The sequence below is a fragment of the Eleutherodactylus coqui genome, chromosome 11 (genome assembly GCF_035609145.1).
Source record: "Eleutherodactylus coqui strain aEleCoq1 chromosome 11, aEleCoq1.hap1, whole genome shotgun sequence".
NCBI classification, from domain to species: Eukaryota; Metazoa; Chordata; class Amphibia; order Anura; family Eleutherodactylidae; genus Eleutherodactylus; species Eleutherodactylus coqui.
This window is the reverse complement of record NC_089847.1, coordinates 23967599-24039687: the sequence shown is the minus strand read 5'-3', so window position 1 is coordinate 24039687 and position 72089 is coordinate 23967599. Positions and strand designations below refer to the sequence as shown.

Here is a 72089-nt window from a genome sequence, read left to right as displayed (position 1 = left end):
TTGGTTGCTCCGCTGCAACCAATCACAGCATAGCTTTCACTTTACCTCAGCACTAAAGCAGAGCTGCTCAGTGACTGGTTGCTACGGGCAACGGCTCTTTTAATTCCCTTTCTCCCCCCCCATGTATGTATACTGGACCCTCCAGCGTTTCATAGGTGATAACTTGGGTCTGCACACTGGATTGCGCCGCTCGATGGCTGCCGCCTGATAATGGCGGTGGGCATATCTACTGGGCAGGTACCGTAGTATAGTAAGTACTGACTGGATGCGGCGCAGTGTTGCTGCTGCCAGGAAGCCGGGATCTGAAGCTGGATTACGGAATGATTGTTTTATTTTTTTCCCTTCATTATTATTATTTATTGACAAGCAGAAGAGGAAATAACATTAACCCCTTCCCGCTCCAGGACGTACCGGTACGTCCTGGGGATAGCGCGAGATCACATAAGATCCCGCGCTATCCCGCAGCGGGAGTCGGCTGCCAGTCACAGCCGGCGTCCCGCTGCAACAGCGGGTTGGGGGCATCGGAGATGCGCCCCCCGCTGTTAACCCCTTCCCTGGCCCGATCTAAGTAGATCGCGGCAGGGAAAGAGTTCACAGAGGGATCGCGCTCCCTCTGTGTCTCCGGTCGGCTCTCGCGATGTCATCGCGAGAGCCCGGCCTGTCACCATGGCAACAGGACGCCAGACACTGGCATCCTGTATTGCCTATGCCTAGGATCGCTGTATAAGCGACAAGGCATGGCAGAGCAGTAGCTCTGCCATGGCTTATGACAGCGATCATAGGCACAGTGCTGCAAGTCCCTCAGAGGGACTCGAATAGTGTAAAAAAAAGAAAAGAAAAACGTAAAAAAAAGGAAAATGTAAAAAAAAATGTAAAAAAAACCCTTTTTTTATGCTTTTTCTAATATTAGCATAAAAAAAGGTTAAAAAAAATTAAAACCCCACATATTGGGTATTGACACGTCCGTAACGAAGTGTACAAAAAGTTGAACACGCTTTTTATTTTGTACGACAAAAAGCGTAAAAAAAAACGCTAAAAAACAGAGGCAAAATGCTAATTTTTAGCATTTTGCCTCCCAAAAAATGCAATAAAAGTGATCAAAAAAGCCGTACATTCCCCAAAATGGTACCAATAAAAACTACAGCTCATCTCGCAAAAAATAAGCCCACATAGAGCTCCGTATATAGAAAAATAAAAAGGTTACAGGACTTTGAATGCAGCTATAGAGAAAAAAAAAACATTTCCAAAAAAGGGAGTTTTATTGCAAAAAAGTTTAAAAACCTAAAAAAAATATAACAATTTTGGTATCGCTGTAACCGCACCGACCCGCAGAAAAAATTTAGTGTGTCATTTATGCTGCATGATTAACGCTGTAAGAAAAAGAAAAAAAAATCTATGGCAGAATTGATGCGTTTTCTCTTCCTGTTATCATAAAAAAAAAAAATCGCTTGGTCCTCAACACCAAAATAGGCCATGTCATTAAGGGGTTAATGGCGTAAATGCTGACCGCCATCCGCCCCGCCCCCGTGACTATGTATACAGCCGCCAGCACAATGACGCTTAGTGTATCCCTGCGGATGGTCAGCAAGGCCTTCGGACGGCTTAGACGACTGTAAGTGACGCCGTGGGAGGCACGCTCGCAGAAAGTACGCAATGACCCGCGAAAGTACGCAATGATGCGCGTCGCCATGTACTATAATGGTGCTTATGTGCGCCAAGAGAACATATTGTGGGAACAGCAACATGGCCGCCTATGGCAGACTGGTACAGATATGCTGTATTCGCACGGTCGTATAAGTCCGGCCTTATTCACTCGGCATAAGCTACCTGTGCAAAAAACATCTTTGGCGCATACGTGTAATTTATATATATTTATGTCCGTGTTGCATCCATGTTCAGTGTGTCTTTCGCACGTGCAAAAAAGACTCGCGATGCCAACTTTGTCGCAGCCCACAGAAAACTAGGTGCATATAAAATATATCTACACAGCGAACGCGTGTCAGCACTAATCTCTGCATTTCTTTTTTTCTCACTAACACCCCAGGGCGCATGTCTCCGTCCTGCGGGCGCCTGCTGGCACTGTTGGTGGACACCCGCCTGCAACATCCACGATCGGTGGAATCGCTGACTGCAGCTCTTAACACTGTGACAGCTGCTGCTGGGGTTTAAATACCCTGATCCTTATTCAGGGGCCCCCGGTGCCCCCCTTGTGATTCCGTTGCCGTGGCCCTTCTGAAGCCCCAGGCCTGCGCTGAATACATAGACTTCTGGTATAATGGAACGCTGATCACTCATACAGAACGGGCTCATGCCCACAGCGTAAAGCTCTGCCGGCAGAGACCACGTAGGGCACTGTGCATGTCCGACAATCTCACGTTCGCAGACATGCGCAGTGGCGTTCTCTCCTCCTTCCCTGCTCTGTTTCACAGTGGGGTTGTGTATGAACCCGCTGCCCACACCAGCATACGGGGCTCGTGGTACGCACAGACAGAGCATGCTGCGATTGTGTTCCTCTTGCGTTTTGATGCGCCATGCCAACACGCCGCTCTGCATGGAGCAATGAAAGTCCATTGAATCCATTCACCACATAGCACATGTCCGTGCAACAGAGCCTAGCGCATTGTTTACCCCAAATGGTCAACATCGTCAGTAGAAGAAAATAAACCATGCAACAATTGGTGTTGGAGGGTGGTTTTTGGGTGTTTTTTGTTTCTTGCTGTCTCCCAGAAAAAAAAAATGGAATAAGCGTTCAGACGGTCACACACACACTCCAAAATGATACAAATAGAATCTACAGGACGTCCTGCAAGGAATGGGAGGCCTGACATCACTAGAGCCATGACATTTTTTTTTCTTTCTTAACCCTTTCCAATCCAATTTGTATCCCGGTTTTCCTAGGGGGCTTACTCTTTCTGCCATTATACAACGGCGCTATCTGCTGGCTAAAGCCAGTACTGCATGAGGTGACACATTGGATAGGCTCCAACAGCAGAGAGGCTGGCAATATACAGTAAGAGAACCCCGACGGACGTCTTCCAACATCGGAGCTGTACAGCCTTAAATCAGAATGTCTTTAGACGTCAGACAGTGGATTGGAAAGGGTTAAATCAACAATGAAAAAACAAATTGAGAGAAAAAAAGCTGTGCTAAGGGTTAATGCACCCATAGTCCCAAGGGCTTTTTTTGGACCATGAATACTTACCAAGATAAGACAGACTGCAGTTTCTTCTTTAATGTCTATATTGTATCTTCGTGCCGCACTGCTCCGCATATAAAGCGCATCTGAACGGCTATTGTATTCATTCAGTAACAGATGGAGAACGCGCTCATGTGACTGGGCCATGCGTCTAATTTACCAGACAAATCGTGAGCCGCGTCATTTGCTGTATGTCCGGTGATGTGCAGCCCTGTTCTCGCACGCCACGAGTACCCGAGGTTCCCCTTAGAGTCGAATTAGAGCCCTCCAGTAGTTTAAAGGGAACCTGCAGGCAGCTTGGAATGGGCGACCCTGCTGCAATGCAGGGAACAATCAGACCTTGTAACAGTGAGGTCTTATCTTCCTGCGCTGTATGGTAGGGAGTCCTGAACGGACCAGTAGGTGATCATGGATGCCCCTGCCACCCGCAGTGCCTTCCAACCCCTGCCCGTTCTGTGGATGATGTCCTTCACAGGTATAGACCAAAAGAATATAGTTTATTAGAAACTCTTAAAAACATATACGGGCTGACTAACAGTACTAACATAAATTAACACAAAAAAGAGGAGAAGATATATTTAGGTGCAAGTTTGAATTATGTCTCCAATGTAGATAATGGTCACAATAGCATGGTCAGTATAAGTGGATAACTTTAGTGCATATACAGAGTTCCTGCACTGAATGACTGGTGACAGTCGTATGTAGAGGTCGCAGAGAACTACGGCTCTGAATGACTGGTGAAGTCACAGAGAAATACGGCTCAACGCGTTTCTCCGCTCGCTTTAGAGCGGTTCATCAGGAGCCACAGATGTATATTTGACCAAAAAATCTTTAGTGGGATTAATAGCGTCAATCATTTAATTGACTAAGCTATCTTCCTCTTTTAGGATATATAATCAGTAGGATTAAATTGGCAAGAAAGTGGGTTGTCTGCGAAGATGTCGCCAACAGGTATATATATATACCAGACACCGTTAGACAAAAAGCCAGCAGGGTACGATGGTATAGTGGCTACGTTGGTAAAGAAGGAAGGAGGACTCGGATAAAGAACTTATGCACTGACAGTAGTCACAAGTCAGATGCGTGTTTAGATATGTCAGCTATAAGGATCCTGTATTTAGCCTTCCAACCCCTGCTCGTTCTGTGGATGATGTCTGCTGCGTCCTCCACAGTCCCGTACAAATCTCACAGGCTGGCACATGCACAGATCATCTTGCCCTATTGTGGGCAGACTTGGCTGGCTTGTGCCACACAACCACATCCTGGCGCGTGTGCAGAAGACTTGTACACTTCTGTGGATGACGTCGATCACAGAGAAAACGGCTGGGTATCGGAGGGCACTGCAGGCAGCAGAGTTGGTTCATGCCCGCCAACCAGCCTGTTCGATGTTCAGCGTGGGAAAGATTAAACCTCACTTACAAGTATCCGGGCATTACAGGCTTTAGTGAAAAACCTCTGCCTCATATCGACTAGCGATCAGTAGAACTTCACCCCCCAGTAGTCGGAGCAAGCATCACCTACGTGCTTATGTAATGTAATGACAGCGCCTCTAGCAGGCAATGCAGAAAACTACAACAGTCGCTCTGCGCTCCCTGTTCCTGGAAGGATCAGGCTGTAATGACTTGCATCATGTGGAGCTTGAAGTGATCGGTGGTTGCATCCAGCACCGCCTGCAAAGCCATGAAGTGCGGTGTGATATATATATATCTTACCCGTCGCGCGTTGCTGCGAAGACAGACATACATACATACATTCGTTTTTATATATCTAGATAACAACCAATCACAGCGCAGCTTTTTTAGGTTACCTCAGTGGTATAATATATAACAACCAATCGCAGCGCAGCTTACATGTTACCTCAGCTTTATAATATATAACACCCAATCACAGCGCAGCTTATGTGTTACCTCAGCAGTATAAAATATAACAACCAATCACAGTGCAGCTTTCATGTTACCTCAGCAGTAAGAGAAATAGCAACCAATCACAGCGCAACTTTTATTCTGCCTCAGCAATATAAAAAATAGCAACCAATCACAGCGCAGCATTTATTTTACCTCAGCGGTATAATATATAGCAACCAATCACAGCACAGCTTTCATGTTGCCTCAGCAGTATAAGAAATAGCAACCAATCACAGCACAGCTTTCATGTTACCTCAGTATAATATATAACAACCAATCACAGCGCAGCTTTCATGTTACCTCAGCATTCTCAATATGCAGCAATTGTCTTGTGATACGTTCGGCGGATGCATCATTTTGTAGTTGAACACTCATCCCGTTGCTCGTAATGCCTATTGTTTTTGTGCTTGAGATGGAAATCAAATGATCTTTGTCTGGGGGGCATAACTGTCGACGATGCTCGCACGCGCGCCACCTATCGTAGGATAGATGTACTATGCCAGTAATCTTCCCAGGAGTGTACTCAACAACTTCCCAATGTTTCATGGTGATTGGATGAATGGTGTAGTAGCGCATAAAGGACAGACAGACAGACATACATTCATTTTTATATATATAGATGACATCAGGAAGTGAGAGAGCAACATTTATTCTGCCTCAGCAATATAAAAAATAGCAACCAATCACAGCGCAGCATTCATTTTACCTCAGCGGTATAATATATAGCAACCAATCACAGCACAGCTTTTATTTTAACTCAGCATTCTCAATATCCTATTTATGACATAATCAATGCTCGTGCCAAATTTCCCATTTCTATGACACCGGAAAGTGAGAAAATAACATTCCGTACGTAAAATTTGGACGCTAATTCTTTTGCGCATAGAATTGAATAATGGAGTTGGGACCCATTAGCTTTTCCTATTTATGACAGAATCAATGCTCCTGCCAAATTTCGAGTTTCTATGACACCGTGAAGAGAGAGAATTAGATTCCGTACGTAAAATTTGGACGCTAATTCTTTTGCGCATAGAATTGAATAATCGAGTTGGGACCTATTAACTTTTCCTATTTATGACATAATCAATGCTCGTGCCAAATTTCACGTTTCTATGACACCGGAAAGTGAGAAAATGACATTCCGTAAGTAAAATTTGGGTGCTATTTCTTTTGCGCTTAGAATTGAATAATCGAGCTGGGACCCTTTAACTTTTCCTATTTATTACATAATCAATGCCCATGCCAAATTACATTGGGAAGTGAGAGAATTAGATTCCGTACATAAAATTTGGACACTAATTCTTTTGCGCTTAGAATTGAATAATCGAGTTGGGACCCATTAACTTTTCCTATTTATGACATAATCAATGCTCATGCTAAATTTCAAGTTTCTATGACATTGCGAGGCGAGAAAATTAGATTCCGTACGTAAAATTTGGATGCTAATTCTTTTGCGCTTAGAATTGAATAATCGAGCTGGGACCCTTTAACTTTTCCTATTTATGACATAATCAATGCTCGTGCCAAATTTCAAGTTTCTATGACACCGGAAAGTGAGAAAATTACATTTTTTTTTCTTTCTTAACCCTTTCCAATCCAATTTGTATTCCGGTTTTCCTAGGGGGCTTACTCTTTCTGCCATTATACAACGGCGCTATCTGCTGGCTAAAGCCAGTACTGCATGAGGGGACACATTGGATAGGCTGCAACAGCAGAGAGACTGGCAATATACAGTAAGAGAACCCCGACGGACGTCTTCCAACATCGGAGCTGTACAGCCTTAAATCAGAATGATTTAAGTGGATTGGAAAGGGTTAAATCAACAATGAAAAAAACAAATTGAGAGAAAAATAGCTGTGCTAAGGGAAAATGCACCCATAGTCCCAAGGGCTTTTTTTGGACCATGAATACTTACCAAGATAAGACAGACTGCAGTTTCTTCTTTAATGTCTATATTGTATCTTCGTGCCGCACTGCTCCGCATATAAAGCGCATCTAAACGGTTATTGTATTCATTCAGTAACAGATGGAGAACGCGCTCATGTGACTGGGCCATGCGTCTAATTTACCAGACAAATCGTGAGCCGCGTCATTTGCTGTATGTCCGGTGATGTGCAGCCCTGTTCTCGCATGCCACGAGTACCCGAGGTTCCCCTTAGAGTCGAATTAGAGCCCTCCGGTAGTTTAAAGGGAACCTGCAGGCAGCTTGGAATGGGCGACCCTGCTGGAATGCAGAGAACAATCAGACCTTGTAACAGTGAGGTCTTATCTTCCTGCGCTGTATGGTAGGGAGTTCTGAACGGACCAGTAGGTGGTCATGGATGCCCCTGTACGTAAAATTTGAACGCTAATTCTTTTGCGCATAGAATTGAATAATCGAGTTGGGACCGATTAGCTTTTCCTATTTATGACATATTCAATGCTCGTGCCAAATTTCGAGTTTCTATGACATTGGGAAGCGAGATAATTAGATTCCGTACGTAAAATTTGGACGCTAATTCTTTGGTGCACAGAATTGAATAATCGAGTTGGGACCCATTAGCTTTTCCTATTTATGACATATTCAATACCCGTGCCAAATTTCAAGTTTCTATGTGAGAAAATTAAATTCCGTACGTAAAATTTAGACGCTGACTGTTTTGCGCATAGAATTGAATAATCGAGTTGGGACCCATTAACTTTTTCTATTTATGACATAATCAATGCTCGTGCCAAATTTCCCGTTTCTATGACACCGGAAAGTGAGAAAATTACATTCTGTACGCAAAATTTGGACGCTGACTCTTTTGCGCATACAATTGAATAATCGAGTTGGGACCCATTATCTTTTCCTAATTATGACATAATCAATGCTCGTTCTAAATTTCAAGTTTCTATGACATTGGGAAGTGAGAGAATTAGATTCCATACGTAAAATTTGGACGCTAATTCTTTGGCGCTTAGAATTGAAAAATCAGGTTTGGACTCATTACATTTTCCTATTTATGACATAATCATGGCTTGTGCCAAATTTCAAGTTTCTATGACATTGGGAAGTGAGAGAATTAGATTCCGTACGTAAAATTTGGACGCAAATTCTTTGGCGCTTAGAATTGAATAATCGAGTTGGGACCCATTGCCTTTTCCTATTTATGACATAATCAATGCTCGTGCCAAATTTCATGTTTCTATGACATCGTGAAGTGAGAGAATTAGTGACAGTGATGGAAATCAAACGATCTACGTGGGGGTCGTAACTGTCGACGTTGCTCGCACGCGCGCCATTTATCATATCATAATTGTACTATGCCTATAATCTTCCCAGGAGTGTACTCAACAACTTCCCAAAGTTTCATGGCGATCGGATGAATGGTGTAGTAGCGCATAAAGGACAGACAGACAGACACACACACACACAGACATACATTCAATTTTATATATATAGACTAGCTTACCCGTCGCGCGTTGCTGCGAAAACAGACAGACATACATTCGTTTTTATATATCTAGATAACAACCAATCACAGCGCAGCTTTCAAGTTACCTCAGCGGTATAATATAGAACAACCAATTACAGCACAGCTTTCATGTTACCTTAGCAGTATAAGAAATAGCAACCAATCACAGCACAGCTTTCATTTTACCTCAGCATTCTCAATATCCAGCAATTGTCTTGCGAAATGTTCGGCGGATGCATCATTTTGTAGCTGAACACTCATCCCGTTGCTCGTAATGCCTTTTGCTTTCGTGCTTGAGATGGAAATCAAACGATCTTTGTCTGGGGGGCATAACTGTCGACGATGCTCGCATGCGCGCCACCTATCGTAGGATAGTTGCACTATGCCAGTAATCTTCCCAGGAGTGTACGCAACAACTTCCCAAAGTCTCATGGCAATTGGATGAATGGTGTAGTAATGCATAAAGGACAGACAGACAGACATTCATATATATATATATATATATATATACATATATATATATATATATATATATAGATGACATCAGGAAGTAAGAGAATTAGATTCCGTACGTAAAATTTGGATGCTAATTCTTTTGCGCTTAGAATTGAATAATTGAGTTGGGACCCATTAACTTTTCCTATTTATAACATAATCAATGCCCATGCCAAATTACATCGGGAAGTGAGAGAATTAGATTCCGTACTATGTAAAGTTTGGACGCTAATTCTTTGGCGCTTAGAATTGAATAATCGAGTTGGGATCCATTAACTTTTTCTATTTATGACATAATCAATGCTCATGCCAAATTTCAAGTTTCTATGACATTGGGAAGCGAGAAAATTAGATTCCGTACGTAAAATTTGGACGCTAATTCTTTGGCGCTTAAAATTGGATAATCGAGTTAGGACCCATTAACTTTTCCTATTTATGACATAATCAATGTTCATGCCAAATTTCAAGTTTCTATGACATTGGGATGTGAGAAAATTAGATTCCGTACGTAAAATTTGGACGCTAATTCTTTGGCGCTTGGAATTGAATAATCGAGTTGGGAGCCATTAACTTTTCCTATTTATAACATAATCAGTGCTCGTGCCAAATTTCATGTTTCTACGACATCGGAAAGTGAGAGAATTAGTGGCAATGATGGAAATCGAACGATCTACGTGGGGGGGGGGGGTGTAACTGTTGATGGCGCTCGCACACGCGCCATTTATCATAGCATAAATGTACTATGCCTATAATCTTCCCAGGAGTGTACTCAACAACTTCCCAAAGTTTCATGGCGATCGGATGAATGGTGTAGTAGCGCATAAAGGACAAACAGACAGACAGACAGACACACACGCAGACATACATTCAATTTTATATATATAGATTATAGTACCTTACTGTTTTCAATATACTGGCTAGCTGTCGGTGAACGAACGCCTGTGTATATATTGCGAGACCCTGTACATGGCTAGTCCCGCAGCCAGCTGAGAAGCCGATACAATTGTATCCGTCTTGGACAATACTCTGAGCTAAATGCATCGCTCTGCAGGTCACCAACAAATTGTAGCCCCTTTCACGTAGACCGGCTGCCGTTGAGTCACGCTGACAGCGCAAAGAGTTTGAGTTTTGACTCTGATTTAGGATGTGGAAATGCAGCAGAATTTGCAGTGGAAGTTTCCACTAATATTACTGCCGCGCGTGAACATCACCTTACGGCCTCGCTCACATGGAGGCGACACGGCATTGCCGCGAGAAAATTGCAGCAATATCTCATTGCTGGTCTGTGCGATATTGCTGCGGTTTCCACGACTTTGTAGCGCTACAAAGCTGCATGACTTTGTGGCACCAGTTTGGGGGGTGGGTTTCTTGAAATATAAGCCCTACCCTGAAAATTAGCCCTAGCTGCAATAAAAAAAGAAAAATGTATACATCACCTTAGAAGCGATGTCCGGCTCTGCGGCAGCTTCTTCCCGGTCCCCAGCACTGGTCTCCTTCATCTCTTCCTGCTGGGGATTGAAAAATCCTCGCCTCCTGAAAGCGCTGACGCTTAGCCAATCAGAGCTGGTGCTTGATGAATGGCTGCGACTGGTTCGTTGAGCACTGGTTGAGATTGGCTGATACTTAGCCAATTAGACGCAGCGCTTCCAGGAGGCAGTGACTTTTCAATCCCCGGCCGCAAGAGATGAAGAAGAATAGTGCCCGGGAGAAGATGCAGCCTGGCTGACAGTGCTTCTAAGGTAATGTATAGGGTTTTTACTTTTCCTGCAGCTAGGGCTTAGTTTAGGCTTTGACAGGAGGATTTCCTAATGTCAAAGTTGCATCGCACCGCACGTAAATCGCGTCTTTGTGCGACGCAACAGAGGAAGGCTCCATAGAGAAACATGGGCTACAAAACCTCACGAGTCGCGTCCATATCGCGGGACCCGTGAGGTTTTAGTGTTGGGATGTTGCGTGTAACAAAACATCACATGTGTGAATTAACCCATAGGAGAGCATGGGCTGCACATACATGCAATTTGTAGTAATGCGACTTTGTCGCCCGTGGGAAGGAGGCCTAAAAGGGACCACAATCTCTTAATGATGTAACAATGTTACCTGCCGGTGACGAGCGCCTTACTCCGGAACTGGGTTCTGGTAACGCCATGACCCTCTGTGCTGCCCACAACTGGGAAGGTACATGCTGTTACTAGCCACTTCTCTACATGTATGTGGGTGTTCACTTTCATACACTGTAATTTAAAGGGGTATTCCAGACTTTGCCTTTGATGGCCTATTTTCATGATCGGTCATCCATAATTCATCAGTGGGAATCTACCACTCGGGATCCCTGCTGATCCTCCGGCCCGCTGTCAGTACTGGACATCATCTGTAGTCAAGGTCAGAAGTGGGATGAATAGAAGACGTCACTCCTACTCATCTCAGCGGTAGGGATGCCATCGATTGTACTTCTGGCTCTGAGCCCCGATGAGGATAGACTATTGACCTATTCTGAGGATGGGTCGCCAGTAGTAAAAGGCCAGAATACCCCTTTAATAGTGTTTCTGCATTACCCGTAACAGCGGTCTAGCCTAATGACTTCATTTTAAAGGTTCCCCTCCCCGTTACCTTAGTTATATGCCTGCGACTCTCCATTAAAGACACAATCTAAAAATGTTCAGAGAGTACATGCACATTTTACATCGTGGGGTTTTTGTCCTGTTTGGTTTGTTTTCTTCTTCTCGGACAAACAGAACGCAGCATGTCCTATTTTCAGATGCGAACAGCCTATGACCATGTGTGGTCTCCCGCACGTGGTTGGGGTGTCCGTGTCTGACTGATGCGAGTTGCGCCCGAGAACTTCCAGGCGCCACTTTTTATTTGTGCATGTATTCGCCTGAAGCCCTCCTAGTCTCTGGGTGACGTGTCCGTTTCCGCACTATTGTCGGGTAGCTGCTGTCTCCTCGCCCGGATGTCACGGTGATGGATCGGCTCCCATTGTCTGACTCGTTAGTAACGGCTCGTTACAGGAATAGTACAGTTGATGGTTTTGTTGTCGCTCTCTGGCTGTATAATGAGCCGGTCGTCACCATGTAACTCCGCAGGGATTTGTGTGTATGTGAGCGGTTCTCTGGGGATTTGCGCACGCCGCACCTGCAGACGCTGCACACCTTGTTAGTGCTATTAATAGGAGGCTTCTGGTACGCAGAGCTGCTCGCTGTGACGTTAGGGCGCAGACGCTGGTAACGCTGCTGCTTGCAGGTTCAGCCCAGAAACTGATGGCAGAATACTACCGTGTTTCCCCGAAAATAAGACAGTGTCTTATATTGATTTTTGTTCAAAAAGGTTTAACTTTTTTACATGTATAGCTGCCTGGACATTATTTAAATTGACTTTTTTTAATTAACTGTTAGCAGGGCTTAATTTTGGAGTAGGGCTTATATTTCAAGCATCCTCAAAAATTCTGCAAAATCATGCTATGTCTTATTTTCAGGGTATGTCTTATTTTCAGGGAAACAGGGTAGTACTTGCGTAATAACACCCTAAGGCCGCTTTCACACGGCCAAGAAAATTGCGCTTGCATCCGTGGGTAAAACACACTGGCGAGCGCAATATCAGTCCGTGTTTCACGGCCCGATATCGTGCTCCCCTATGTATATGTAGCCTAAGGCCTCATGTCTACTAGGTAAATTGATTTAGTAAATTCGCGCGGGTGTCCCGCACACGTGATCCGCGCCCATAGGGAGGCGTTGGACACCCGCAGGTAAGTTAATACCTGCAGGTGTCCTCTTCCCCTGCCACGCAGATCGCACGTGCGGGAAAACACCTGCAGCATGCCTCCTTTTCGGCTAGTTTCCCGCACGGACTGCTCTTGCAGGATTCCATTGAAGCCTATGGAAGCAGTCTGGAATCCGCGGCGCACCTGCAGCTTAATTTCTGCTCTGCCGCGGGAGAGCAGAAGTTAAAAAAAAAAATAATGCATGGAGTGCTAAGTACATCCGCCAGGCGGAAGGAAAGCCGCATCCGGACAGGTGAGTAAAATCAATGTATAGGCCTCATGTCCGCGGGAAAGGAGGGACCTGCTGTGGGATCTGCATGGAGAATCCGTGCGGGCCCAAATTTCCTAGTGGACATGAGGACTTCGGCTGGTGACTCACTGCTGTGTTTCGGCTTCAGTTTTGAGTCTGCAGTACGGAGGGGTGTCAAGGACTCTATAAGAGGCAAAAGGGCGGCCAAAATACAGAAGTGTTGCCAGCCCTTTTTCAGCCCAGGGCTTATTCAGACTTCCGTGTGCAAAATCTGAATGCGCAAAACCGAGAACAGAACTCGCTGAGCGTGTTCTACGCACACGGGAAAAAGTAGCAGCTGCTCTTATCTTTCTGCGTCTGGCGCAGCAAAGGACCCCATAGAAGTAGGAGATGTGCGAATGCACAGGGGTAAGCAAGATGAAACGCTGTGCAAAATGTGGGGAAAAGAACACTTGTGGACCTCATTGGGCTGATGAGCCTTTTAATCCACGGAAAGGGTTTGTTGCGCGTGCGGAATGGCCCTGTGTGCCCAAAAAGTACAGTACTATGCGCAGACGTGCGTGCAATTCAACCTCGTTCATTGGTTGTTCCATGCAGGCATAAACATCGTTGGCTCGTTCACGAATCGCTTTATAAGTGACTGAGAGAGACTGAACGACTGAACAACTTCTCCTGTGAGCGAGCCGGCGATGTATCTGCTGTGTAACCCGGCTGAATGAGCAAAATCTGACATCGTTCGCTTGTTCACAACGGAGCCTAATTCCTATAAAGTGTGTGTTGTTTTTAGATTGCGCAATCTCACCATTGATTTGGTTGCACGGTCCTCACCCAAATCTTAATCTGTTCTACCACTTAGGTGCCCCCGTCCTCCCTCCCCTCACTCAGGCTCTTCTTACTGTGATTAGCCAATGGGTGGCTGTGATTGGTGCAGGTGATTGGCTGAGCCAGTGCTTGAGAACCAATCAGAGCAATCGCTTGCTGGAGGCAGGGGTTTCAAGAGATGGTCTGTTGGAGGCTGACAACTTCACGGAAGTTTTTTTTTTTTTCCCCCTCCCAGCTTCCTTGGCTGCATTTTCAGCTGTACAAAACGCATGACCGCGCTGCTGAAACCTCAGTAAGCGCTGCATTTTTGCAGACTCCTGTGTGAGGGGCCTTGGTGTTCCCTTAGACGCTGCTGTAATGTCATGCAGCCCGGCGGTAACCGTGATCTGCATGGGGTTACTGGGGAACGTCCGACATCTACAGGAGCTGGGAAGTGGATGAGGAGAGACGGCAGAAGAAAGTGACAAAACAAACTGTAGATTTTTAGTAGTATTGTTGTGCTCAAGAAGACTTTGGAAAACTTCTTATCTTACAACTTTGTGCCGAAAGTTCTCTTCCTGCCGACAACTGCTGATGATACCATCTGACAGCAAGAGGAATAGGATTCTCATCCGAAGGGCGGATTCCAATTGTGGAATTCACACTGAGGATTTGCACAAAACGTGGGCAATGAAAACACGTTAAATAGCTGTGTTTTGGTTTTTTTTGTTTGGTTTTTTTTTTGCTCACTCGTGGATACGAATTGCGTTTTCCGCAAGCAGAGGAAAAATCGCAGCATGCTCTATTTTGCCACAAATTCCATTCGGAAATCCTCTATTGAAGGCTGTCCGATCCACAGCCCATACGCAATTAACACTGTGTATGGGCCGTGGGTACCATCATCATCATCGCTAAGCGGCGCGGGCAATGCAAACAGTTTAAAAAAACCAAAACCACAAACCGTACAGCACAAGACCGATGGCGAGCCGCTGCGGTAATGTGCAATATAGAAAATTCAGGTGCATGGGGTCGCCGGCCGTGCTTACACAAGCACAATACTGGTGAATGGAGTCAATGAAAGTACATTGCTTCTGGTTCTGTTCTCACTTGGATATATTTCTTGCGTAAATTATGCACATAAAACCGCAGCATGTTCTATCGCACTGCGTGTTTTCATCAATGGGAACACTTGATGCGCAAATGTTTATAAAAAATAAAGCAGTGGTGTGTTGTTTTTTTCCCCCTTCTTTGGGGGGGGTGGGGTGGGGGTTGTTTTTTCTTTTGAGGATAACCCTATTGATATCAATGGTCCCTCTTCTTAACTTAGGCCAAAGGTTGGCAGCAGAGAACTGGGGCTACTTGTCTTGTCCCCCACGCTCGGGTCCTGCCCCAGCAGTAATGGCCTCCAGTGTTAGACTGACACTTGTCATTGTGTTCTTCTGATTATTTCTTTCTATTAATTGCCATCTTGTTTTGTCTTCCTGGCAGATCTCTTTAGTGCACTGACAGACGCAGGGAAACCATCATGGCGGACGACAGCGAGTGGATGAAGCTTCCTATTGACCAGAAATGTGAACACAAGGTAGGTGCTGGGCGAGCGTTTACTGGTGCCTTCTGCATGCTGCCTTCTCTTCGATGCTTGTGGATATCTATGATTATAGATGCAGATCTGCGCCTCAGGAGATAAGCCGGCATCTCTGCCTTCATCTGACATCATCTCTGCAGGCTCCATTGATAACACTGAGGAACTCGAGTCTTTTTCTTGTTCCTCTCAGCAATGTTTAGTCATCATATCTGTCTCCATCACCCGCGGGGAGGCAGATCTCGTTTCTTTCTCGCCATTAGAATGACATTATGACGGCATAGTCTCAGGAGGAAACTTGGCGATGAATTTTCAGCTTAAGGGCCCATTCCCATGGGGGGGATTTTCTGTCTGTATTCAGTCTGCAACTTTTATTTTACCGAGTACAGACAGCATGTGAACCTATTACAGTGCGGCATTCAGATCTGCGCCTTTAATGGACTACCTTGCTGCGTCTTCACGGAACAAAATCGCCCATTAAAGCCTGTGGGGAGGAGCATGAACACGCGCTAGCAGGCGTATTTACACGCCCGTTTTCAGTGGGTTGTGACAAAACTGACATTTGAGCCGCCTATTTATTAAAAGGGGGGGGAAAAAGTGGCTATAAATGGCGCACTTTTAGCGGAACACAATAGTATACGCCTGTGTAAAGGGAACTTGTCAGCATTTGCTAAACAAACTACAGGAGCGGACCAGGGAACTATAGCAATTTCCATAAACAACTATCCTTTTGTATGCTAATGCCTGTGTTCTAGTCAGGTGGCGGCCCAAAGCATCTCTTACAGCGTGTTCTTTTTAAATGGATAGAACAGTGTGCTAAAAACGGAAATCGAATTGAAAGGTGTGTTTTCTCCCCCCCCCCCCCCCCCCCCCACTGATTTCAGTTTGCATTCTTTGGAACCGAAGTATCTATAACCAGGCGATAATGTTGCACTGCAATTTTTACAAATAGTGGGCCACAAATGAGCCGAGCACCGCACTCTTATGAAATCTGTCACAAAGAAAATCTGTGTTGCCCATAGCAACCAATCACGGCACAGCTTTCATTTTACCTCAGCAGTATAAGAAATGAAAGCTGAGCTGTGATTGGTTGCTATTGACAACAAAAAATGCAGAAGAAGTTGGTGAGTTTTTCGATGAATTACGCCAGTATTCGTCGCCTGGCGCTGAACGCTCATGCAAAATGTCACTCAAATCAAACCAGAACTGTGGATTTGTATACGACACAAACAGATTTAGCATTTTATATATCAGAAGTTTTTGGCTTGGGGTTTTGTTTTTTTTTCTTTTTAAACAGATGTGTCTACAGAATCCATTAAACGATGGAAATGATGGCTTCACTTTAGCTCGGTTGTAAACGGCTCTAATGATTCCATTAAAAAAAAAATCAGTTAAAAATAGGGAGCAAAATGCTGATGTGAGCGATCCCATTGCTAAATCTATTTCTGTTTCTCGTTCCATTGACTGCAGGTATGGAAAGCTAGATTAAATGGTTATGAAGAGGCTATGAAGCTGTTCCAGAAGATTGTGGATGAGAAGAGCCCGGAATGGTCCAAGTATCTCGGCTTAATCAAGAAGTTTGTCATGGAGTCAAATGCTGTTGCCCAGTTAAAAGGCCTGGAGGCTGCTCTGGTGTACATAGAAAATGCACCTGTTGCGGGGAAGTAAGTGGAGCTTTGCCTACAGCTTATACATGTTTAATGGCTTGGGGACTAGTTTGTAAATGGCCCGCAACTTGGTCAAAAATATGCCTGGTATGTAGTTGGTGCTGACTGGTCTCCTGTGCTGTGACTAACTAGAATGTGTCATACTAGCCCCGTGGGCTGGATTGTCTCAGCAATAACCCATAAAAGGCCCAAGCGCCAGTGAACTATCTTTTTTTTTTGTTAATGAGTAAGGACAATGCAACAAAAAAATAAGTGCTCATACACTGTGTATGGGTGATGTGACAGTGGAAAGGTTTTATCTGCTGAAGGCTTATCCCACAGGATGTGTTTCTGTGCAACTTAAGGCAAACATACTGTTTCCCAAAAATAAGACCTATCCCCTAAAAGAAGCCCTACCCTGATTTTTCAGGTGGTAGGGTGCTTACAATATAAGCCCTACCCTGAAAAGTAAGCCCAAGCTACACTACATGAAAAGGAGGGGGTGGGGGAAGCAATACTTGCCTAGCAGGCGCTGTCCTGCTCCCTCCCGCTAGCTTCCGCAGTTCCAGCAGGCTTCCTTGCTCTTCTCTGCACCAACAGAGGATCGCTTGTAAACCCCACCACCAGCAAGCAATTGCTCTGATTGGCTTAGCCCCGACGCTCGAGCACCAATCACTGTAACGCTCCAGGAACCAATCGCAGCCATTCAATGCAATGGCTGTGATTGGTTCATTGAGCTCTGCAGTGGTTGGCTTAGCCGTGGCACTCATGAGCCAGTCGGAGCAATTGCTTGCTGGAGGCAGGGTTTACAGCTGTTTACACCTGTTACCTGCAAGCGATCTTCTGTCGGCGCTGAGAACAGCAAGGGAGCCTGCCAGAATTGCGTAGACTAGCTAGAAGGACCTGGACGGCATCCCCCCAAAATAAGACCCCCGTGCCGCTTTAATATAAGGCAGAGTCTTATTTTCGGGGCAACACAGTATTGAGTCATGTTAGTAATTAGAAGAAAACCCTTAACCTATTGCTTTGTCTCTTTTACTTTTAAAAGCTTCCTTCACACGGGGGAGCAAATCACACAAGATACGTTTAAATGGGGTCCTACACATAAGCGATGTTTTCCTGCATGGTACCGCAATGCAGGAAACCAATCGCAGCATGTTCTGTCTTTCGTGTGCTATCGCTGTGCCTATTGTTTTCAATGGGACCAGCGGCAGCATCGCACCATGTGCTATAGGGCTCCCCCATTAACAATAGAAGAAAGTCAGCGATTGCTACATCCCTGAAGTGATGCCACAGGGTTTTGACATTAAACCGCCCTGCATCCATAGGGAATTTGCGTGTGATTCACGGCCCCATATTGCGTTTGTGTGTGTGAAATTGGGCAGTTTTGAGGTTTAGGCCTCATGTCCACGGGGAAAATCAGATCCGCTGCAGATTCTACATGTAGAATCTGCAGCGGGTCCCTCCTGCCCCGCGGACATGAGCGCCGAAAATAAGAATTTAAAAGTATTTACCATCCGGCGCGGGCGGAGAAGATCAGCTGTTCCTCACGGCCGGATCTTCATTTTCGGCCGGCGGATGAATTCCTGACGCCGGCGGCACGTCGCCGGCACGTCGCCGACGTGCCGCGCGCATGCGCCGGGCACATCCGCCGAGCCGAAGCAAGGAAGATGCGGCCGTGAGGAACAGCTGACCTTCCCCGCCCGCGCCGGATGGTAAATACTTTAAATTCCTATTTTAGGTCTCCCGCGGATCCGGACGGCTTCCATAGGCTTCAATAGAAGCCCGCGGGAGCCGTCCCCGCGGGAGACCCGCACGAAAATGGAGCATGGTCCGGATTTTTCCATGCTCCATTTTTTTTAAAATCCCTTTTATTGACGATCCGCGGGTATTTATCTACCCGCGGGTGGTCAATGCATCCCTATGGGATGCGGATCCGCATGCGGGAGATCCGCTGCGGATCTTAAATCATATTTTGCCCGTGGACATGAGCCCTAAGTCCCTCTTTTAAGCACGTATTTCAGGTCCTGCACCAAGAAGCCACATTTACTCATAGTAGAAATTGTCCCTAATCGATGGCATGAATGCAGTTTTCTGCTTGCCATTGTCACCGCTTTCATTGTACTTGGCTCAGCAGCTCCTTTAATAAGTGGAGAATGCTGCAGTTTCAGAAGCAGACGATTTGCCACATCAGGGATTCCTCTGCTGTGACCCGGCTCGGCAGAGGGCAACAAAACCTTATGTATGTGTCCACCTCGCCACTCTTTACTAAGGTGGATGCAGTAAAGGGTGTTCTAAAAAAAATGGACAATGGCACTATAATAATGTTATTACTTATTTGGTGATTATAAACGTTTAAAAATATGGAATATGTTCATATTTTGTGGCTTCTCTTAATGAGAAGCTCGGGCAGATGAATATAATCATTAGTCAGTGCAAACTGCATTTTAAGACTATAATCTGTTGCAGCGACTCTTCTAGCTAATAAATCTGGTACATCTGTTAACTGTCTAGTCTAACTCTTTATACCACCTGTCCGTTTGCATAGTTGGTTAAACCTTGTCCTAAAGTTTTGGTACAGGTTTTTTTTTTCTTGTGATGTTGCATTTAGCGGAAATCCTCAACGTTACATCGCAGCTATTAGGTTCTATTGAACCTAATAGCTCAACGTTCATGCTGCAGAATTCTGCAGCGTGAAATAACCCACGGCATATCCTATTTGCAACGGGAATACGCGCGTCCGACTTCCACTGTAGTCAATGGAAGCTGGCCGTCACGCTATACTTCCGCTGTAGCACAGCCAAAGTATAGCGTGAACACGCTTCCCCGGCCCGCAGTGTCATATGACACTGCTGGCGCGTTATGCGGGACTCGCACGGCGGATCTGGGAGGCGAGTATGGGGTCTTTGGGGGGGGGGCCGTGACTGACTCTGCTGCGGTATTCCGCTTGTGGAGCCCATCACGGCTGTGGGCATGAGCCCCTAGACCATGACCACTTTCCAATGGCTACTCCCCCCCCCCCTTTTTTTTTTAAGCTGCATCAAAAAGTATCCAGATGTGTCTAAAGTGCATCATAAATGTGGTTCTAAGTAAGCAAGACCGTCTTTTGGTGCAGTTTTGTGTATGTAAAGCTGGTGAATTTCCAATAGTAAATCTACCTGAAGTGTTTGTGGCATGTCCCCTTGAAGAAACTGGATAATTTGATGGATTCACTTTATAGTGTTTTACTGAGCAACAAGAATTTACTGGCCAATGCAACCAGAATCTATGAATTGCAGAGGTTGGGATTTGAGCTACAAGGAACGCTTCACTCACTGTGACTTACACCATCCTACCAGAAATAATTGGCCACCTGAGCAAGAATCAATAGTATTTATTTCCATATGTTAATTCCCAGTGGGGCTCCTTTGGCCGTAGTGACATCTGATGCTCTCTGTGGCATACTTATTACTAATGTCTGCTACACGTCAACTGGCATTTCCCTCCATTCATCTTGTAAATGTCTGGTGGGTTCTCCTTAAAGAGGGATTGGTCCATCTACAATGGTGTAAGGAGAGTCATTGGAAAATGGAGCAATGGAAGAATGTTCTATGGAGTGATGAATAGCGCTACTCAATCTTCATATCAGATGGACCTACCTGGGCTTGGAGGATGTCGGGAACGCTTTTTACCTGAGTGTGTTGGGCCAAGAGGAGGTGTTGGCACAACACACTCATGAACTATGAACACGGAGGGGTACCCTGCCATTCCAGACAATGTGACAATACTCTGGGAATAGTCGGCCATGCTTCCAACAAGACGACGCGCCTTGACGTACATCCAGCGCTGTTTTATGTTAGTTTGAGGATATGGATGTCCCACGATTGGACCGACTGCACGGAGTCCTGACCTGAACCTACTGAACATCTCTTTGATAAACTGGAATGTCAGAAAATATGAAAGATGTAGACTTAACTGGGGCAGTCAATCCCAGTCAGCTGCTGTAAAGGCAAATAAAGTCTTGGGGTGCATTAAAAGAGGTATAGGGGTGAGGGACGAGAACATTATCCTCCCACTATATAAGGCACTTGTCAGGCCTCACATGGAATACTGTGTACAGTTCTGGTCACCGGTGCTCAGGAAAGATGGTACAGGGCTGGAGGGGGTTCAAAGAAGGGTAACTAAATTAATAAATGGAATGAGAGGACTGGAATACCAGAGAGGCATCAAAATTGGGATCATTTACTCTAGAAAAAAAATGGTTAAGGGGCGATCAAATCACTATGTATAAATACATGAGGGGACGATACAAGGATCTCTCCCAAGATCTGTTTATACTCAGGACTGCGACGGTAATGAGAGGGCATCCGCTACGTCTAGAAGAAAGCAGGTTTCATCACCAACACAGAAGGGGGTTCTTTACTGTAAGAGTAGTGAGACTGTGGAACTCTCTGCCTGAGGACGTGGTGATGGCAAAATCCATAGAGGAGTTTAAGAGGAAATAGATGTATTTCCAGAGCGCTATGATATTACAGGATATAGACATTAGGTGACCAGCGGGGTTGATTATCTGAAATGTTGATCCAGGGATTACTCTGGCTGCCATTATGGAGTCGGGAAGGAATTTTTTTTCTTTTTTTTTCCTCCCTGGGAGCTAATTGGCTCACTGGGGCAGGTGTTTTTTGCCTTAATCTGGACCAACAAGGGGCAGATGAACTAGATGGACATTGTCTTCATTCAGCCTATCATACTATGTTACTATGAACAGCATCAATCTTCTCAGACAACTTGCCATGCGTTTGCAGGATGAATTAAGGGAAATAACAGCTGATGTATATGAGATGTTAGTAGAAGGTATGCCACAGAGTATCTGATGTCACTGGGGCCAAAGCAGTCCCACTAAGTGTTAACATATGTAAAATACTATTGAGTTTTGCTCAGGTATCCAATTATTTATGGTAGGCTGGTGTATACTAAGGAGCAATGCTTATGTTAGAGACGTCCTCCATGCGCCCCTGTAAGGTTTGTGTGCATGACTCCTACAACTGTGTAGAAAACTTTCTAATGTAATTTCCCCTTTCTGTTAGGACTACCGGGGAGGTGGTGTCGGGTGTTGTGAACAAAGTGTTCAATCAGCCAAAAGCCAGAGCAAAGGAACTTGGGTCTGATATCTGTCTGATGTACATAGAAATAGAAAAGGGGGAGACTGTACAGAAGGAGCTGCTGAAAGGCCTAGACAACAAGAATCCAAAGATCGTGGTTGCCTGTGTGGAGACGCTGCGGAGAGCCCTGAGGTGAGAGGATGCTGAACTTGTAGCCAGTCACACTTTTGTACCGCTCTGCACATCCTTATGTGATGTCTTCTCTCTATAGTGAATTTGGTTCCAAAATCACTTCCCTGATGTCAATTATTAAAGTGTTGCCAAAACTCTTCGAGTCTCGAGAGAAGGCGATTCGAGATGAAGCCAAGCTCCTTGCTGTGGAGATCTATCGCTGGATCAGAGATGCACTGAGGCCACCGTTGCGGAACATTAATCCAGTGCAGGTGAGACCTACTTTAGCCAGTAAAGGCTTAAGGGGTTGTCTGGGTCTGAGATATCGATGATCTATCCTTGGCGATCAGCTGTTCTCCTTACGGACAGAAATGGGAGCTGACAGTTCCATACACCTTGCAGCTTACTGGGTTAGTATGGGGGTGGGTTGGTATGGTATGGGAGTTGTGCCTGCTCTACCAAACTGGGCCATTACATTGGCCAGAGTCATTAATGAAACAGGACAGCCACACTTACAGTTAGGGCTCTTCCGTACTGGTGATAGATTTTCCAGCGATGCGAGAGTAAGTGAAATCTCATGAGTTTGAAACCAATGGTTTCATTCTCATTTGCAATGTTTTCACTCACTGTAAGTTGCTATAAAAAAAATCTACAATATCACTCATTGTTTTCAATAGGACCAGCAGCAGCAGTGCTCGACCTATTGAAAGCAATTGGAGAAGATCGAGCAAGTGCTCTGGGATCCCCTATAGCAGGGGGAGTTGAGGGTGGAGCTACAGGGGCTTTCTTGCATAGCTCCCCTTATTTGGGGGAGAGGGGGCGTGGCTAGTGGGATTGTATGCTAGCCACTCCCCTATAGCCCCAGACTCACTCTCAGGGAAGTCCTGGGGGGAGAGTTCTCTAGTAGAGATGAGCGAACGTACTCGGCCACGCCCCTTTTTCACTCGAGCACCGCAATTTTCGAGTACTTCTCTACTCGGGTGAAAAGATTCGGGGGGCGCCGTGGGTGAGTGGGGGGTTGCGGAGAGGAGTGGGGGGGGGAGAGTTAGAGAGAGAGTGCTCCCTCCTGTTCCCCACTGCTACCCCCCGCTCCACCACGCCATCCCCCGCTCCCCGGCGCCCCCCGAATCTTTGCACCCAAGTAGCCAGGCACTCGAAAATAGCGATGCTCGATCGAGTAATTACTCGAAACGAGTACGTTCGCTCATCTCTATTCTCTAGCCCTGCCCCTATCAAGTGCCACTTGACAAAGACCACAGTAAATTGGTGGTTGAAACGTTGTGCTATTGATGCTGGATGGATTAAAGTTTTCTACCTTTGCAAACAATTCCCTTGGATGCTGCTTCCATTTAATTACTTTGGGACTTCTAGAAACTATAACGCAATAGCTGGAAATATGCCTAAATGAGAAAATGGCTTACCTAAGTAAAAATCAACAGTTTGCCAGCGGTGTTGGGAGCAATCCAAAAGAGGGTATTTCCAATTTAAAGTGACTCTATGGGTTTTGGGAAAATATTCTGTCCCAGGATAGGAGGATATATTCTTCATTGCCATTCCTCTGATCCACTGGTCCCGGGTCCCATTTGTGGCCATCCAAAATGGCTGCAACAACTTTTTTTAACTACGTACAGTGCTCTCTGATTGGCCAGTTCTGATAGCATGAGTATCTCTAGCCAATCAGATAGCAGGTGCACTGCTAGTCTAACACTGTGAGGATCAGGTAGTTTGAAAATTGCATTGGCCATCTTGGACAGCTGTAAACAGGATCGGAATCCGGTGGATCGAAGAGAGGGCAGATAAGAACAACTGCGGGTAATATAGAACTTCTCCTTTGGGTCCTAGGAAGGAATTTTGTCTCGAAACCAGAGGGTTGCCTTAAAGCATCTGTAACGGTGGATTTACATCTGCACTTCAGTTAGCAGGACAGAGGAATACCCATGGTTGAATGACTCCATCTGAGGAGGGAATTGAGCTGCGCTGAATGGACTCCGTGGACTACAATGGAGTCCATTCACTTTCCATTCAGCTGTTCACCTTTTGGATGGAAGAAAAAGCACTGCATGCAGCGCTTTTTCTTTTGGTATTTTGAGCCGGATCTGCGACGGAAGTTCCAACACATGTGGGAAACCAACCTTAGATTCACACTGGCATTGAGTTTCTGATGGGGGTGGGGGGTGCCAATTTTTACGACATGAATGGTGCAGCATGGAGCGCTATTCTTCTGGTCAAGTCTATAGTAAGCCTGACAGATCTGACACAGCATCACGACTTCCATTGAAATGTAGACGTAAGGGGTCTATGCTAGCGACATGTTCCCTTTAAATGTACATCTATGGAGTTATCAGCTTCGGAATACAGTAACTTAAACAGTGAAGCATCACATTTCTGTGCTTAAATGTTGCATCATCCCAATTATGGTGGAAGTAATTAAAGCAGGACAAAGTCGCAGAGCCGGCGAGGCAGGGTGGCTCTATCTCACAGCGCCGCAGAAAACAGCTCAGATTGAAATAGCAGTAAAGAGGATTTCATTGAAATGAGAATAAATTACTGTAAGCTAGTTGGGGTTGCCCGGGACACCGACAGAGGAGATTTAATACTCGCTGGATTCTGCCTTAACTTGCAGGCTATAAAATATCAATTTTTTATGTTAAGACTCCACAAGGTGTATTCTACACCACAAAATCTAACGAGAATGCAAATAAGTAGTCGTCCAGCCAGGGATTAGATGCATCCCATCAAACTCTCCCAGGAAACCTAGAATAATGCCGGGTGTGTCTGAGGTCACAAGTCTGTCTTCTGAAACCCCCCACAGAAGGCGAAAATTGGACAAGTGCGGTCATGTAGAAATGACAGACAATCCTCTGGTCTCCAACTGTACGATGAATTAATCCACGTGTCCGGCCATGGGCGATATAACATGGTGCTGTATGGAGAAGATCCAACAAGTGATTTTCTGTGGCTGGCTCTGTTACATGGGCAGAGTGCCTGGCACTATTATGTGGGCACTATTATGTGGGCATTTGTCTAGCTCTGTTATGTGTGCACTGTGGCTGGCACTTTATGTGGGCACTATTACTGCCACTGTAAAGTAGCCACTTGGGCTGTGGATGGTTTTGTTATTTGGACACTATGACTGGCTGTATTATGTGGGCACTGTTATATGGGCACTTTGTCTAGCTCTGTTATGTGTGCACTTTGGCTGGCACTTTATGTGGGTATGGTGTTGGCTCTGTTATGTACACTGTGTGGATGGTTTTGTTATTTGGACACTATGACTGGCTGTATTATGTAGGCACTGTGGTTGGCTCTGTTATGTGTGCACGGTGGTTGGCACTTTATGTGGGTACTGGGTTGGTTCTGTTATGTGGGCTCTATTATTGCCACTGTAAAGTGAACGCTTTGGCTGTAGACTTTGTGAATGGCTATGTTATTTGAAGGCCGTGGCTGGTTAAATTATGTAGGCACTATGTTGGCTCAGTTATGTGGGCACCGTTGTGTTCACTGTAAAGTGAACAAAGCACTTTTAAAAGTGCTGGACAGGGGAGCCAGCCGGAGGATGCGTCTAAACGGCGGAGAGGTGAGTAATTTTTTTACCCTTTTTTTAACCAGTTAATGATAATTTTCAGGGAAGGGCTTATATTTCAAGCCGATCCCATTGAAAGCAATGGCATAGCAAGGTAGACTTCTGCCACAGCTGTCGCAGTTGTGACAGCAGCAGCAGAAGTCTGTGATATTCTCCCTATGCTTTCAATGGGGCTAGCGCTGCTGCCGCTGGCCCCATTGAAAACACTGGTGATATCCTGGCATCTTTCTTGCGCTGCGAGGTTAGTGTTTACATTTGCTCTCACAGCGCAAGAGAGAATAAAACGCCACTGGGTGTCAGCCCTTATACGGACACTGAGGGTGGCACAATTATGTGGACTCTATGGGTAGGACTATTATGTGCACACTGAGGGTGGCATTATTAGGTGGACTCTATGGGTAGCATTATTAGGTGGACTCTATGGGTAGCATTATTAGGTGGACTCTATGGGTAGCATTATTAGGTGGACTCTATGGGTAGCATTATTAGGTGGACTCTATGGGTAGCATTATTAGGTGGACTCTATGGGTAGCATTATTAGGTGGACTCTATGGGTAGCATTATTAGGTGGACTCTATGGGTAGCATTATTAGGTGGACTCTATGGGTAGCATTATTAGGTGGACTCTATGGGTAGCATTATTAGGTGGACTCTATGGGTAGCATTATTAGGTGGACTCTATGGGTAGCATTATTATGTGGACTCTATGGGTAGCATTATTAGGTGGACTCTATGGGTAGCATTATTATGAGGACTCTATGGGTTGCATTATCATGTGGACTCTATGGGTAGCATTATTAGGTGGACTCTATGGGTAGCATTATTATGTGGACTCTATGGGTTGCATTATCATGTGGACTCTATGGGTAGCATTATTATGTGGACACTGAGGGTAGCATTATTATGTGGACACTGAAGATATTTCTGTTATGTGGGCACTATCTGGCACTATTATGTGGGTGCTGTGATAGGTTCTGTTATGTGGTTGGTACTGTTCTTTAGGCCTACACATGCCTTTTAATCTCTACTAATCCCACGGAGAATCAGTTGCACCATACACTGAATGTTGTATTATGGAGGTATTTTTGCCTAGATGTGTTGCTGTATGGGGGCGCTATATAGCGGCATGCAGTGGCCTTAAAGAAACGTACGGACTCCATGTACGGCTGTACAGCATCCAAAACCCAATGACAATATTTATCATCTCTGGAAGGGTTTTTTGGTAAAATTTCAGTTAATTTTTGGGCAAGAAAGAGGTTAATTACATATGAACAAATGATAGGTGTAATACACCAATCAGAGACTTTAGAGAGCCAATCACTGCAAGCACAAAATCTGATTTCCTCTCTTCTTCCTCTCTGCCACACACTGTAATGATATGTATGATTCAGCGGAGGAGCTTGATGGTAATTAGACCAAAACAATGCTGTAAGAATTTGGATGTTTCCTAATTTCTCCTTTCAATCAGGGACTCATAGACTGATGCAGCGCCACATGTGCTGCCACCATCTGGATACTACAGGGAAGTACACAGAGATTTTCTACATACATAGAGCACCACTCAGTGGGCAAAATACACATATAACATAAACAGCACAGTATTCTCTAGATGTAGGAACGGAACACGTAACATTGCCATTAACAAGCCTTCCCCAAGCTCCAAGCCTCCGAGCTGCGATCCCTGGGAGCTCTGACTAGAATATACACTGCAAAGTTTACTAACGTGTTGCTATACAAAATGTGTCCAGCACCCCATTATAGGGGCTCCCAGGATTATAGGGATAGAGCTCAACTATTGTACAATGTAAAATACTGCAAGCTTTACATTATACTTTGTGCTTCTACTCCTTACCATTTGCAAGATCTTTGCTTGCTGTCAGGGAAAAAAAAATCACAGAGCACATTATTCTTTGCTGTGCATTATCCCTGTATTGTGACCTCACTGTGTGCATTATCCCTGTATTGTGACCTCACTGTGTGCATTATCCCTGTATTGTGACCTCACTGTGTGCATTATCCCTGTATTGTGACCTCACTGTGTGCATTATCCCTGTATTGTGACCTCACTGTGTGCATTATCCCTGTATTGTGACCTCACTGTGTGCATTATCCCTGTATTGTGACCTCACTGTGTGCATTATCCCTGTATTGTGACCTCACTGTGTGCATTATCCCTGTATTGTGACCTCACTGTGTGCATTATCCCTGTATTGTGACATCACTGTGTGCATTATCCCTGTATTGTGACCTCACTGTGTGCATTATCCCTGTATTGTGACCTCACTGTGTAAGGTGACCAGATGTTCCAATTTAGGCGGGACAGTCTTGCTTTAGGACCCTGTGTATGGCTATCCCCAGGGTCCCTAAGCAGGACAGCCTTTTGTCCCGCTTTCAGGATGTTTGACACATTTTCAGGACATCAAGTCACCATGAAAGTGATTACCTCTGTCTTATTGTAGCTTTAGATTTAAAGGGGTTGTCCCACCGTGCAAAATGGCTCTATATACTTCTGTAGGGCTATTACAATGTGTCCTTTGTAAATATGCCATACAGAAGATATATACTTACCTGATCCGGTGCCCCTTCCCTCTATTTACCTGTCTGCTGCCTTGGATGCGACCATTCCAGCGGTGTCTCTTCTCCCAACAGTCGCGCAGGCGCTGTAGTTCTTGCTGTCTGGTGAGGTCCTTGTGAACGCACCTGATGCAGGCGCATGCGCAGTCTTCTCCTACTCCATGGCAACGGCTTTCCCTGGCTCCAGCAGAAGAAGAGGAGCAGCTTCCCCGGGCGGACCGTCCTTCTGGGTAAGTCACTGGTCTTGGGAAGGGTGGTGGGGTCGGGGTGCGGGCGCCGGCATATCACTGGACTGGGTGGGGGATGTGCCAGGTGTCAGTGGTCGGCGGGGGTCTGGCTGCAACATGGGGGAAACTGGTCTGGAGGAGGGGGGAAGTGCCGCGCTGTCACTGGTCGGGGGGGGGGGGGGGGCAGCGGCTGCCAGCATGTCACCTGGAGTGTGTGTGTGTCGCGCTATCGCCACTGGTGGGGGGGAGGGTGCCGGTATGTCACTTAGCGTCGAGGGGGAGGGGTGCGTGAGCCGGGCTGTCACTACTGGTGGTGGGGTGCGGGTGGCGGCATGTCACATACCGCCGGGGGGAGCCAGGCTGTCACTACTGGTGGGGGAGGGGGGGGGGGGGTGCAGGTGCCGGCATGTAACTTAGCGTCGGGGAGGAGGGGTGCGGGAGCCAAGCTGTCACTTAGCGCCGGGGGGTAGGGGTGCGGGTGTCAGCATGTCACTTAGCGCGGAGGGGGGCGGGGTGCAGGAGCCGGGCTGTCAACACTGGTGGTGGTGGGGTGCCGGCATGTCACTTAGCGCCGGGGGGGGGGGGGGGGGGGGGAGTGGTGCGGGAGGCGGGCTGTCACTAGCGGTGGGGGTGGGGGCGTGCGGGTACCGGCATGTCACTTAGTGCCAGGAGGGGTGCGGGAGCCAGGCTGTCACTTAGCGCCGGGGGGGGGGGGGGGGTGCGGGAGTCGGGCTGTCACCACACTGGGTGCTGTCACATAGACTTTTGGCCATCGAGTGCTGTCAAAAAGAAATTATCGCCATCGGGTGCTGTCGCATAGACTTTTGGCCGTCGGGTGCTGTCAAAAAAAAAAATTTTAGCCGTCGGGGCACTGGGGGTGCATGAGTATGGGGGCACTTTGGGGGGGGGGGGGCAATGTGGATGGACACTTTGGGGGGGGGGGGCACTGTGGGGGAAGGCACTGTTGGGCGGCATGTGTGGGGGGGCACTTTGGGGGGGGGGCATGTGTGTGTGGGGGGCACTTTTGAGGGAGGGGCACTGTGGGAGGTACTTTGGAGAGGGCTTTGTGGTAAGGGGCATGTGTGTGTTTTGTGTTACTTTCACTTCAATGGCAGAGGATCGTGATCCTCTGCTATTGAAAGTACTGCTAGAGATCGCGATCTCCTGCTACTGCTGTGACAGCTGTAGCAGGAGATTCCTTCATCTCCCCAGCATGTCCCCTCATCACTGGACACTGCTGTCACAGCAGTAGTAGGAGATCGCACTGCTCTCCCATTGCTTTGAATGGGGCCGGCCGGCTGCCGGCTCCATTCAAAGCAGTGAAGGGACTCCCGGAGGGGGAGAGCTATATCGGACTGTCACAGCCCGATATCGCTCTCCCCATGACAGCGTGCGTTTCCGAAAGCGTGCACGCTGAGGAGAGAGAGACAGCAATGCATCATGGGAACTTCCCAGCAGCGCCATCTTTGAAAAATTCTTCTGGTCAGCTTTGTAAAGGGAAGAAAAGGAATAAAAAGGTTAGCAAAACATCGATTTTTATGTGTACAGCTGTAGTGTGTGATGCTTCTACTCTACAGGGCATTAATGGTGGAAAAAAAATCAGTTTTGGCGGTGGGACAACCCCTTTAAGGACTCCAAAATGACCTGATTGATCATACTATGCTTACAGTACTTGCCTTGAATCTCTACGGGGAATTAGAATTTGATGAACACTGTTTCCAGATGCAGGATCAGTGGAACTCTTTCATTGTCTCCAGAGACTTTGTAGTTCTGGACCACAAGACTTGCTAAGGATCCCCTAAGGTATGGTTCCAGATAACAAATACTCCTGTAGTTCACCAAAAGTTCTGATATCCTGTTGTTACAGGAGCCATCTTTGAGGAGTATCCGTGGAATCACTTGTAGGATTAACGTCACTTGTTGAGGAATAATAACGTTGTTGAGCTTGAAGCACTACAAAATTGGGCATTTCTATTTCTTCCCATTGATCTTCCTCTGGGGAAGTCTATTGCTTTGAGTAACCTATAGGGAGAGTCAGCGTGTGTTGGTTTTTCCAGCTCTGTATTTGACATTGAAGTTTGCAAGTTTGGAGAGCCATGTATGCTCTAGTGTTCCGGGTTTTGCTGAAACAAAAGATCCAACAAATGTCTGGATAAATACTGTGCAAGTTATTGGGTGATTAAAAGCATGTTCACAGAGGACGGTTTGCAATGGAAAATCTGCAGCGTTACTGTAGGCAGATTCTGCTTTAAGATTCGGGAGCTACTGTTGCTGATTTCCTGCGGATTTCAGTCTTTATTGAAGTCTATGGCAGAAATCCACAAGTTTTCTGCACCAAATCCGCTGTTACAATTTACATGTTGTGGATTTAAATTCCACATCATTTAATGCAGATTTTTTAATGCAGCATGTAGACGAGATTTTGAAAATCTCTTCCACATTGCTGCTACTATAAAATGCTGAACATTTTTCAAGTGGAAAATCTGCCCCATGTGAACGTATCCAAAGGTGATGTCGGCAAGAGGTGGAAGTGCTGCAGATCTTCTACAAAGGAAAATCCACCACTGATGGAGATTTTGACTGATTCAGCTAGAGATCTGCAGCAGATTTCATCTGGCAGATAAACACTCCTCTCACTTCTGAATATGGAGCGTTGCTGGTGCAGTGACCAAGACACAAGGCCCGCACTGAGGAGCTGGCAGGGGTAGAGATGGTACTTGTCACTGTGGCTCTACCAAACCCCTCCTGCAATTGGGGCTCATTACGGGCAGACGTCAGCAAATGTGCGGCTTATGGTGATACGCCTTTGGTGCGAGAACTCGACTCTCCTGCAGACTGTATCAAGTTTATAGTTCAACGCCAACTATAGACCAAAATCCTCCCCAAAAAACAAGTTACTGGCTCCGTAGCACAGAGACTTTTGTGGAGAGCATTACAATGTCACCTATTCCCGAGAGAGTGGTAACGAGCTGCAAATACCACCATCAAAGTGTGATCGCAGCGAAGCCGCCCTTTGTCACATTAACGCTACTTCAGCAAAAGACGCGTTCACGTACAAATGAGTGCAATCCGCAGGCTCAGCACTGGTAAGTCCTATTACAACAGACTTTTCTGAGATTTCTTAGGCCGGGCTCACACGAGCGGGTCGGATTCTGCATGCAGGAGGCCTACAGCAAATTCCAGCAGTAACCCCAGCCGTTATTCCTGTGTACGGCACTAACCTATATTAAGGATGGTCGCGGACGCTCATGCGCAGTATAGGTTTTTGGTCTTTTTCTTCCATTTCCAGCGCTGTGGCTTAGCGATGACGCAGTATCCGTGCCCATATGGGCTGCGGGTCGGACGCCTCCATTGACATCAATGGAAGCAGTCCATGCAAAATCCGCAGTAAAATAGAGCAAGCTGCGATTTTTCTTTCGCTCGCAGAATACGCAATTCCTACCAACGAGTGTGAAGGAAAAATCAAAAGTATGGAATCAGCAATTCAAATCCGGTTGTTTGAGACCGGCCTTACACGGAGGAAAGATGTGAAGCACGAACGGACAGATGAAACCCCCCAACCCGCAGACCACCCAATCCAAAGCTTTATTACACTTGATTAGTGACACTATAAATGGATGATGTCTGTTCTGAAAGGGGGGAAGGCTGTGGATGTAGAACGCTTCAATTCACCATCTTCAAGATTTCTGTGTGATGTCAATAAAGAGAAATGGCGCTAACATCCGGAGGGTGGAAGCCTTTAGCTGTGAGAATGTTTCGTTCTGTACAGGTTTTCGGCTCGTGCTTGCCATCACTGAATTTCGTCTACCATTGGAAATCTTTCCATTTAGTAGAATTCTCAATGATACAATTATGATTATTTACGGCACATCTTCAGTCTCCTCTCCGGCTGCTGCACGGTGGAGAATAAGGGCTCACACGGGCGGACGTAGTATTGGTTCATGAAATATACAGCGTTTTTACGGACCAAAACTGTACATTATTTCCTGCGGTATTCTTTGCGCTCATTCACTGAATAACCCAAGGGTGTAATTACACAGGCGAGCGCGTTATAGCGCCAACATACTCCATATCACGCTAATGAAACTGCGATGCACTTTGTAAGAAAACTGCTTCACATCGCCGCAACCTGCGATATTCATGCTGCTCAGTGATACAAGTTTTGCGCTCTTTTGCCCACAGGAGTCTCCTTTCTGGTTCTCCCACACACAACAGCGCTGGAACTGGTCGTCCGCTGTTATAGTCCATCCGTGCTAAGGAACAGCGAGTTGTGCATTTGGACACGTTAGTTGAAGCTCCAGCGTTGTATTCAGCTGACTGCGTAGCGGCCTGTTGGTGAGAACGATTCCCGACATCCCCCTCTGACCCCTTCCAGTGATTACTTTTTTTGGTCCACAGGATCCCCTTTTATTGGACGTATTTCCTCAATTACACCATTCTCTGTATACTTGCCACACCATTATGCAAGAAAACCCCCCGTGGTTGGCAGTGAGGCCCTGGCTAGTCTAGCACCGATAACCCAGCCTCATTGGAAGTCGCTTAGATCAATGGATTTTCCCATCTAATGTGGATTCACGGAAAACCTGTCACGTAATTTTATGCAGCGCTCTGGGGTCACGGGATAATTTCCATACAGTAAAGCACCAATTGTGAGAGGGCCAGGGCTCTAATAAAAGGGGCAGTCGGTGCATACTGCCCTCTCCTGTATGATCATGGTACTGTACAGTGAGGAACTCTCCCCTTAAAATGACCCCAGCACGCTTCTTCAGCAGGTCGGTGTGCGAGCTATAAGATATGTGCACACGGCCAGAACGTAATGACATTGTGTGCCGCCCAGCGCTATGTACTATCTTGGCACCTAATACGGGCCCTGATAGAACATGGAAGTTTACGAAACAGAGTTCATTTCGTCCCACCTTAATCGCTTGAATGCCTGATAGAACACGCTGCGATTTTTCTTGCACATAGATAATGCAAATCGTACGAGTGGCAACATGGCCGCCTATGGGATATTGGTACAACGGATTACGCGTGGAATACACTGTACCGACACGCTCGTGTGAGACCGCCCTTAAGAAGAGACAGCAGACCGGTGGCCGCTCAGGTTACTGTATGGGCGGGGGTCAGCTGCGGCCAGGCAGTTCTCAATTGCTTATACGTCTGATCTCACGCCGACCAGTGAGGATCGCGGAGCGGCTTTATCCGTTAATTTACAATAATATTTTAAGCTACTTTGTCAATTAACCTTTATAGGGCTCGGTGTTAATGCCATAGTAACCGCCCGCAGCTAAGACCCCTTCTGTCCGCTGCGCCTGCCAGTGGAAGGGCAGTATTATCGCTACAACTCAGTAGCCTTATATCACCACCGGTGGGCGGGGCTACTGCAGCGTGGAAACGCAGTCTAATGGAGCATTCACACAAGTGGTTTTTTTTCTTTACTATTGCTGAATAATCAGACCGTTTTTTTTTTTACATTCTTTTGATTTTTCATCCGTTTTGCATCAGATTTTACTGTGTTAAAAAAAACCGCAGGATTGCCCAAATGATGCAATTCAAGTTTCTGCACACTTTTTATGCTTCCATGTGATAAAAACCAGATTGTAATCTTTAATTACATGTATAGACTTGAATGGACAAATATGGGATAATTCAAGATTTCTCTTTTCCTGTTTGGGTTGTTTGTTCAACTTTAAAAAAAATTTAATGTGTGAAAAAAAACCATACACTTTATTTTTCCGATTTTGGCCACAAAATAAGACAGAAAATCCGTTCATGTGAATATACCTTCAGGCTGCGTTTCCATGCTGCCTTTTTTTTTTGAGAGTTCTAGATGTGTTTTTTACATTATAACAAACCTCCATTCGCTTCACCAAAAGTCGCTGCGCTGCAGATTTTCTAGATGAAGCAGAAGGTTTAAATATGCTTCACCTGTAAAAGCCGCGTGGCCAAAAAAAACGCTTTTTTTTGCTAATTTCACGTCTCCAAAAATTGCTACAGAAGTGCGACTACTACAGTGCATCCCGCATAAAACACAGAGCGCCCCAAATGACCGCGTCCAGTGCGCACCGCAGAGGGTCTACGTACCAGGACCCCCGTGTACACTGCGCCGCTGCAAGAAGACATTTCATCACAGCGATTTCTGGCAGTAGGGCCAAGCAACCGTAACGCTTCCCAAAACTTGTGGTCCTGCAGACCGAAGATATGCGCGGCCGCGGTGTGGATTCTGATGCAGAATCCAAAATGGCGTAAACCTGCCTGCAAATCTACATCAAAATCCGCATTTAGCCGCGTAGAATTTGGTGCGGATTTCTAACACCGAATCCTGAAATATTCCAGCCGTGCGAATGAGCCCTAAAGAAAAGCCAGCGATCTGCGGCGCCCTACGGGGTTATCCAACTCAGCCGGGGCTGTGCGGCGCCTTACGGGGTTGTCCCCCTCAACTGGGGCTGTGCGGCGCCCTATGCTGTCACCCCCCCAGACAGGGTCACGTGGTGCTCTACGCTGTCGCTCCCACCGTGAGGGAAGATGAAATTACGTACCTAAGATCCCGGATTTATCCGCGGGCTAAACCCCGATTTCTGTGCACACTCCCGTCGCTAAAATGGCGGACGCATGCGCAAAAACCGCGGATTGCTGGGATAATTTAAAATCTCCCTGCTCCTGGCTACCAAACATAGCCGAGAGCCTGGAGATGTCATAGGGGTTCGTAGGCCGGGTTCCCACTGGGCGGAATTGCTGCGGAATTTCCACCTACAATTTTAATCCTCGGATATGGCCGGCTGCACACGGCCGTGACGGGCTCCACCGCAGAATACCCGTGGTGGAGCCCGTCACGGCGCCCCCCAGAGACCCCATACTTACCTGCCGATCCGGCGTCCTGGGTCCCGCATGATGCTTCGGCGTGACGCGCCGCAGCGTCATGTGACACGCCGGCCACGTCACATGGCACGGCGGCGGTAGGCGATTTCACGCTATCTTCCGCTGTGCCCGCGCCTACACCCGCGGCAAACAGAGCATGCCGCGGGTGAGGACAGGAGATTTCACGGTGCGGAATTCCGCACCGTGAGCACTGCGCTATTAGGTTCAATAGAACCTAATAGCTGTGGGCAACGCAGCGGAAATCCGTTCGTGGGAAGGAGGCCATAACCAGCAAAGTGGACAAGATTTGCAAAATCCCAGGAGTGGAGAAGCCGCTACGGCCGAGCCGCTCTCAAACTGACATGCCGCACGGAAACCAAAGCCGCGGCATGTCAATTGTATCGCCGTCTCTGCTGTGGCCATCTCTCCTCTCTATGGGGAGAGACGGCCGTAGCGGACTATTAAGTCGCTTCAGAACCCGCGGGGACATTGAAGCTGCATTTCTGCCGCAGAAGTCTCGCGGTATTTCCGTACGGTCCCGCTGAGGTCATTCCGCGAGATTTCCGCCTAGTGAGAACCATGCCTTACAATGTTATTTGTACTGATGGGGAATGCTGTAAAAAAATTACAAAACTCAGTTGTGGAGTTCAAACTTATTCCCATTCACATGCCTAAAAAACAATTCTTAAAGGTAATCGTCTGTAACCTCAATGGGAGCCATAACCTGGCCCTGGTACGACTGTGGCCCTTGCAATGTGACGATAGTGGGGTAAAGGAATGCACCAAAAAACGGTAAAAACTGTCCCTTTCCTCACACAGCAGCTGATCTTAGAGGATGTAGGATTTCCCCCTCTGACTCACCACTTGGTACAGTCGTAGCTAGCTCCCTTTGCTCCTTCGGGACTGCGGCTAGGACAGTTCCACAGACTTATTGAGCAGAGGGGGAGACAGCCGTCTCTATGCAGAAGTTCCGGAACAGCTGTACGGTTAGTTCTAATTACTGGGGGGTAGATGGGGATTGGGGTAAGGGAAGGGAAGATGACAGGACAGCTGGAAGGGGAGGAGAACCGGCGGAAGCCGAATACAGGGAAGGTAGACGGAGGAGAGGGCAGCACGTGACTCCTGCGCGCGGGACGGGAGAAAAAAAAGGGCGCGAAGACTGAAGGACACTGACAGGAAGAGCGGAGCGGGAGGATTGATGGAGGACGGAGGGAAATAGTGGAAGCGGAGAGGAGAGGGGACAGAACCGGAAGAGACCGCGGGCCGAGAGGAGGGACAGAGAGCAGTAAGAGACAGCGGGCTGAGAGGAGAGAGAGAGAGAGCAGGAAGAGACCGCGGGCTGAGAGGAGAGGGAGAGAGAGAGAGCGGGAGGAGACCGCGGGCTGAGAGGAGAGAGAGAGAGCGGGAGGAGACCGCGGGCTGAGAGGAGAGAGAGAGACAGCAGGAAGAGACAACGGGCTGAGAGGAGACAGAGAGAGAGAGAGACAGCAGGAAGAGACAACGGGCTGAGAGGAGAGACAGCGGGCTGAGAGACAACGGGCTGAGAGGAGAGACAACGGGCTGAGAGGAGAGACAACGGGCTGAGAGGAGAGAGAGAGAGAGAGACAGCAGGAAGAGACAACGGGCTGAGAGGAGAGACAGCGGGCTGAGAGACAACGGGCTGAGAGGAGAGAGACAGCAGGAAGAGACAACGGGCTGAGAGGAGGGACAGCGGGCTGAGAGGAGAGAGAGAGACAGCAGGAAGAGACCGCGGGCTGAGAGGAGAGAGAGAGAGAGCGGGATGAGACCCCGGGCTGAGAGGAGAGAGAGAGAGCGGGAGGAGACCGCGGGCTGAGAGGAGAGAGAGAGACAGCAGGAAGAGACCGCGGGCTGAAAGAGAGAGACAGCAGGAAGAGACCGCGGGCTGAAAGAGAGAGACAGCAGGAAGAGACCGCGGGCTGAAAGAGAGAGACAGCAGGAAGAGACCGCGGGCTGAAAGAGAGACAGCAGGAAGAGACCGCGGGCTGAAAGAGAGACAGCAGGAAGAGACCGCGGGCTGAAAGAGAGACAGCAGGAAGAGACCGCGGGCTGAAAGAGAGAGAGACAGCAGGAAGAGACCGCGGGCTGAAAGAGAGAGAGACAGCAGGAAGAGACCGCGGGCTGAAAGAGAGAGAGACAGCAGGAAGAGACCGCGGGCTGAAAGAGAGAGAGACAGCAGGAAGAGACCGCGGGCTGAAAGAGAGAGAGACAGCAGGAAGAGACCGCGGGCTGAAAGAGAGAGAGACAGCAGGAAGAGACCGCGGGCTGAAAGAGAGAGAGACAGCAGGAAGAGACCGCGGGCTGAAAGAGAGAGAGACAGCAGGAAGAGACCGCGGGCTGAAAGAGAGAGAGACAGCAGGAAGAGACCGCGGGCTGAAAGAGAGAGAGACAGCAGGAAGAGACCGCGGGCTGAAAGAGAGAGAGACAGCAGGAAGAGACCGCGGGCTGAAAGAGAGAGAGACAGCAGGAAGAGACCGCGGGCTGAAAGAGAGAGAGACAGCAGGAAGAGACCGCGGGCTGAAAGAGAGAGAGACAGCAGGAAGAGACCGCGGGCTGAAAGAGAGAGAGACAGCAGGAAGAGACCGCGGGCTGAAAGAGAGAGAGACAGCAGGAAGAGACCGCGGGCTGAAAGAGAGAGAGACAGCAGGAAGAGACCGCGGGCTGAAAGAGAGAGAGACAGCAGGAAGAGACCGCGGGCTTAGAGGAGAGAGAGAGAGCAGGAAGAGACAACGGGCTGAGAGGAGAGAGAGAGCAGGAAGAGACAACGGGCTGAGAGGAGAGAGAGAGCAGGAAGAGACAACGGGCTGAGAGGAGAGAGAGAGCAGGAAGAGACAACGGGCTGAGAGGAGAGAGAGAGCAGGAAGAGACAACGGGCTGAGAGGAGAGAGAGAGCAGGAAGAGACAACGGGCTGAGAGGAGAGAGAGAGCAGGAAGAGACAACGGGCTGAGAGGAGAGAGAGAGCAGGAAGAGACAACGGGCTGAGAGGAGAGAGAGAGCAGGAAGAGACAACGGGCTGAGAGGAGAGAGAGAGCAGGAAGAGACAACGGGCTGAGAGGAGAGAGAGAGCAGGAAGAGACAACGGGCTGAGAGGAGAGAGAGAGCAGGAAGAGACCGCGGGCTAAGAGGAGAGAGAGAGAGAGCGGGAGGAGACAACGGGCTGAGGGGAGAGACAGAGCGGGAGGAGACCGCGCGCTGAGAGGAGAGACAGAGAGCGGGAGGAGACCGCGGGCTGAGAGGAGAGAGAGAGAGCAGGAAGAGACAACGGGCTGAGAGGAGAGAGAGAGCGGGAGGAGACAACGGGCTGAGGGGAGAGACAGAGCGGGAGGAGACAACGGGCTGAGGGGAGAGACAGAGCGGGAGGAGACCGCGGGCTGAGAGGAGGGACAGAGAGCGGGAGGAGACCGCGGGCTGAGAAGAGAGACAGAAAGCGGGAGGAGACCGCGGGCTGAGAGGAGGGACAGAAAGCGGGAGGAGACCGCGGGCTGAGAGGAGAGACAGAGAGCGGGAGGAGACCGCGGGCTGAGAGGAGAGACAGAGAGCGGGAGGAGACCGCGGGCTGAGAGGAGGGACAGAGAGCGGGAGGAGACCGCGGGCTGAGAGGAGGGACAGAGAGCGGGAGGAGACCGCGGGCTGAGAGGAGGGACAGAGAGCGGGAGGAGACCGCGGGCTGAGAGGAGGGACAGAGAGCGGGAGGAGACCGCGGGCTGAGAGGAGGGACAGAGAGCGGGAGGAGACCGCGGGCTGAGAGGAGGGACAGAGAGCGGGAGGAGACCGCGGGCTGAGAGGAGGGACAGAGAGCGGGAGGAGACCGCGGGCTGAGAGGAGGGACAGAGAGCGGGAGGAGACCGCGGGCTGAGAGGAGGGACAGAGAGCGGGAGGAGACCGCGGGCTGAGAGGAGGGACAGAGAGCGGGAGGAGACCGCGGGCTGAGAGGAGGGACAGAGAGCGGGAGGAGACCGCGGGCTGAGAGGAGGGACAGAGAGCGGGAGGAGACCGCGGGCTGAGAGGAGGGACAGAGAGCGGGAGGAGACCGCGGGCTGAGAGGAGGGACAGAGAGCGGGAGGAGACCGCGGGCTGAGAGGAGGGACAGAGAGCGGGAGGAGACCGCGGGCTGAGAGGAGGGACAGAGAGCGGGAGGAGACCGCGGGCTGAGAGGAGGGACAGAGAGCGGGAGGAGACCGCGGGCTGAGAGGAGGGACAGAGAGCGGGAGGAGACCGCGGGCTGAGAGGAGGGACAGAGAGCGGGAGGAGACCGCGGGCTGAGAGGAGGGACAGAGAGCGGGAGGAGACCGCGGGCTGAGAGGAGGGACAGAGAGCGGGAGGAGACCGCGGGCTGAGAGGAGGGACAGAGAGCGGGAGGAGACCGCGGGCTGAGAGGAGGGACAGAGAGCGGGAGGAGACCGCGGGCTGAGAGGAGGGACAGAGAGCGGGAGGAGACCGCGGGCTGAGAGGAGAGACAGAGAGCGGGAGGAGACAGCGGGCTGAGAGGAGAGACAGAGAGCGGGAGGAGACAGCGGGCTGAGAGGAGAGACAGAGAGCGGGAGGAGACAGCGGGCTGAGAGGAGAGACAGAGAGCGGGAGGAGACAGCGGGCTGAGAGGAGAGACAGAGAGCGGGAGGAGACAGCGGGCTGAGAGGAGAGACAGAGAGCGGGAGGAGACAGCGGGCTGAGAGGAGAGACAGAGAGCGGGAGGAGACAGCGGGCTGAGAGGAGAGACAGAGAGCGGGAGGAGACAGCGGGCTGAGAGGAGAGACAGAGAGCGGGAGGAGACAGCGGGCTGAGAGGAGAGACAGAGAGCGGGAGGAGACAGCGGGCTGAGAGGAGAGACAGAGAGCGGGAGGAGGCAGCGGGCTGAGAGGAGAGACAGAGAGCGGGAGGAGGCAGCGGGCTGAGAGGAGAGACAGAGAGCGGGAGGAGGCAGCGGGCTGAGAGGAGAGACAGAGAGCGGGAGGAGACAGCGGGCTGAGAGGAGAGACAGAGAGCGGGAGGAGACAACGGGCTGAGAGGAGAGAGAGAGAGCAGGAAGTGACCGCGGGCTGAGAGGAGAGAGAGAGAGCAGGAAGAGACAGCGGGCTGAGAGGAGAGAGAGAGCAGGAAGAGACCGCGGGCTGAGAGGAGAGACAGAGAGCGGGAGGAGACAACGGGCTGAGGGGAGAGACAGAGAGCGGGAGGAGACAACAGGCTGAGAGGAGAGACAGAGAGCGGGCTGAGAGGGGAGACAGAGAGCGGTAAGAGACAACGGGCTGAGAGGAGGGACAGAGAGCAGGAAGAGACCGCAGGCTGAGAGGAGAGAGAGAGAGAGCAGGAAGAGACCGCGGGTTGAGAGGAGAGAGAGCAGGAAGAGACCGCGGGCTGAGAGAGAGAGCAGGAAGAGACCGCGGGCTGAGAGGAGAGAGAGAGCGGGAGGAGACAACGGGCTGAGGGGAGAGACAGAGAGCGGGAGGAGACAACGGGCTGAGAGGAGGGACAGAGAGCAGGAAGAGACCGCGGGCTGAGAGGAGAGAGAGAGCAGGAAGAGACCACAGGCTGAGAGGAGAGAGAGAGAGAGCAGGAAGAGACCGTGGGCTGAGAGAGAGAGCAGGAAGAGACCGCGGGCTGAGAGGAGAGAGAGAGAGAGCGGGAGGAGACAACGGGCTGAGGGGAGAGACAGAGAGCGGGAGGAGACAACGGGCTGAGAGGAGAGACAGAGCGGGCTGAGAGGGGAGACAGAGAGCGGTAAGAGACAACGGGCTGAGAGGAGAGACAGAGCGGGCTGAGAGGGGAGACAGAGAGCGGTAAGAGACAACGGGCTGAGAAGAGAGACAGAGAGCGGGAGGAGACCGCGGGCTGAGAGGAGGGACAGAGAGCAGTAAGAGACAACAGGCTGAGAGGAGGGACAGCGGGCTGAGAGGAGAGACAGAGAGCGGGAGGAGACCGCGGGCTGAGAGGAGAGAGAGAGAGAGAGCAGGAAGAGACCGCAGGCTGAGAGGAGAGAGCAGGAAGAGACCGCAGGCTGAGAGGAGAGAGAGAGAGCAGGAAGAGACCGCAGGCTGAGAGGAGAGAGAGAGAGAGCAGGAAGAGACCGCGGGCTGAGAGGAGAGAGAGAGAGAGCAGGAAGAGACCGCAGGCTGAGAGGAGAGAGAGCAGGAAGAGACCGCAGGCTGAGAGGAGAGAGAGAGAGAGCAGGAAGAGACCGCAGGCTGAGAGGAGAGAGAGAGAGAGCAGGAAGAGACCGCAGGCTGAGAGGAGAGAGAGAGAGCAGGAAGAGACCGCAGGCTGAGAGGAGAGAGAGAGAGAGCAGGAAGAGACCGCGGGCTGAGAGAGAGAGAGAGAGCGGGAGGAGACAACGGGCTGAGGGGAGAGACAGAGAGCGGGAAGAGACCGCGGGCTGAGAGGAGGGGGATGGAGAAAGCACCTGAGGAGAGAGCTGAGAGGAAGAGTCGGCGGACATGGCCGTGCTGGGACCGTCCCCAGCGCTGCCGGTGGAGCCTCCCCTCTCAGGCTCCTCTTACAGCTGGACACTATATGGCCGAAGTATGTGCCCCCTGATCCTCCCCTCCGTCTCACCTGGTAGAACATATTAGAGGGTCTCCGGCGGCTCTATCAGATCAGTGGGGGGTCAGCTCTCAGCTTCACTCAGATGTTGGAAGCGTCTGACCAGTGTGAGCTCTTCCTTGCTGCCATTGCCCTGTGCTGTAAACTGCAGGAGTCGTTGCCCTGCAGTGTATTATCGGCCCGGATACACCCCCCCTCCCTCTCCCTATGGAGATCGGCTGCGTTTGTATTTTTTATCTCCTCCCTTTAAAAAAATCATACTTTTAATTTTTTTTACAGTAGAAACAAAACTCCGGCAGTTCCGCAGATCCAGAATAAAATCCGCGGTTTGTTTACACGGAAGCCCCAGGTTTTTTTTTGCTGTTGACAGTGTAGTTGCCCCCAGCGGGAAGTGTATCCATCAGGAGGCCAGCGGTAGGTGGCTGCCCCCAAGGGAAGTGTATTCAAACAGGAAGCTGGTGGAAGGAGATACCCCCAACGAGAAGTGGGTCCATTCAGGGGGCCGGTGGTGGGAGCTGCCCACAACGGGAAATGTATCCATCAGGGGGAGCTGTCTGTGGGAGCTGCCCCTAACGGGAAGTGTATTCATCTGGGGGTCCAGCAGTTGGAGCTGCCCCCAATGGGAAGTGTATCCATCAGGGGGGCTGGCAATGGTGGGAGCTGTCCCCATTGGGAAGTGTATCCATCAGGAGGCCAGCGGTAGGTGGCTGCCCCCAAGGGAAGTGTATCCAAACAGGAAGCTGGTGGAAGGAGATACCCCCAACGAGAAGTGTGTCCATTCAGGGGGCCGGTGGTGGGAGCTGCCCACAACGGGAAATGTATCCATCAGGGGGGGCTGTCTGTGGGAGCTGCCCCTAACGGGAAGTGTATTCATCTGGGGGTCCAGCAGTTGGAGCTGCCCCCAATGGGAAGTGTATCCATCAGGGGGGCTGGCAATGGTGGGAGCTGTCCCCATTGGGAAGTGTATCCATCAGGAGGCCAGCGGTAGGTGGCTGCCCCCAAGGGAAGTGTATCCAAACAGGAAGCTGGTGGAAGGAGATACCCCCAACGGGAAGTGTGTCCATTCAGGGGGCCGGTGGTGGGAGCTGCCCACAACGGGAAATGTATTCATCAGGGGGGCTGTCTGTGGGAGCTGTTCCCATTGGGAAGTGTATCCATCAGGAGGCTGGTGGTGGAAGCTGCCCCCAGCTGAAAATGTATCTATCTGGTGGGGGCTGCCCCCAGCGGGAAGTGTATCCATCTGGGCAGCTGGTGGTGGGAGCTGCCTTTAACAGGAAGTGTATCCCTACGGGGATGGCATATATTTATATTCCACAACACTTCTGCTCGATTTGCAGCAAACAACCAATCAGGTTGCTGGAATTGTGATTCAGCCAACCCAAACAACCAATCAGCTTGTGAATTGAGCAGAAGTGTTGCGGAATATAAATATATACCCAGGGGTGACTGTGGTGTGAGCTGCCCCGAGCAGGAGGTGTATCCATCCGTGGGGCTGGCAGTGTGATCTGCCCCTAGCGGGAAGTATATCCATCTGGGTGGCCAACGGTGGGAGCTGCCCCCAATGAGAAGTGTATCCATTCAGAGATAGCGGTACATACCATATTTCCCCAAAAATAAGACCTGCCCTGATTTTTCGAGAGGCTTGAACTATAAGCCATACCCTGAAAATAAGCCCTAGTGACATTACATTAAAAGGAAGGAAAAAAACAATACACTACCTAGCAGACCCGGTCCAGGTCCTCCCGCTGCTCTCCAGAATTTCAGCGCACTTGCTGCAATCCTTGGCTGCCCACAGCAGACCGCCGCTAGGAAGCGATGGCTGTGTTTGGTTCATTGAGCGCTGCATTGATTGGCTGAGCAGTGCTCGAGAACCAGTCACAACCATCGCATTGTGGAGGCTGGATTTATAAAGTGTGACGGCTGTGATTGGTTCTCGAGCGCTGTTCAGCCAATCAATGCAGCGCTCTGTGAACCAATCACAGCCATCAATTGGTTCATCGAGCGCTGCACTGATTGGCTGAGCAGTGTTCGAGAACCAATCAGAGCCATCGTTTACTAGAGACTGGATTTATGAATCCATTAACCAGAGGCAAGCTTCTATGGGTGGCTGTGGACTGCAGAAAGCGTGCCAGAGTTACGGAGAGCAGCGGAAGGACCCAGACCGAGCCTGCTAGGTAAGTGTATTACAAAATTCCTCGAAAATAGGACCTAGTGCCTCTCTTGATGCAAACATCAATATAAGACTAGGTCTTATTTTCAGGGAAACACAGTACACCTTTGGGATCACTTTTTATTCAATTTTTTTTCTTGAATAGATAATGATCACATAATTGCAAGTCTTGCATTGCTCGTGTGTATGTATGTGTGTGTGTGTGTATATATATATATATATATATATATATATATATATATAAATTATTTATTTTTTCTCTGTTGGTGTTCACCATGTGGGATTGATAATGTGATATTGTAATCATCTGGACCTGCGGTTCACAAACTGTGCTCCTTGGGGCTCCATGAAAGACAGTCGGTCTCCGTGGTGGCAAACCTCTGGCACACATGCTGGATGGGGCACACGTGCCAACAACAGCTCCCCACTGTAGTGATTACCAGCTCGGTGACACAGCTTCCTGACCGGTAATCACGCAGTAGCGCTACTGGCAGCGCTGAACCCGGCGCACACTCTGACGTCAGTGTGCAGCTGGGATTCTCCTCCCCTAAGTACTACCCTACTTGGTTCTACAGGACAGGACAAAGGAGGAAACGTTTGCGGCTCACACAATGACATCAGTGTGCACCCAAGATCAGCGCTCAGAAGAGGAATAGCGGCACTAACTACAAGGAGGTGGTATGTATATGAGTTGACGGGTTATTATGGTGTTTTTCCCGAAAATAGGTCCTACCCTGATAATAAGACCTACCCTGGTTTTTAGGGGAGGCCTAAAATATAAGTCCTCCGCGGCATCCCGATGGTCTCTGGCGGCGCTGCGGTAATCTGCAGTGTCCTCCCTATCTGCCATCTGTTTCTTTCTGGTGACAGGGGTTTGAATACGCAGCCTCCAGCAAAGCGAGCGCTGTGATTGGCTAATTGAGCGCCAGCAGCCAATCGCAGCCATTCAGTGAAAGACATCACTGAATGGCTGTGATTGGCTCATCAAGCATTGGCTGTGATTGGCTGCTGGCGCTCGATTAGCCAATCACAGCGCTCGCTTTGCTGAAGGCAGGGTATTCAAAGCCCCCTTACCAGAAGAGGCTGAGATGGCAGATATGGAAGACACGGGACACCGCAGACCAGGTGAGTATAAGGTATCCCCTGCCCCGAAAATAAGACACTTTACCTCTTTTGGGGCAAAAATTAATATCAGTGTCTTATTTTGGGGGAAACACTGTATTATTTGTGCTACTGAGGGGCTAATATGATTACTGAGGTGGTTAATATGATTACTGTGGGGTTAATATGATTACTGTTTGGGTTAATATTGCAGTGGGGATTAATGATTAACCACTTAAGCGACGCAATTTTTAGTTATTTATGGGTTAAAAAACGTCACTTTTTTCAATTTGAATTCTATGATTCTTTCTCAACTTGGGAGTGTGATGTTTTTTAAAAAAGAGATATGATGCAATGGGATGCAGGCACCCCAGCAGTGATTTTTGGGGGAGGACTTGAAATATAAGCCCTTCCCTGAAAATCATCCCTAGCTTGTGTAAAAAATGAAAAATATATATACTCCCTCTCCACCACAGTCGGGGTCCGGCGGTTCTTGACATATGGCATCCCGGCTCTGTACTGAAGATCTTTCAGCCGGTGGAGATTTAAAATCCCCACCAGCTGAAAGCGCTGTATCTGATTGGCTCAGCGCTCAGCCAATCACAGGCAGCGCTCAGCCTTTCCTTGAATGACAGCTGAGCTGCCTGTAATTGGTCACAGTGCTCGGCCAATCACAGACAGCACTCGGCTATTCATTGAATTCAATGAATGGACCCAACGCTGTCTGTGATTGGCTGAGTGCTGTGAGCAAGAACCGCCGGACCCCGACAGCGGCGGAGAGGTAAGTATATATTTTTTATTTTTTACACACGCTTGGGAAAATTTTCGGGGAAGGGCTTATATTTCAAGCCCTCCTCCGAAAATCATTGCCGTGGGGAGTCCCCTCATCGCTGAACACTGTGACAGCACTGTCACAGTGTTCAGCGATAAAGGGACTCCCCGCAGGGGTGAAGGGATCCTCTGCCACTGCAGCGGATAACAATCATCTCCCATTCATTTCAATGGGGCCCAAGCTGCTCTCGCGCGTCCCAGACAAATTTAATTTTTTTTCTCCCGAACGCATGCCTGACGACGGAGTCAGGCAAGTGGTTAATATTGCTGCGGGGGTTAATGTTACTGTGGGGGTTAATGTTACTGGGGTCGCTATAGGGGGTCACCTATTACTCCATGGGCCGCAATAGGGTTCACCTATTACTACTGGGGCCGCAATAGGGTTCACCTATTACTACTGGAGCCGCAATAGGGATCACCTATTACTACTGGAGCCGCAATAGGGATCACCTATTACTACTGGAGCCGCAATAGGGATCACCTATTACTACTGGAGCCGCAATAGGGATCACCTATTACTACTGGAGCCGCAATAGGGATCACCTATTACTACTGGAGCCGCAATAGGGATCACCTATTACTACTGGAGCCGCAATAGGGATCACCTATTACTACTGGAGCCGCACTAGGGATCACCTGTTACTCCTGGGGCCGCACTAGGGGTCACCTGTTACTACTGGGGCCAATATAGGGGACACGATTACTGCAGGGGGCCCACCATATATAGGAGGTCATGATTACGACAAGGGGCCCACCAATATAGGGGATGGTATTACTACTGGAGCCAATATAGGGGATGGTATTACTACTGGAGCCACCAATATAGGGGTCACTATTACAACGCGGGGCAGGTTTGCTGCTGAATTTACAGTTGCTGGAGCAGCAAAGTGGTTGAGATTTTGAAAATCTCATCACACACTGTGGAAAAAATCTGCACAAAACCTGTGTGGATACTGACATGTGGTGCAGGATTTAATTCTGCAGCATGTTAATTTAAAATATAATGTATATCAATAGCCCATCCAGTGCTCCAGCGCGCCTCCCTGTTTTGTTTTTTTTTAAACAACTGTGTCCTTTTTATAATGATGGAAGTAAACATATGACCACAGCCTCTGTCACACTTAGGGGCTCCACCAGAAACTTGTGCTTCAAAAAGGGCTCCATGGCTGAAAAAGTTTGGAAACCACTGATCTAGATTATTGCGGACACAGTGATACCAAATTTTATTTAATTTTTTTTCTTGATGAGATAACTTGGAAAGGCTGTTTTTTTTTTACTTTTACTAGCTTTTTATTTTTTTCTAATATTTAATAAAACTTGTGTTTACTCATTCTTACATTTTTTTAAAGTCCTCATGAGGGGCTTTAACTTGTGATTGTTTGATCACTCCTACTGTATAAGGCAATACAACACTATTGCATTATACTGCATTTTGACAAGCTATCATTCACAGCAGCCCTGAAGGTGTGCAAACTGCAATGACAATGGGGTGGCACACCCCAATCGCATTACTGGGACCGTCCAGCAGCCCCAAACATCGATTGGGGCATTTAGCATGGTAACAGCCAAGGCGTGAACACTGATCATGACTTTAGTCGGCAGATGTCAGCCCTCTTTAGCAGGCTCGGCTCTCTAGTAAAGCCCCATTATACCCCACGTGTCCCATACATGTACTGTGCATGTTGGGAAGGGGTTAACATGGAGTCAGGCCACCATAACAGCCCCCACTCTTCTGGGAAGGTTTTCTACAAGATTTTAGACAGGTTCATCCATAGGGACAACTTGGGGCTGCTTAGGGACAGTTGGGTGTGGTGTTGAGGGACAGTGTCAGGGAGAGGCACAGACTGAGTCAGTATTAGAGACGGCATTTGTCTGATTTTAAAAATTTGTGTGGTGCAGTGGTAAGACAGCGGAAATGCAATCCTAAGTTCTTGCTCACGACCTTAAGGTTGCAGGTTCAATTCCCTGCTTGGTTCAGGTAGCCAACTTACAGTTGACTCAGCCTTCCATCCTTCCAAGGTCGGTAAAATGAGTACCGTACCCAGCTTGCTGGGGGGTAAAAGATGACTGGGAAAGGCAATGTCAAACCACCCCGCAAAAACAGTCTGCCCAGAAAATATCACAATGTGATGTCACCCTAGGAGACTTGGTACCTGCACTAGGGGGCTTTGCCTTCTCTGGTATAGTATGTGTTTCAATTTCTACTACTAGTTTCATAAAATTCCTCATCATTCGGTTATCATCCCCCTCAGCCCCTGTCATCTAATGGTTAAATTTGTATTATCACTGTGTTGATACATGCTTCATATCTAGATTCTTTGCAACATGATGTTACATTATTCAGCTCTACTTTAACCCCTTAAACACCAGGTGTGGTAAATCTACAGCACTTGGCCCTGAGCTTTAATCCTGGCCATTAGCAAAAATACAGAGCTGGATTAAAATCCCTGTTCCTGTTCCATAGGCTCAGAGCCCTGCTTTCGGTCAGTGCTGCTTACTTGATTGGTACTGGCCAATCGGAGAGTAGCATGCAGTGTGCATTAAGTAGTGAGAAGGTTATGGTGGTAACATAATACGTTAGGCTAAAGTGACACAATGTCCATCTAATTCAGCCTTTTTTCACCTCCCCTTGTTGATCTAGAGGAAGGCAAAAATAAACCCAATGAGGCAGAAGACATTTTAGCCCTTTTGGGGGAAACAAAATCCTTCCCAACTCCATAATGGCAGTCAGAATAATCCCTGGATCGACGTTTGAAAGTTCCTACCTGATTCCAAGACTCGGATAAATAACCCCGCTGGTTATTTAATGTCTAAATTGTGTAGTATCATAGCATTCCAAAAAGACGTCTACCCCCCTCTTAAACTCCTCTATCAACTTTGCCATCACCACGTCCTCAGGCAGACAGTTACACAGTCTCTGCTCTGACAGTAAAGTTAGGGGTAGAAGCCAATTTATCCCTTAATGGCAGTCAGAATAATACCTGGATCAACAGTCCGCAAAACGTTTCTTCCTGACTAAGTTTGGAAGATCCCCGAATCAACAACCCTTCTGACCATTTAATGTCTATATCCTGTAATGTAGGAGGGCTCTAGAAAGACATCTAGTCCCCTCTTAAACTCCTCTATGGATTTTGCCATCACCACGTCCTCAGGCAGAGAGTTCCACAGTCTCACTGCTCTTACAGTAAAGAACCCCCTTCTGTGTTGGTGATGAAACCTTCTTTCCTCTAGGCGTACAGGGTGCCCCCTTGTTACCGTCGCAGTCCTGGGTATAAACAGATCATGGGAGAAATCCTTATATTGTCCCCTAATGTATTTATACATAGTTATTTGGTCGCCCCTTAATCATCTTTTTTCCTGGGTAAATAATCCTAATTTTGATAGCCTCTCTGGGTATCCCAGTCCTCCCATCCTGTTTATTAATTTAGTTGCCCATCTTTGAACCCCCTCAAGAACTAGAACATCTTTCCTGACCACCGGTGTCCAGAGCTGTACACAGTATTCCATGTGAGGCCTTATATAGTGGTAGGATAATGTTAGCTTTATACTGTGGGTCACTATGATTGCAGCAATACCAGATTTATACTTGGACAACTGAAAGCGGGGCCTGGAATTGGCGGAGAATGACAACAAGAGGTATTTTGTCCCAAGACCAGAGGCTTGCTTTAAAGAGAATCTGTCATCAACTATAAGCACCATAAACTAAGTTTATGGGCTTGCAGGTCAGAGCTGAGTTCCAGTAATGTGCTTTTTGTATTTGCCCGTCTCTTGGTTCTTTCGCTTTTGGCGCTGGAAACTGGCACTAGGTCTGCGCATCGGACTCTGCATTGAGTGCGTGCGCACACCAATAAAGAAGAGTGTACATGCGCCCGCCGCCTGCAGGGATGAGCCCATTGCACAGACTGAGTGCCAGTTTCCAGGGCTGCCGTCTGTATCATTGGGGGACATAGCAAAGACATTGGGAATAGCTTCTGCCACTAGGAAGCGACACTAAGCATAAAAGTGCTAACTCCTCCCACTAGCTATATCACCCTGCAAACAACATGCTAGCTCAGCTTTTAGCTTAGTGTCGTAGGAGGCAGACGGTCTCATCACAGAGACTATTTTCTTCATCTTTTATTTTTCACTTTAACTTTTTCCAGAAGACCAGGGAATAACATTGAGACACGACTCTCCCTGTTAACCCACTGAGGAGGGCAAACAGAATGGAGCTAACCTTCTGTTGTCTGCCTGGTCCCTCAGAAGACAAGGAGGCACATTCAGGCGCCAACCTGGATGTGACCCACCAGCCATAGATCCCCCCTTTCTTACAGTCCGGAATCCCCACCCTTCCTAAAGGCAGGCGATGGTGGGGAGAAGTTCTGCTGCAGTTGGGAATCCTCCCTACCTCAGTCAAGAGGTAAGTATGTGGTTTTATTTTGTGAGTCCGCCACCGTGCGGACTGTAACTGGGTGTCCACCGTGTGATTGTGCTCTTTTATTCGTATGGCCCGCAGCTTCTTGGGGCTGCGCGGAGTGTGCCGCCTGCAGCTTGTGCTGTGCCCCTGTGGCTTATGGTGGTGCCACCCGTGGCTTGTAGTGTGCCCTGCGGCTTATGGTGGTGCCACCCACGGCTAGCAGTAGTGCAGCTTGTGCTGTGCCGCCCGCGGCTAGAAGTAGTGCCGCCTGCGGCTTGTGCTGTGTTGCCCGCAGCTTGTAGTGTGCCCCTGCGGCTTGTGTTGTGCCACCCGCGGATTGTAGTGGGCCGCCTGCAGATTGTGGTGTGCCGCCCGAGGCTGTGATTAGCCGCCATATGGCAGCCGGATGGAGCCACCACGTAGCTCAGGCGTTATGGCAGCCATGTGGGGGGGATGGCCCCGCCACGCTGCCCTCGTGCAGTGCAACCACGCACCCGGTCTAGCGTGGAGCCATCTGCCTAGCAGTGCTGCAGCTCGTAGCCGCCAGCGGCCTGGTGCCACATCGGGCGCGCGCCCTGAGTATGTCGCCGCTGCAGGATAGGCCAGTGTATAACCTATGTGTTTTTGCCGCCGGTCAGCGCAGAGTTCAGGGCCGCCAGGCGTGTTTTCGGTGTAATTTGCCGCTGTACTGCTTGAACTATGACCGCCATAGGCTGGTGTATTTTGCTCCTGTGCGACCCGTTTCGGCAGCATGCGGCGGTTGTTCATGGCTATGCTGTCCACTCCATATGCACCTAGCACCTCCCAACCCAGACTTCCTCCCCACAATCCACTTCAGTGAATGTGGGCTTGCTGGGACCTGTAGTACCTTCCATACCAGGAATAGTACTCGCACAGGGATTTTCCGGACTCAGCGCTCCCCATGTCTACTCCAAACCGGGTTGAACCTTGCCTATCGGTAGCTTCCCTGTTGCCCCTCCTGCAGTTCCCTGCAGCCAGCCTACCGCAGTGTACTAATGGTCAGCATTACTCCAGACTTGCTGACTCCTGTATTACCTTCCTTAGAGAAGGAGTTCTTGCACAGGGATCCTCTGGACTCATCGCTCCCCATCTCTGCTCTGGACCGTGTTGAGCCTTGCCTGTCAGTAACTCCCCTGTTGCCCCTCCTGCAGTTCCATGCAGTCCAGGATGACAGATGGACAGAGCCATAAATCTCTTTCTCATCTTGTTCATGGGGGAACACAGCACCCACCCAGTGTGGTATTAGGACTATAACATATACTCCTCTTGGTTGGAGTGTTCTCAGTGCGATCACACATGGTGTTACAATGGATTACAGTTCGTGAGTATGGTTATTCATTATCTATTCTTGTCATATCCTACTGGCTGCTCCTACTGCTTGCATACAAACTGCACTAGCATGTTGCTTGCAGGGGGGTATAGCTAGTGGGAGGACTTAAAAATTTTATGCTTAGTGTCGCCTCCTAGTGGCAGAAGCTATACCCAAGGTCTTTGTTGTGTCCTCCAATGAACAAAACGAGAAAGAGATTTTACGGCAAGTTCTTTACAAAAATCTAGTTTTCATGTACCTCAGCCGGACTTTTTATACTGCTTACAGGTGATGACAGCTTCCCTTTAACTTCATATTTTAGCAGGTGGCTGACACGAAAAGTAAGATTTGGCGCGTTTTAATCCATCAATTAGCTTTTAGTAACTCATGTATTTCTTTGCAGCTGGAGATGAAATATTTGTCACCATTGTTACTGGCATATGAAGATAGAATTACTGAGAAGGATAATGTGATCCTGGCAGTTGAGGTGAGTTGGAATTTACTAGCACGCATTGACTTTACATGAAGTTCTCATTCTAGGGTGTATTCACACAGACAATCGTATCACCTGTTAAAACCATTTTCTAATTACACGGTGCACAACCAATAAAACAGAATGTGGCTGCACTGTGTGATCAGGCCCATACGGACATCTACTCAGACATTAGGTGATTGTTTAAAAAAGTCCAGGATTAGAAAAACGTGGCTGCTCTGTTCCAGAGACAGCGCCACAGCTGACCATAGATAGTGTCTGGTATTGCAGCTGAGCTCCATTACAGTGAATTAAGTTTATTAGTTTCAGCACTACACACAATCAATTGTCAGTTGTGACATTGTTTTTAGTAGAAAACAGCTATGTTTTTCTAATTCTGGACAGCCCCTTAAGGACATGGCCTATTTTGGCCATGAGAACGGAAGGATTTTTGGGGGATTTTCAACTCCACTTTTCAAAAGCCATAACGTGTAAGGAAGAGTACGCATGCACCTGCTTCCTGCAAAGATGACCCCATTGCAGAAACTGCCAGTTTCCAGAGCTGCCGGCTAGGGAATGGGGAGTAAGTATAAAAAAGCACTTTCTCGTGCCTCAGCTGAAATTTTTTATACTGTTTATAGGTAATGACAGGTTCCCTTTAACTCCATATTTTAGCAGTTGGCTGACACGAACAGTTAGATTTGGCGCGTTTTAATCCATCAATTAGCTTTTAGTAACTCATGTATTTCTTTGCAGCTGGAGATGAAATATTTGTCAGCTTTGTTACTCACATATGAAGATAGAATTACTGAGAAGGATAATGTGATCCTGGCAGTTGAGGTGAGTTGGAATTTACTAGCACGCATTGACTTTACATGAAGTTCTCATTCTAGGGTGTATTCACACAGACAATCGTATCACCTGTTAAAACCATTTTCTGATCGCATGGTGCACAACCAATAAAACAGAATTTGTCTGAGCTGTGTGATTAGGCCCATATGGACGTCTTCTCAGATATTAGTAATTGTTTAAAAAAGTTGTCCAGGATTAGAAAAACATGGCTGCTCTGTTTCTGAAACAGCACCACAGCTGACCATGGATAGTGTCTAGTATTGCAGCTGAGCTCCATTACAGTGAATGGGACTTAGTTTTAGTACCACACACATACAAATATCAGTTGTGACATTGTTTTTGGAAGAAAGCAGACATGTTTTTCTAATTCTGAACAGCCCCTTAGGCCTCATGTCCACGGGGAAAATCGGGCCCGCTACGGATTCTACATGTAGAATCTGCAGCGGGTCCCTCCTGCCCCGCGGACATGAGCGCTGAAAATAAGAATAAATGACAATAAACTCACCTCCCATCCGCTCCGTTTCTTCTCTTCGCGGCGGCGTCATCTTCTCTCGTCGCGGCCGGATCTTCATTCTTCGGCTCGGCGGATGTGCACGATGACGTCGGTGACGTGCCCCGCGCATGCGTCGGGCCGAATCAAAATGATCCGGCCGCGGCTGAGAGAGGATGGCGCGGCGCCGAAGAGAAGAACCGGAGCGGGTAAGTAAAATGTGATTTTTGTGTCCCGCGGATCCGGACGGCTTCCATAGGCTTCAATAGAAGCCCGCGGGAGCCGTCCCCGCGGGAGACCCACATGAAAATGGAGCATGGTCCAGATTTTTTCATGCTCCATTTTTTTTAAAATCACTTTTATTGACGATCCGCGGGTATTTATCTACCCGCGGGTGGTCAATGCATCCCTATGGGGTGCGGATCCGTGCGCGGGAGAAGAGTTAAAATCCGCTGCGGATTTTAATTCTTCTTTTCCCCGTGGACATGAGCCCTTAAGGACATGGCCTATTTTGGCCATGAGAACGGAAGGATTTTGGGGGATTTTCAACTCCACTTCACAAAAGCCATAATGTTTTTATTTTTCCGTCGACATGGCCGTATGAGGGCTTGTTTTCTTATGTGGTGAACAGTAGTTTTTATTTGTACCATTTTTGGGTACATATAATATATTGTAAAACTTTTACTGTTTTTTTTTCTTTGAGAACAGAGAGAGAAAACACATTAATTCTGGATTTTTTTTTTACTGCGTATTTCTTGAACTCGGTGGCAGGGATAGAGTGTAAAAAGTTGCGCTCTGTGAACATTTACACCTCCTCAGATTAGTAGCCTTGCTGAGGTGCGGTGGTATCAAACAGCTTCTCAACAAACTGCTCCTGGAACTGCAGGAAAGTGAGCGTTTCCAGGAACTTGTAAATTACGTAGGCATTGCAGGTAGCGATCTGAATCACACAGCCGTATGTGGAATCTGCTCATGGAGGCCTGAAGCAGATCCCAGCTGTGACCCTGCATATGGCCGCATAATGTGCTACGTCCTCACACATGCACAGTACACCTTTTTTTTTTAATTTTATATTTCCCACGCCGATGCTTAGCGATGACACGAGAACTCGCAGCCTGTACGCAATGTAATTGCATACAGGCTACAGGTATGTCCACGACCATAGAGCACAATAGTAACATAGTATGTAAGGCCTAATGAAGACAATGTCCATCTAGTTCAGCCGGTTTATCCTCCTATGTTGTTGATCCAGAAGAAGGCAAAAAAAACCAAAGGCAGGAGCCAATTAGCCCTTTTGGGGGAAACTTCCTTCCCGACTCCCTAATTGCAATCAGACTAATCCCTGGATCAACCTCTAATAGTTCCTACCTGCCTGTATACCCGGATTAACAATTAACCTAAGATTTATATCCTGTAATAGCCTTCCCCCCTAGAAAGACATCAAGTCCCCTTTTAAACTCCTCTATGGATTTTGCCATCACCACATACTCAGTTCCACAGTCTCACTGCTCTTACAGTAAAGAACCCTTTTCTGTGTTGGTGATGGAACCTGCTTTCTTCTAGACAAAGCAGATGCCCTCTCGTTACCATCGCAGTCCTGGGTATAAACAGGTCATGGGAGAGATCCTTGTATTGTCCACTCATGTATTTATACATAGTGATTTGGTCGCCCCTTAGCCGTCTTTTTTCCAGGGTAAATAATCCCAATTTTAATAGCCTCTCTGGGTATTCCAGTCCCATCATTCCATGTATTAGTTTAGTTGCCTTTCTTTAAACCCCCTCAAGCACTGTAACATCTTTCCTGAGCAACAGAACTGTGCGCAGTATTCCATGTGAGGCCTAACAAGTTCCATATATAGTGGGAGGATAATGTTCCCGTCCCTCACCCCTATACCTCTTTTAATGCACCCCTAGACTTTATTAGCTTTTGCAGCAGCTGACTGGCATTGGTTTCTCCAGTTTAATTTACAATCCACTAGTACCCCCAGGTCTTTTTCCATCTCATTTTTCCCTAGCTGTACCCCATTTAGTGTATATTGGTGACATCTGTTTCTCCTACCCAAGTACATAACCTTACATTTATCAACATTGAAATTCATTTGCCATTTTTCTGCCCAAGCCCCTAGCTTATCTAAGTCCTTTTGTAGGCGTACATTGTCCTCCATTGCATTGATTATATTGTATAATTTTGTGTCATCTGCAAATATTGATATTTTACTGTGCAGCCCCTTAATTAGGTCGTTGATAAATATATTGAACAGAGTGGGGCCCAATACTGAACCCTGTGGCACCCCACTAGCGACGGTGGCCCAATCAGAGCATGAACCGTTTATTACCACCCTCTGCTTTCTATCTCTGAGCCTGTTCTTTACCCAGATACACACGTTTTCTCCCAATCCGAGCTGCCTCATTTTATATATCAGCCTATTATGGGGCACGGTGCCAAATGCTTTGGAGAAGTCCAGATATACGAGATCAATAGACTCTCCCAGGTGCAGCCTAGAGCTTACTTCATTGTAGAAGCTGATCAGATTGGTCTCACATGATCGACCCTTCATGAACCCATGCTGGTGAGGAGTTATTCCGTTGCTCTCCTTGAGGTACTCTTCGATGGCATCTCTCAGAAACCCCTCGAATATTTTTCCAGTTATTGAAGTGAGACTTACCGGCCTGTAGTTACCAGGCTCACTTTTGGACCCCTTTTTGTAAATTGGAGCCACGTTGGCAATGCGCCAATCCAATAGTACAACCCCGGTCGTGATATTAGATATAGCGGCCTAGCTATCGCATCACTTAGTTCCCTTAGTACCCTTGGGTACTAAGGCGATTTATCGATTTTAATCTTTTTTAACCGTTCCGCACTTCCTCCTGCGTTGCGTATGAGACATTTTGTGAGGGGTTCATTTTATTCCCTTGCATCTCGTGGGTCATTTCCTTTTCGTTCATGAATACGCTTGAAAATAAACTATTTAATAAGTTTGCCTTCCCTCCATCATCTTCAATGATTTCTCCTGCATTATTTGTTAAAGGGCCAGTGCTCTCAGTGCAAATCATTTAGCTGTTAATATAGTTGAAAAATAGTTTCGGGTTGGTTTTGCGCTCTTTGGCGATCAGTCTTTCAGCCTCTTTCTTAGCAATTTTGATCTTATCTTTGCATATTTGGTTGTTCCCTGTATGATTGTAGCGCTTCTTCGATGGCTTCTTACTTTAGTAGTTTGAACGCTTTCTTTTTATCGTTTATTGCCCCCTCCCCCCCTTACAGTCTTGTCGAGCCACAAGGGTTTCCTTTTACTTGAAGTTCTTTTATTTTTAAAGGGAATGAACTGCTCGCATGAGGTGATTAGGATCCTTTTAAACTTTTCCCATTTGTCGTTTGTACTGATATGACTGAGGCTGGAAAGTTCTGCAGTTGGCCCCACTGATGTGAGGACATGACGGCTACTCTTTTAACCCCTTCATACCTCAAGGCGAATACATATACCTTATGTGGACGGGGTTAATATTCTGCAAGCTCGGAGGCCAAACCCTCTTCATACATGACTGAAGCTGGAGTTCACAATGACCATGGCTGTTAACCCTCTGTTTGCTGCTTTATATTCTGACAGCAGCATTTAAATTTCCCAATTGGCGATGGGAGGTCCCAAATGGCCCTTCACAATTAGATCGCGAGGTGTCGTCCTGCTGTTATGATAGCCGGGGGATGTCGGCATGCCTCAATAGAGTTCCTACAGAAATATCATAAACTTTTGTTATAAAGCATTTCTCAGTTTTTTGCAACTTCTATTGCTATATATAAGGGGAAATGCTTTTGTAAATAAAATTGTTAATATCCTTTAATTCTTACGAGAATTACGTTTTTTTCACTTATTTCTAGTTTGTTTTTTCGGGTCCTGAAGTATATGTACCCTGTTGGATTTCAGGATACAACTGTATAATTTCCAGGTCCAATTTCTCACTTGTAGAGCTATTGAGCGGCTCAAACGACAGAGAACCCCCAAAAATGACCCCATATTGAAAACTAGACCCCTTAAAGGGGTTGTCCGGCCACCCAAAGTTAAGTTCTTTCCCCCATACATGCCCTGCAGAGTAAAAGCATTGTACAATACAGCATTACACATAAAAATCAATATTCTGCTAACCTGTTTTATTCCTTTTTCTCTCCTTGTGCTGACCTGTAGAATCATTCAAAGATGGCACTGCTGTGGTAGTTCCCATGATGCACTGCTCTGTCTCTTTCCTCAGCGTGTGTGCTTCTGATGACGCCGGTCACATGACTGGAAGACCTGCGTCATTATGGGAGACGCACGCTGTGATGGGGAGAGCGATATCGGTCTGTGAGTGATATAGCTCTCTCTGTCAATGCTTCACTGCTTTTAATGGAGCCTGCAGGTATTGTGTTTTAATAAAAGAAGCTCTGGGATTGTAACTCCCCAGAGCTGATTGAGATTCAAGACTGATAACTTGTGTCAAATTGGCTTTCTTTCATTGTGTGTGCATGCCATTCTTCATAATTACGAAGCTACAGAATACCTCACACCCTGCTGAAGAAATTCAGATCTAGAACAGTGGCTTCCCTTTGGTGGGTAAGTAGGCTGTGATCAGCAGCAGTCTGGACAATACAAAGATTGGCAGATAGCATGCGGAAATCAGTGGGCCCAAAATCTACAGAACACGGTAAGATTGCTTTTACGTTAATCTACCTGTGTGAACTGACTTGCAATTGTTAATCTGCCTGTCCCTAAGCCAAACTGCTGGCAATCACCAAAAGTCAGGTAATTTAGTTTTGCCTACTCCAAATTTCCACCGTGTAACATGTCTAGGGGTATTCTGTATGCTGTGAATGTCGTGATTGAGCCTTTTAAAGACGGTGTACACAAGAACGAGACACAGATTTTGTGAGGGTTAATTTGTAGTAGGGCGGACTTGGGCTGTATAGCAAGGCACAGTGTGTTCCTATACACTTTGAGGGAGCACGCCCGGGGCATACTCTCCTGCGTAATACTGCATGGTTTGCCCTAATACACTTGGAGAGCAGGGCCAGGAAAATTTAAAATATGCGTATTCACTCGTATGATCAAGCACAATATATGCTATTATACGTCAGGAAGGATACGCAGGGATTATAGCCATGGTGCATGATGGCTGGATACGCCAGATATTGTTGAGGTCTTGGTCACTGAATATAATTGTCAGACTTTGTGTATAGTCAAATGTCATGTCCAAAGTGTGTGCAGGGTGTGCTACTGGGGATTACTAATAGAGTGTGGGCTGTTGCAAAGGTAGGTGAGACATACACCTTCAGCCACTGTGGATGTTCTCCAGTAATCCTGTGTGTCCTTTTTGTTCGGTGTTATGGAGTTAATGTGGATTGTGATTTGCGGGGAAAGGAGGGGTTATACTGGGAGGATTTGAAGAAGGTGGAATTTGTAGACAGAGTACTAATGTGCCCAGCAATTCAAGACAGGATAGAATTAGCAGGCAGAGTAGAATTGGGCAGATTGATTCGGTTGGGCATAGATCTAGGTTGTCCAGGGATTCCAGAAAATGCGGAACAAAGTGAGCAAAGATAAGGGGCATAAAGCATGTGATTTAGTTGCTGAGAGGGAGGGAGCAGAGTTTGCTAAGCAATGGGAAAGGATCAGGAAAGTTGCGGGATGGGAAAAGATCACATGCGGTAGACTGTAGCCAGAACAATGGAGGACAGTTTTGAGAGATATGAAGGGGGCTCTGGCAGACAGGGAGGTGCTTCAGGCTACTGAAGGGTGGTATAGAGTAGCAAAAGGGATTCACAAGCAGAATTGGGTGAAGGAGGAGGTGAGAGAGGGGGGATGTGTATTACCTGTATCATGAACAATGTAATGCCTTTGTGTCGACTACACCCCCTCCCTATGATGGTGGCCATCCCTGCTGGACTTGCCGCGTTTGCAATGTTCAAAATCCCTCATGGCGTGATGTCTGCAGCAATTGTGAGGTGCCCCGCCCCTACCCTGACGTCACTTCCTCCCATCAGTGTGACATCACTTCCACTCCCTCCCCAACCCGGACAGGTCTAAACTCTGCCCCTTCCTCCTCCGGTGGCCATCTTGCCTTACCCGAAAGCTCTGAGGCCCCACACCCCGCCCCTTCCTCCTCCGGCGTCCATCTTGCCTCATCCGGAAGCTCTGCCGCGCCACACCCCGCCCCTTCCTCCTACAGTGGCCATCTTGCTACACCAGGGAGGCCTTATCTTCTGACACCCCTATATCCAGTGCTGCATCTGGGTGGCTCTTTCCATGTACCATCCCCTGTCCCTAGAAGGCACTGTAGATCTGGTTAGCCAGCCCAATTTTGGCAGTTTTACCCTGATGATGTTAGGGGAAGATGGTTCCTCCAACCTGCCCCTTGGCCACGGATTCCACCCATGGGCAGATCCATCCCCCTCTAGTGCTAATGTGACCCGTAGCCTCTTGGGGGAATTCCAAGGAGTACAGAGAGACATTCGAAGTGCCCAGAATTGCCTTGAATATTTTAATAACACTAGTGGTGACCAGCAGGACCTGATGCCAGGGCCCTCATGCTTAGCCCCTAGCCCACAGCCCCCCATACCGGTGGGAGTCCAGCCTCCAGCTGACGCTCCTGTGATGTATGTTTCTTTTAACCTTACTTAAACATCCAGCCTCCAGACCAGTATGCTTGACCCAATGCTCTTTTATCGGAGACTGGTGCAAATTTAGAAGAATTTCAGTGCCACCTGAAAGGACTTCCAGGCCCTTACCGAAGTTAAAGCAGGAGACACCTAGTGGTCAGTTATTGAGAAATATCTGGACCCACAGAATATAGAGCGATATCACTTATGAATCCGGTGTCCAGTTCTGTGAACAGATCAAGGTGTGGGCCCAGGACCGCCTTGCAGATCAAGCTACCACCATCCAAGACGTCACCCAGGGTACGGGGGAGTCCGTGTAGAAGTACCACACACTCCTGATCCAGTTGTTTAATGATCTAGGCTTCTCCATGCATACCAAAAGTACATTCCCAGATGCTTTTGTCTGCCTTTGTATCGGGACTTCGTGAACCCATACGGAAAGGTCTCATCCTGTCTTGTCCATAGTACAAGACTCTGTCCATGGATATGTTGCTGCCGGTAGCGAAAGGACTAGAAGGAAAAGGAAAGGGCGTAGCCAGCGAACAAGATGGACGGTGGCCTGTGAGTGAAGCTCCCCAGGGGACTATATCATCCGGTAATCTATCCTGACCTCCCTACCCAAACTGTTACCCTGCCGGGTTAATTCCGACCTGCTGATCCTGCTGCAGGTGGCTGGCTCGGGCATCAGTGGGTTCCCTGCTCCTGGATGATCTGATTCGGACTGCGTGCTGGAGCGGGAGCTGAACTGCACTCCAACACTCCACTCGCTGCTGTCTGCTACCTTGTACCACCTGTGCTTGGCGATCGGCGCACTCCACCTGGCGGATGCCGCTGGAACATCACTGAGCGCTGCCCTCGTCCAGCTACTATAACCCACAACACGGTGGACTCTTGTTGTACTACTCATTTAAAGTCCCGTGTGAGACCCCTGTATTTACTGAACTGACATTTTACCTCTTTCTCAAGTGATACGGTCAATTTTGCTAGTCTAATACTGTGGCACAGAAGTGCTAATACACATTCTGTTAACTGTCTCGGCTTCACAACTGCTCAACATGAGAACCCGGACCAAAAGCTGCACCGCTGCAAAAAAAAAAAATTAAAAGAATTTTCACGTACTGACACACCCGATCACACGCGGCGTTCAACGCAGACTGTCCAGGTAAGAAATAATGAGAGCGACCCTGGGCAAGGCCTGGAACCAACTATGCACCAACTATTTAAAGCAATTAACACCTGCAAGTCCTCCCTTATGGGCAAGATAGAGGACGTTAAATCAGATGTTACTCTCTTAAGACAGGATCTGCGTAACATGTGGGGTAGGATACATGAGATGAAAGACTGTCTCTAGCTTGGAGGACTCCCTGTGCCCGCTCCCGGCAGCAGTACAGAAAGCCATAAGACAATCGGAGTTTTGTCAATCCAAAACAGATGACCTGGAGAACCGTTTTCGCCGTAACAACTTACGTTTAATCGGTCTCCTAGAGAAAATGGAAGGTTCCCAACCAGAATCATTTGCAGAGAACTGGCTTAAATCCACATTGGGAGACGACACCTTCTCTGTCCCCTTTACGGTGGAGAGAGCCCACTGAGTCCTACACTCCCCTACTGAGGCCATGGAGTGGCTCCGTATGCACCCTGTGTCACCTGATGTTGCATAATCCTGATCTGAGATGCATGATGTGAACCCTGCGGCGTCTGATTGAGCCTATAATCCACTGGCCTATGGGCGATGCTGTATATGGTCGAGACAAGAAGTTATATCCTTCCCTTCCTCTGTCTCTACACAGACCTAGAATATATACCTGTCCTCGCGTAGCCACTATCATGGCAATAGCCCGATGCCATGCTTAAGAAATTTATTTCGTAAACCAATTCCCTATAGGCCACTGGAATATCCCCACTCACAACAACCGCTACTTTCAAAGGTAAATTGTAGCTTACTTTTTTCTCCCGCGATGCATCACTGTTAAGCGGGATGTCAACTGTTAGCTGTTCAGACTGTTTCAGTTTAGTTTATGTAAAAAAGTTTGAGAGAGAAACCCGGTTTGAAGGTCCCTACCAGATGTTGCTCACCACCCCAACTGCAGTCAAGCTCAAAGGAAAGCCCACTTGGTTCCACACCTCCCACTGCAAAAAGGCCCTGAGTCCTGGAGCACAGGACTCATGATCCTGCATATCCTTTACATGCGATAATGTGGTACAATTCCTCTAACACACACCTTTGACTACTGTACACTAGCCCCCTGTTTCAGGGATCAGAACAAATAAATACAATCAAATGTGCAATATGAAGACTACACTGAGGGTGAGAATCCAACACCGCATTGTGCTAAGAGATAAGTTGAGACTCCAGGTGGTAACTTTGATCCACATGTATACATAGATGCAATAGGAGTGCCAAGGGGGGTGCCAGATGAATTTAATTCTAGAAATCAGGTTAAAGCAGGTTTTGATTCCTTATTTGCTATTGTCACTGTTATAATTCATCCAATCTACAATAATATTATCTATTACAATCAGCAGAGGTTTGTAAACTACACCAGGGATGCTTTGCAAGGGTTAGCTGACCAGTTAGGGTCCACTGCATCCATGGCGTTCCAAAATAGAGTGGCCCTGGATATGATTTTAGCAGAAAGAGGTGGGGTATGTAATTTCCTGTACGTGTATTATCCCTTTGATCAAAAAGAGTATGAGTAAGGGACTGGATAATGTGACACCAACATTTCCCTTGTTTGAAAAAGATGAAGAGCCAGTTCTGATAATGCCAACCACGTACGTTACCAGAAGAATGGAGAGATGGACTAGTACTGCGCCGCCTCAGTCTCATAAGATGAATTGTCAGTGGACTTCCCATTTGCCTAGGGATAGTGCAGAAGACCTTAGGTTCGAGCGAGGGCACACCCTGCGGGGTGTTAACTTGTACAGATAGAGGGTATGGATGCCCGGAAATGAGCCCAGGGAATCCATGGCCTCCTTCTGAGGTGAGGTAGGGATCTCCCCTCCTAGGAGTAGGGACTTACGGGCAGTGGAGAAACCCTGACGCAAGGGAGAGGCGACCGAGGAAGAGTGCAAGGCCTGGTGTTTGATCTCCATATAAGTTTTTAGGGGGGTTTGTGAGGGAATATGTATATATTGCCATATGTTTTTTTATGCTTTTATACCTATATGCAAGTTCTATTCAAAGTTAAAATGAGAAAAACTTATATGTCGCCTTACATCAGATATTCCAAAAGTTTGCAAGGCCGAGAGAGATGTGTCCAGAAATTCAGAGATGATACAGAACCGAACACGAAGGCCGTGAACTTGGCTGTTTTCCCAGAAGCGCCATATCTAGATAACGACTGTTCAACTACGTATATAACTTTCACTGTCTCAGGCCGGAAATCCGGACTTCCCATATATGGTTATGCGGTGAATTTGAGCCAATGAGCCCATCACCCATTCCTAGTGATGAGACCAAAGGGTATAAGATCCCATGTAATCTGTAATAAAGTGCGCAGTCATGTCCCCGTGTGAGGAACGATACTAGACCTCCGTGTGTGGTGTCTCTTCTTTACCGCCGGCAGCGGGGCATTGGGGTGGGCCTGATTGGTGCTGTACGCAGAAATTACCCTGACAGTTCCTATTATGTTACAAATAAGTCTGTGCTGGTATAATTTTTATTCTAATACGCGCAAGACGCACCTCTATTTAGAAACTCTGATTTGTGTTATATGCCACTATGTTTTCCAGTGTCGTTGTCATGTTTTAGTTGGAACGTGCGAGGTCTGGGTACCGCTACCAAACGAAAAGCAGTTTTATATTAAATAAGTTAACCCCCACATTGTGAGTTTGCAAGAAACTCACCTTACTATAGATAAAGCTGACGCCCTTAAAAAAGCATGGGTCCAGTGGATATGTCACTCCTTTCATACTTCCTTTTCTAGAGGAGTCTCACTCCTTATCCACAAACCATTAAGGTGGAATCCCATAAATGTTAGAAGGGACCCTGAGGGTAGATTTGTGTTTGTATACGCAGAGATTGATTCTAAACCCTATGTTATTTTATGTATATACAACCCACCTCATAACAACCTTTACCTTCTACAGGCTGCTTTAATGTTTGCTCATCAGTTTCCTTCGGCTTATGTTATCTACATGGGGGACTTTAATCAGGTAATGAACCCAGCTTAAGGGCAGGTTCCAATCGTCCCCCGGAGCCCCCGTCACAGATAGCTCTCCTATGCAACAGCTTTGGCGTTTGCGACACGCTGACACCCTCGAATTCACTTGTCATTCCACGGGCCACAACACGCTATCAAGAATAGACTATATATTATGTTCCCCGACACTGGCGCTCTACCTATCTAATATAATTCATTGCTCACAAGGTGTATCAGACCATAGCCCAATATTACTATCCCTAAAATTTCCCAGCTTTAGGATCACCCCAACTTGGAAATTACACCCATTCTGGCTTAAACTCCTAAAATCTAATGACCAGACGCAACGGAATGTAGCTCTTATCGCCCCATCTCATTAGTCAATGTAGACTATAAAATCTTAACAAAAATTCTGGCCACTAGATTGAACCAGGTAATTCTATCTATTATACATCCTGACCAGATAGGCTTTATGCCAGGCAAATCCACAACGATTAATATTCGTAAGGTTCAGGCGATCATTCAATTGGGTAGCCAATACCACATGCTTTGGGCTCTTGTATCATTGGATATGATGAAAGCCTTTGTCTCCCTAGAGTGGAACTTTCTAGAGGCCTGCCTGGCCCGTTTTGGGTTCGGCCCCAAGTTTAGGCAATGGATTACAATTATATACAAATCCCCGAGGGCCAATGTGGTAGTAAATGGTGTCCCTTCTACTGACTTCCCCACTCCCAAAAGGCACCCGCCAGGGATGCCCCTTGTCCGCGGCCAAATTTACCATAGCCATAGAAGCTCTGGCGATCCATTTGAGATCATTCACCAATGTGTTGGGCATCAGGTGGGGGGGGAACTTGAGAGCAAAGTGGGTCTTTATGCAGACGATGCAATCCTTTTTTTATCGAACCCTGACATCTGCTTCTCTCGATCTTTGACCCATATGGATAAGTATTCCCAATTCTCTGGGCTACATGTCAATTGGACTAAATCCACAATTCTATACACGGGCAATAACCCTAAAAATGATCCTTGTGTTTCTAGGTATAATCTAGCCGTAGTCTCCACATTCAAATATTTAGGGATAATTATGTCTCGTGATTATCATAATGCTTTAGCAGATAATATTGTACCGTTACAAGAAACCCTAAGGTACAAGCTAAAGAAATGAGCTAAATTACCACTATTGGTAGCCAGACGCATAAATCTGGTCAAAATGGCAATTCAGCCCAAATGCCTATAAGTATTGCATTATATGCCACTGAGTGTTCCAAAGCATTTTTTTTCCACTCCTTTAATTCCCTTATATCATTTATATGGAATTCTACTCGCTCTAAATTAAGCCTTTCATTGCTACAAAGGCCCAAAGATCAGGCAGGAATGGCCCTCCCAGATCTCCAGTTATACTACTTAGAAGGACAACTGCGGAACATTCAACCATGGTTTTTGAATCAGAAGATGCCCACTGCAGATCAATATTTGGCGAAACAAGTAATGGGCAACAATTTACTAAACTATTTAGAATTTCCAGAATGCACGAGCTCCTCTGAAATATTACCATTACATAAATTGGCTCTTTGTGTGTGGAGGGAGGCTAAGTCCCTTCAAAAATATCGGGACGTGATATCAGACCTTTCCCTCTGGGACAACCCCGGCCTAACAGCCCTACATTCAGTTCCAGATCCTCAATATTGCATAGGCTTGGGGGTTGTTTCATTGGGGGATGTATACATAGATGGCGTATTGCCTACGTTTACTCATTTACGTGAGAGGCTCCAGTCCCCGCATCTTCAACTATTTAGGTTCTTTCAATTGCGACATGCATTGAATACCCAGTCCCCCCATGCCTCTAACCAGATCTCTAAGTACCCCACTATTGGTATTATCAAATCCCAAGGTCCCAAAGGTTTGATTTTAATACTTTACACGCATTTACTCTCAGCAAGGATAAGTTTTACCCCACTTCCTGCTTTTGACAAGTGGAAACTCTGTATCCCGTCTTTAACACTTAAAGAATGGTCAGACGTAGAAGAGTCCCACTTGTCAGTCTACCCTCCTGTAAACAATAAATTGATCCAACTTGATATCATCCATCAAGCATATCTCACCCCTAGCCGTTTATTTAAAATGGAAAACACTCATTTGAACTCCTGACATTGATGTCACCAACCAGAGGCGAATTTTTGGCATCTGATGGGATTGCTCGTTTGTTAGAGATTTCTGGTCTTATATAGTTTCTTTCACAAATCCACTTCTATCGCCCCCCCCCCCCCCCCCCCCCCTCAATATAATTCTAGATCCCAAAATAATTCTATTTGGTCTGTTAGCAGAGGAGATCTGGCCAAAATATGTCCGTGTATTTCTTAGAGAGGTACTATTCCTAGTATGTAAAGTGGTAGCCATGCACTGGATGGCTGCAGAACCACCTTCGATATCACGCTGGATCCAGTTGGTAAATGCTGTAATCCCCTATGAAAAAATCATTTACCAAAACAGGGGCTGCCCAAGCAAACACCAGAAGATATGGGGCCCCTGGCTAGACACGTATTCCACTTTACCTATTGAATAATTATAATACCATTGAAATAATATGACCAGCATAGACTGTTTTTATTGTTGTTGAAAGTTTATTGTCACAACTGTTGATTACAATAGATGGAAAATGTTTTTTTTTCTCTCTGATATTTTTCACTATATAAAAGAAACTGCTATCTACTATATATGCCATACATTAATAATTACCTTTTCTGGTCTTTTTTATTTCTTTTATAAAATATTACATCAGAATAATAACATAGTAAGTTTATGGCAGTTAAAGTTTACTGTTGCAATTGTCTATCGGTACTACCCGCTACAGTACAGAATATAAATATATATGATGCATGATTGTACTGTACATAACAATACTTTCTTTATTCTGTATTGTGCAAATTTTGTGACAAATAAAACAAAGTTAAAAAGGAAAAGGACACTCATTGGTCATGCTGGTAGAGGACCCATCCCTGCAGAGGTTCCGGATATCACAGCCTGGACAACCGGACGTGCGCACATGCTACAACTGTGGTCGCCCCGGGCATTTCTGCCGTGAATGCCCCGCACCAAGGAAGCGAAGTTCCGGCCCCGACACCAAAGAGCAACTTCCTTCCCCACCTCCTTCAGCCACTGACCTTCTCCAATAAGACAGTGGCAAGCCTGCATCCACCATGGCCATGTCTCAGCGCGGTACCAACGTTGATCTGCCGGGTCCACAAGCCCAGGTTACCCTCTCCGTTGCAAGCCATCTTACTCCCTTCCTCCTGGACACAGGTGCAGCCAGAAGTGTGATTAAGGAAACGGATTTCCCTTTCAAGACCTTTCTGGACAATGTCAAAATCTTGACCATAGGCATAGAAGGACGCCCCACCCCTCACCGCCTTACAAAACCCCTGCAGATTAATTCTCTTCCTAATGTGTTAGTACAGTTTGTCATCCACAAGACATGTCCGCTTAACCTGCTGAGAGCAGACCTGCTATCCAAGCTGCAAGCCACCGAGGATGGAGGAATCAAGGTGTCATTACCTTTCTCAGAGAAAGATACAATGATTCTAGCATTAGAACCTTTACCCCTTGCAGTCAGCACAGAGAACCCTAACACAGTGCCGGCCCATGTCCTACAGATAGACTGTGGTCCAAGGGCTCAGAAGACACTGGTAAACTCCGAGTTCCACCTGTATTAGTTAAACTGAAACCTGGAGCCAACCTCCCACATTGGGCCCAGTACCAACTCAAGCTTGCCATCTCACAGGCCATTGCGGGGCAAGTGAAGGCACTCCTGGAAAATGGGGCACTCATACCCTGCGAATCTCCCTGCAGTACCCCGTTGTTTCCAATAAAGAAGACGACACACAATGGGATGCCGATGAAATACCATATGGTGCAGAACCTCAGAGGAGTGAACGAGGCCACCATTTTGAACACACCCTTTGTGCCCAATGCACACACCCTGTTGGGGGTCCCGTCCACTGCCACATACTTCACAGTAGTGGATCTCGCAAATGCCTTCTTTAGCATTCCGTTGGCCCCATCCTGTCAATTCCTCTTCGCCTTCACCCACGATGGCCGGCAATATACGTGAATCGTGATGCCTCAGGGGACTCAGGATTCTCCCAGCCAGTTCGCCAAAGCCATAGCATCCATCCTCGCACCATGGCAATCCGAACACACTATGGTGGTTCTCCTACAATTTGTTGATGACCTCTTGCTGTGCGCTGATGACCTCCCCACAGCTGAGGCAGCGTCAGAAAGCCTACTTCATTTCCTAGCCGACCAAGGTTGCAAAGCATCTCTATTTAAGCTTCAGTGGTGCTCCACTTCGGTGGTTTTCCTTGGTCACTGCATCACGCAAGGGGCCAGGCATCTCACCTACAAACGGATACTGGCAATTCAGAGGATACAAGTGCCAAACAGGCTTTCCTCGGCCTAATTTCCTACCACAGATCATGGATCCCAGAAGCCTCTCTACCGATGCCACCTCTGTACGATGCTTTAAAGACATCCATTTCTGTGTCAGATAGACACAGTAGCCCACGGAGGGCCCTCCTGCGTACGGGCCATTTTTACTGCTCACGTCCTGTTGGACAAAACTTCGGACCTCGTTTGGGGACACACTCTGATTGTCCAGGCTCCCTATGACATTACGGCCATCCTCAATCAAACACAACCAAAACATCTTTCTGCGGAAGACACCTCAGACTGCAATATTTGCTCCTACTGCCGGATAATACGCCGATGCCATAATCTCAACCCCTCTACTCTCCTCCCACTTCCTCAGGGAGGTGTAGATTCAGAAGAAGAAACAAAGGATCCAGGGGTGCCCGAACATGATTGCTTCGAGCTCATGAAGCAACAAACCTCACACTTACCTACTGTCCTGGATACCCCTCTGCAGAATCCTGAGCTCACAATTTTTGTTGACGGCTGCAGGTACGCGGACAGCAAAGGGAGGTTTCACACGAGGTGTGCAATCACTACGGAAGACACCATCCTGCAAGCTCAGAGACTGCCTCCGACGATGTCTACACAAGAAGCAGAACTACAAGCCCTGATTTCAACCTGCAAATTGGAGGAAGGGTAGACTGCGAATATCTACACGGACTTCAGATATGCTCTCGAAGTGGCCTACAACTTTGGACTAATATGGAAAACCAGGGGATTCCTGATGGCAGCTGGTACTCCAGTGAAACATGAGGCTATCAGAGATCTGATGGATGCTTTACTCCTACCTACCCAAGTGGCTGTGCTGAAGCTCAAGACTCACGGAAGGTTAAACTCAGCAGAAGCCAGAGGGAATCATTTAGCTGACATGGCAGCTAAAGGGACAGTAGCAAGTCCAGACGGAGGAAGTGGGACTTAAATGAAGGACCAGCTAATGGAAATGGTTGCCCAGATGGGACCAGAGGTACCTACCACCCCAGATGTAAGAAGCCTTTCAGAAGCACAGGCAAGAGTTAGAAGTACTACATCGCCCCTGGTATCTCAGTTCTGACTGACCAATACTGTGAGTCGTACACTACTTGTGCAGAATGTAACCCAGAACGTATGGAGAAAGTTCCCGCAAAACACCTTGCCAGACCCCTGCACCCCTTTCAACAGATCCAGTTTGACCACATCCAGATGCCAAAGAGCGGGCGATACGAATATGTCCTAGTAGGGGTAGATGTCTTCTCCGGCTGGCCAGAAGCATACACAGCGAGCAACATGACTGCAAGAACTACTGCTAAGAAGCTACTCTCAGAACTCATTTGCAGGTTTTGGATCCCAGAGGTCATCGAAAGCGACCAAGCCCCAGCGTTCACTGCCGTCACCAAAGAAATATGTCAGGCCCTCGGTAGCAGTCTGCTGTTTCACACCCCTTACCACCGCCAAAGTAGTGGAAAGGTGGAGAGACCTAATGGCACGCTAAAAAGCAAGATACTTAAAATGACACAGGAAACAGGGCTACCCTGAACAAACTGTCTCCCAATAGCCCTATTTAGTGTTAGTGCATGATCCTCCCCCCCCCCCCCCTCCTGGGTGTATATCTATCTCCCTATGAGATTCTGTTTGGGTCAGCCCCAAGGCTAGGTTGCTACTATCCCCAACAGTTACAATTGCAATCTCATGTGTTGACTAAGTATGTGACTTCCCTTGCCAAAGAACTAACCAAAGTCCATGCACAGGTGTTCTCTTCCATTCCAGATCCAGAGGCGGACACCGGGACACATACCTTGCAGCCTGGGAATTGGGTGTATGTCAAGAAGTTCCTCAGGAAGCACCCACTTGAGCCTTGATTTGATGGTCCCTACCAAGTGCTTCTGACTACTGCCACAGCTGTGAAACTAGCCGGAAGACCCACTTGGATCCGGGAGATCAGGCCTAGTTATGTTGTGGACATCACTCTTATTGGGGCTAGTTAGAGAGGGGGGCAGATCTCGAGCAATAATCACGAGAGAGGAGGGTGGCAACTGAAATCTTTAGTCAGAGGAATATGAGGGTACGGTTACCTACTGGTATAACTCATCCAACACTCAAGTAGCCACATATTCCTTCAACTATTATACTGTGGTCCCGTGTCTAGAAATAAAACCCCACCAAGTTCCAGATTCAGCCTGGTCCAGCTGGTTATATGACATATACCCGGGGAATAAAATATATTTGCGTCATTGATAACAACTGAGGAGAAGACTGCAGCTATTAGGGATCAGTGGGATTGAACACAGGAACAGACTGGTCCTGTAAACCGCAAAGTGCCTTAAATAAGAAAGGTAAAAGCGGGAAATCCCTGATTAGTCGTATGACCCTCCTTAAGAATAATGACAACAGGAATTGGAAAGCTGGACTTAGTATGTTGCTTGGTTTTAACATGGTTCTTACACTAACCATAGAAAATCCAAAGCCCAGGGAACAAGGGGTCTTATTGTTTGGGAACATACCGATACAGAGGACAGATCCCTTAGGGAAGTTTTAAATAAGGGATATGGCAGATGCTCCTGAATGGAATAGCCCCATGCCCGTAATTAACCCCCTACGCCCTAAAATAAAAACCTTGAAAAACATGATGGCCATAGCCGACCCTACCTTTTGAGGACACTATGACAGTAGCAACTGGCTTCTCCGACCAGAATCTCTGGTTGAAGTGAATGAGGTACAATGCTAACAAGAGCAACAAGACTAACTGTTATGTGTGCGGTAGTGCCCGACCACACTTGGGGACGGTTCCCCTAAATCTCCCTGTAGATGCTGAAGAGTGTTTCCTTAGTCTCTTCACTAACACCTCCACTGATTACACTACTTGTGAGAAGTGGAAAAAGGAATACCCCATAACCACCCAAGTGCCTCGCCCAGGGAGAGCATTACAGTCTACCCCAGAAACTACACCTGCTATGCAAACAGGCAGGGTGAAGGGAGATTTTTGGGGAACTTCACCAATGGGTATTGCTCCTCCTACATTACACTAGGAGGGCAAAGGACGCAGAACCAGATCCAGTCCTTAGGAGATGTTTACTGGCTTTGTGAGGACATGAGTTTGAGGACCCATCTGGAAGGTAATT

The 72089-nt window shown here is 47.8% G+C and overlaps 1 protein-coding gene across 1 annotated transcript; it reads left to right on the top strand.

Moving 5' to 3' along the window:
* Positions 1 to 15325: 15325 nt before the first annotated feature.
* On the top strand, positions 15326 to 65692 carry LOC136581690 (cytoskeleton-associated protein 5-A-like). Its single transcript, XM_066582314.1, has 9 exons — positions 15326 to 15422; positions 16893 to 17086; positions 22135 to 22341; positions 22421 to 22592; positions 52347 to 52430; positions 53172 to 53255; positions 60848 to 60943; positions 64137 to 64210; positions 65566 to 65692. Exons 1-9 carry the CDS (start codon positions 15366 to 15368, stop codon positions 65690 to 65692), a joined length of 1095 nt encoding a protein of 364 aa, XP_066438411.1. The 5' UTR covers positions 15326 to 15365.
* The last annotated feature ends 6397 nt before the right edge of the window (positions 65693 to 72089 follow it).

Excerpts from the sequence above, each read along its gene's own strand:
- LOC136581690 (XM_066582314.1), top strand. The coding sequence starts at position 15,366 with ATGGCGGACGACAGCGAGTGGATGAAGCTTCCTATTGACCAGAAATGT. Across the intron at positions 17,087-22,134 it reads AATGCACCTGTTGCGGGGAA|GACTACCGGGGAGGTGGTGT; the intron begins GTAAGTGGAGCT and ends CCTTTCTGTTAG. Across the intron at positions 22,342-22,420 it reads ACGCTGCGGAGAGCCCTGAG|TGAATTTGGTTCCAAAATCA; the intron begins GTGAGAGGATGC and ends TTCTCTCTATAG.